General features: G+C 44.8%; 2 protein-coding genes across 3 annotated transcripts; both read right to left on the bottom strand.

Moving 5' to 3' along the window:
* Positions 1–12,141: 12,141 nt before the first annotated feature.
* LOC8050573 (neprilysin-1-like) lies at positions 12,142–14,991 on the bottom strand. Its single transcript, XM_002433824.4, has one exon. The coding sequence runs from the start codon at positions 14,989–14,991 to the stop codon at positions 12,955–12,957; it is 2,037 nt and encodes a 678-aa protein (XP_002433869.4). The 3' UTR covers positions 12,142–12,954.
* A 20-nt stretch (positions 14,992–15,011) lies between these two features.
* LOC8034610 (CRISP/Allergen/PR-1) lies at positions 15,012–63,334 on the bottom strand. Of its 2 annotated transcripts, none has more exons than XM_029978032.2 (10): positions 63,192–63,334; positions 52,866–53,048; positions 52,123–52,257; positions 47,164–47,251; positions 43,613–43,782; positions 42,726–42,829; positions 39,963–40,087; positions 38,444–38,635; positions 37,246–37,350; positions 15,012–15,090 (listed from the first exon to the last, which is right to left on the bottom strand). In XM_029978032.2, the coding sequence occupies exons 1-10, from the start codon at positions 63,231–63,233 to the stop codon at positions 15,050–15,052; spliced, it is 1,185 nt and encodes a 394-aa protein (XP_029833892.2). In that variant the 5' UTR covers positions 63,234–63,334; the 3' UTR covers positions 15,012–15,049. The 2 variants fall into 2 exon arrangements, with proteins under 2 accessions (XP_029833892.2, XP_029833890.2); XM_029978030.4 differs by lacking the exon at positions 15,012–15,090 and adding an exon at positions 33,873–33,999.
* Positions 63,335–72,089: the final 8,755 nt, after the last annotated feature.

Here is a 72,089-nt window from a genome sequence, read left to right as displayed (position 1 = left end):
TTGCAAGGCCTCCTACTCATCTACGCACGCAACCGACGATCCGAGTACACCTTGTCAATGGCCAGACGAAATCGACCCCTACGTGACCCGGAAGCTACAACGCAAGGCACGACGAGAAGGAAACTCGCCTTGCCTTCTGTTATAGTTTCGTCGTAACCACATAACCCCCTACAGCCTACCCCACACTGCAGAGAGGGCAGATGCTACGCTTCTTCGGCGTGTACAAACACACTCTCTCTCAACACTACACTACCTCCAGCACGTTGCAGATCTACCTGAACCACCTAAATGCACATACTTCGGAGACTTCTCAAATAACTCTCACACACCAAGTTAAAGGGAAGCTGAAGCGGTTTTGTATTTGAGGAAACACACTTAAGTCGTCTTCATTTCACCTCCAGGATCTCGAATATCGAAATTATTTATTTTATAATTTGGGGCATGGAGGTTGCAGAAAATCATTTTCAAAGTACCGCCGAAGGCCCTCTTCCAGGAGCGTGTCGCCACAAAAGGAGTTTTCGGAATCTTCCTTCCAGCAGCGTCCACCAAAGCTATGCACGCGTACGCTTGCTATTTTTTTTTAAGAAGGGCAGAAAAATATGTTAACACTTGTGCCAGTACGGGGGAGTACACCTGGCAAGCTAGGGATTGCATGCGCGGCCCTCGAGCGACACGAGCTTTGCGGCCGAAAGGCCCTCTTATGACGCCACGACGGGTCGGGTGTTTTTCGTGTTTTCTCGCGTTAAGTTACATCTTCGGGGAAAACGAACGCGATATTCATATCCACGGGATAAAACTACGCTAGAATCAATCTCTATCTCATTTTTTTAAGAAGTGTTCCGGCTTCCCTTTAAGAACTGCGCCTCAGTTCAGGATCTTGCAGAACGTGCACTAAAAACACTCATCCCACTTATCCAACCAAGGATCTCAGAGGACTGTGTCACTCCTCCACGGGCGGCAGAGTATAAATTACGTCCACCCCTAGTTAAGCACATTAAGAGCGTACATGAACAGGGAGAGTCCCTAATTTCATCCCCCTCCAGTAGCACCGGTCTTGGTACAATACAAATGTTTCACGTTCTATGTTCAAAGTCCTAGTGGGCCTCACACGGAAGTCGTCTCTCACCAGAGCGCCCGTTCAAAAGTAGCGAACTCGCAGCGGCAGAATATTGTTGTAATGGTGGCCACAGCTCCCTGTTCCACCGAAAATAGGTAGACGATCCTCACCACACAAAAACTTGAAAACTTTGTGATTTGTCACCATACTGCTGACACTACTTAGAATTTCAGTCCAGTGCGGTTCCTTTGCCATGACACTGCAGCTTCCTTTACAAAGTACCTGCAGTACAGCTCTCGCAATGCGGTGGCCACTGTGTTGCATTTTCGGACAGATTCGTCGACGTGCCGTAATCTCAGCCTCGGTAGGCAGAGCAACGCGTTTGTCTGTTGAGAGACCTCCTTGCGCCACTGGCCATCAACGATGTTGCCGAAGTGGTCGACTTCAATCGGCATTGGCATTTAGCATGTGCAACTTGTCGTCTTGTGGGTAGTTGTGCAGTACACAAGCTGCGCGGACGACTCCAGTGGCGTGGTCTGGGAGGAGGTCGATTGGCCTGCGGAAGATGCAAAATCTAGTAGCCAAAATTTCGAATGCGTTCTGGACGCCCCTTCTGGAAATGGGACAAAGACAACGCTGTGATTTTTGTTATTATAATGCAAGTGCAACAATTCTAAAGGTTACCTCGCTCTACACAGTCGATAGTTGAATATGTTTAGATAATCGCTGAGGTATCAACCAGGACGGGGCCTCAGAAAGTCCGACCTCAGTTAAAATGCCTCGTCTCCAACGAAGACGGACGCGGTGATAACATGGGAAGATGGCAGCAGATTTTGTGGTGGACAATTCAAGGCAGCTTGACTGAGGCACTGTCCTATCCTTGATGCCTTGAAGACGCCACCATCACTTTGGTGGCCATACGCTTCAGAGTCTGTGGCCATAAACCTCGACTTGCTGTCCACAACGGCCATCAGCACTATAGAGTAGGTTACCCTGAAAAGCCTAATGTTACGTCACTTCATGCGCTCTTGCAAAACATGATATGTGTTAAAGTAAACTTGTAGACCCATAAACAGCACCTTGTAGTTATAGTACAGGCTTCCAGAGTCGGCAAGGGCTTCGATATGTCCGTGTCTTCCGTCAACGTTCCCCACACAATGAGGAAAATTCCGCCCTGTCTCAAAGCCCTTGGCAATTTCTCTTGGTCTGTGATTCTTGATGGGAGCTAAAAGTACAGCACAAGGTTCACACATGGTTTTACGTTGTTATTTAAAAGCCGTTCATGTAATCTTTACCTATAGTAATACTGGTAATAAATGCATCCTCAGAAATGAGAAATACTTGTTGACGCTTAACAATTGCGAATACTTTTGTGACTGAATCTGAAAAGCTGTGTCTTTTTTTTGTTTCTCCCTCGCTCCGTTTTTTCTACGTTCAGCTGGAAACTTTCAGAAGCATGTTTAGCCAACTAGCCCAGCTCCAGGCACCTACCACTTACTTTTGTAAGCTATCATATTATGCCCAAGTCAGGCCGGTGTCAGACTGCTTATACAAAAGACAAAAAACAGCCTGCAGACATCGATCGAACGCGACTCACTGACGCATCTGTGTTTCATAAGCCGCGTGCCAGGCTGCTCCTTTCATTGGCTGCCGTGCGACATACAAAGCAGGGATGCTGCGGTGCCTCAAATTACTATTTGTCTGCAAACTGTATTCGTAGGATGCGTAATGTGTGACCCCGTCTTTCGAAGGTGGCGCAGTAATAGCATTGGGGCCCTCAACATCCTCAGGTCTGCAGCCCTCTCTTCCCAAGTTCGTCCCTATAATCATAAATCAATGGCTCTCTGTAGAGTAAACTTTTTGAGAAACCATTTTTGACAGTACAGCTTTCAACATGATTCATTTAGATATTTCGGCTGCGAATAGTTAGGAGCAGCTGCAAAGGACGAGTTTGCTGCAGTGATTTGTACACCCGACTTCCATAATTATCTCCAGGTGGGGTGTGACACCCCCCTCCCCCCCCCCCCCCCCAGAATGTCTTAAGCAGTGTATATAAACCTTAAGCCAGCCCCTTCCAACACCCCCCTATTTATCTCCAGGATGGGGTGACACCCCTCAGAATTTCTTCACCAATGCATCTAGACCTAAGGCCACCCTTTCGCAACAGCCCCCCCCCCCCCCCCCCGAATAATTGCAACACCCCCTGATTTAGAATTCTGGATGATTCCGTGGTTTGGTAGTGTGTAGAAAGAGTACACCGGGGCAGGGGGGGGGGGGGGGGGGAGGGGGACTTGAATTCATCACTTTCTCAAGACCACCACTGTGAGTCTTGCTGTCCGTAATGATCTACATCTTTAAAGGCGGTATTTAGTGGACGCCGTATTGGCGCGCATTAATCGCAGCTAAAGCTCAAAAAGAACTGCTACGTACTGCTGGCAAAGATAAACAATCTTGACGGTGTGAAATATACGTTGCAGAAGCGTTGTGCGAATTCACTAACAGCACGTGCTCTCAACAGCAACCGGCGCAAGATATGGCCCCCAGTGAATACCACACGACCGGAATACCACCTCCATTTTCAATTGTTTTTTTCGTTAAGAGACGCCAGCGACTCTTTCACAGCATGCATGCGACACTAAGGATACGGTTGGTTTTGGATGAGGCGCGTTTTTATTGGCTGTCTTTTCGTACCGTCGCAGCGGCGCTGGTGACGTCTCGAAAGATGTTTGACAATTGACGCAGCTCCGATTATTTCATAATCGCATTGAACCTGCCTGTTTGCCGCAACAGCGCCGTCGCAACTGCGAAATCGCAACTAAAATCGCTCCATGTGAAACCGTCCTCTTTTCCACAAGTTACCAAAAACGAAATCAGATTTCTTTGCTTACCTTCATGTGTTTTGGGCGAAGCACCTTTCACATATACGGACATCTCTGATGCACGATGGATGCCCCTGTTGACACTCCAACCTTGAATTGCAGTGCAAGATCCTGCATTGACGTTGCCGATTACAGGTACCTGAATAAAAACAAAACATTGGTGTGTACATTAATGTCTGGAAGCCGAGAAACTAGTGATGAGTTCGCCATATAATCCAGTTTAATTGCACCTCGTATTCACTCCAAGCATTGAAGTTTAAAGAGAATTCCATTTTACCTCAAAGTGATAGCAAGCCGCACCCGCGACGAAATGGGCTCTCTGACGACATATTGCTTCGTAAGCTTTGTTTCCAGGCGAGCGTGGAGTCTTTCAAAGGCGTTCGGCATTATCCGGTAATTTCTTCGAAACTGCTCCGGGTCGCTGTGCAGCATAAAGAGGGTCTGCAGAGAAAAAATATTGGTCGCAGAAAAGCACAAGTCGACTTACCAATGAGTAAAACTCCGATTCTTTGGCTCTGTTTTGCCAGCACGGCCTGACCCACCATCACCGCGGGCTGCCGTCTAGGTGCAGGAGTTTTTTTCCGCAGAAGTAGGTATTCCTTTTCAAAAGAGCAGTCTGAACTCGTCGTCATCTAGAGTAGCGGCCATCATGCTCTATGAAAGTCAAGACGCGCTGCTACTTGCCCTCTTTCAATATGGAACATCGTCCACGTGACGAAGCCACCGGGACAACTGTTCGCCTTGCGCGACATGCCAAGCAACGCAACAACTAGCTTCCTCAAGCAGTTATGAGCTGTGGCTCTACCGGTGTCCTTGTCGCATTCGTCGTACTCGTTGTTTTCGTCGTTTTCGTTGATGCGAATGCAGTCGATGCAAACGTCTGAATCGGCCCTAAATATTCGGCGTTGATGCGAATGCAGTCGATGCAAACCCCTGAATCGGCCTAAATACGGCGTACTTTTTACCAGAAGCTAATAAATAAATCTGAAAATTTCATATTTTGTTAAATATCGAAATTAATATCGTCAAACGAATTCAAGGGTTCCAACCATGTGCTTCGCAAGTGCGGAAAATCGCATATGCTCTCAATCAATGTGAAAGGAAACGCGAAATTTCGCAAGTGCGGTTCATCGCTTCACCGATTTCGCAGAAGAAAATCGCACCATGTGAATCAGGCTTTAAACGCCTGATTCACATGGTGCGAATTTGCCTGCGATTTCGCAATTGCGACGCCGTTCTTGCGGCACAACGCAGTTGCGGTGCGAATTCGACTAATTCGCAACTCCGTATTTTGCCAAACTTTCCTTGCGAACGGCCGCTTTTGCGAAGGGGACGGACAGCCAATCAAACGCGGCTCGTGAAAGACGTCACGGTGGTCATAGCAACGTGGGAATCAAAACTACGAAAAATGCGTCACCTACGTCGTCGTCTTCAAAATTCGCTGCGGGGGTGGGGCGGCGGATGTGCTTTTTCCATGTGAATATTTCTCGCCGGGGCATGTAAGCTTCAGTTCGGCATTAAAACGAACTGGCTTTTACGTACCACGCGAGGGTTGTGATTGCTTACTTTGTAAAATTGCAGGCGATAACAATTGGCGCTTCTGTTCGGTCACTTTGCGTAAGGGACTCGTGGCATAGTAGGAAGACCTTTTCTTCAAATCTGTTTGCAGATTACGCGAGGGTCTGTCTAGAAACCGAGAAACGCTGAACAGCATTTTGTTATTAAAGCCATTTGATAAAAATCGAGCTTCACATTTTTACGTATAGTGACAACAACTATTGATATCTAAACGCGCTGGACGCGTGCTACGCGAGCGACACGCGTGTAAAATGGCTTTAATTACAAGGTGCCGATCAGCGATTCTCAGTTTCTGGACAGACCTTCGTGTCAGATCCCCAAACAGATTTCAAGAAAGAGTCTTTCTACTATTCAATTTTATATTCAATGAGTCCCCTACGCAAATGTCACACGTGCCACGCGTGACATTTGTCATAGGAATCCTGCGGCAATTTGGTTTTGTGCATAGTTTGCGACTATTTCACCAACAGGATTGTGTTGGCTTTTTTTTGCATCTCAAACCCTGTGGTTTTTTTTATTTATGTCGTTTCCTTTATCTTCAGTGTTTTTGTCATGTTCGCAATCGCTAATATTATTTTGAATTAAAAGAAAAGCTAAACATTAACGTTAGCTTGTTCACGCTGGGGGAGTACAGCATGTGTTTTGCACGTCCAGCGTGTCGTTCATTTCATTAAAGTTGGCCAATAAAACGCATTCTGTGTTAAGTAAAGACCCGATTGGGCAGCGTAGGTTAAACGAAAACAGTAAAATAGCACCTCACCCTGTGGGGAATCAGCCAGTACTCTGTCGATCTACTTTGGGCTATACCTGCCACAAAAAGTGTCCCCCAGTTTGTCCGTAAAAGAGGCAAAGACCACAACCCATTTTCTACAAAAAAAATTGACTGATTTGCAGGCAACAGGTCCGGGGTGGAAATGAACTAGAGAGATGATATGAGGCAGGGGTGATCCAGGAATAATTTTTTTTTATTACTCGCTTTAAATGTCGAAAGATAACAACTAACAAAAGACAAAAAAGATGCAATTACAAAAGAAAAAAAATCAAGTACAGGCTCACCTTTTTGGCAGATATCAAATATGAATAGAGAGGAACATAACACGTTGCTGGAGTCATGGGGTGCACCGGCGCCAAAAGGCAAATATTTGCGTTGTGCGCCGGTGTTGCAAAGCCGCCCAATCATCTACGCACGCCGCCGACGATCCGAGTACCCCTTGTCAATGGCTAGACGAAATCGACCCCTACGTAACCCGGAAGCTACAACGCAAGGCACGACGAGAAGGAAACTCGCCGTGCCTTCTGTTATAGTTTCGTCGTATCCATATAACCCCCTACAGCCCACCCCACACTGCAGAGAGGGCAGATGCTACGCTTCTTCGGCGTGAACAAGCACACTCCCTCTCAACACTACACTACCTCCAGGATCTCGAATATCGAAATTATTTCTTTTATAATTTGGTGCATGGAGGTTGCAGAAAATCATTTTCAAAGTACCACCGAAGACCCTCCTTCCAGGAGCGTGTCGCCACAAAAGGAGTTTTCGGAATCTTCCTTCCAGCAGCGTCCACCAAAGCTATGCACGCGTACTCTTGCTATTTTTTTAAGAAGGGCAGACAAATATGTTGACACTTGTGCCAGTACGGGGGAATACACCTGGCAAGCTAGGGATTGCATGCGCGGCCCTCGAGCGGCACGAGCTTTGCGGCCGAAAGGCCCTCTTATGACGCCACGACGGGTCGGGTGTTTTTCGTGTTTTTTCGCGTTTAGTTACATCTTCGAGGAAAACGAATGCGCTATTCATATCCACGGGATAAAACTACGCTAGAATCAAGCTCTATCTCATTTTTTTAAAGAAGTGTTCCGGCTTCCCTTTAAGGACTGCGCCTCAGTTCAGGATCTTGCAGAACGTGCACTGAAAACACTCGTCCCACTTATCCAACCAAGGATCTGAGAGGGCTGTGTCACTCCTCCACGAGGGGCAGAGTATGATTTATGTCCATTCCTAGTTAAGCACATTAAGAGCTACATGAACAGGGAAAGTCCCTAATTTCATCCCCCTCCAGTAGCACCGGTCTTGGTACAATACAGATGTTTCACTTTCTCTGTTGAAAGTCCTAGTGGGCCTCACACGGAAGCCGTCTCTCACCGGAGCGCCCGTTCAAAGGTAGCTGACTCGCAGCGGCAGAATATTGTTGTAATGGTGGCCTCAGCTCCCGGTTCCACTGGACATAGGTCAGACGATCCTCACACACAAAAACATGAAAACTTCGTGATTTGTCACCATGCCGCTGACACTACTTAGGATTTCAGTCCAGCGCGGTTCCTTTGCCATGACAATGCAGCTTCCTTTACAAAGTACCTGCAATACAGGTCTCTCACTGCGGCGGCCACTGTGTTGCATTTTCGGGCAGATTGCTCGACGTGCCGCGATCTCAGCCTCGGTTGGTGGAGCAACGCGTTTGTCTGGTGAGAGACCTCCTTGCGCCACTGGCCATCAACAATGTTGCCGAAGTGGTCGACTTCAATCAGCATAGGCATTTAGCATGTGCAACTTGTCGTCTTGTAGGTAGTTGTGCAGCACACAAGCTGCGCGGACGACTCCAGTGGCGTGATCAGGGAGGAGGTCGATTGGCCTGCGGAAGATGCGAAATCTAGTAGCCAAAATTTCGAATGCGTTCTCGGCGCCCATTCTGGAAATGGGACAAAGACAACACTGTGATTTTTGTTATTATAATGCAAGTGCAAAAATCCTAAAGGTTACCTCGCTCTACACAGTCGATATTTTAATATTTTTAGATAATCGCTGAGGTATCAAGCAGGACAGGGCCTCAGAAAGTCCGACCTCAGTTGAAATGCCTCGTCTCCACCGAAGACGGACGCGGCGATAACATGGGAAGATGGCAGCAGATTTGGTGGTGGACAATTCAAGGCAGCTTGACTGAGGCCCTGTCCTATCCTTGATGCCTTGAACACGCCACAATCACTTTGGTGGCCATACGCTCCAGCGTCTGTGGCCATAAACCTCGACTTGCTGTCCACGACGGCCATCAGCACTATAGAGTAGGTTACCCTGAAAAGCCGAATGTTACGTCACTTCATGCGCTCTTGAAAAACATGATATGTGTTGAAGCAATTTTGTAGACCCATATACAGCACCTTGTAGTTATAGTACAGGCTTCCAGAATCGGCTAGGGCTTCGATATGTACCTGTTTTCCGTCAACGTTCCCCACACAATTAGGAAAATTCCGCCCTGTCTCAAAGCCCTCGGCAATTTCCCTTAGTCTGTGATTCTTGATGGGAGCTAGAAGTACAGCAAAAAGTTCAGACATGGTTTTACGTTGTTATTTAAAAGCCGTTCATGTAATCTTACTTTACCTATAGTAATACTGGGAATAAATGCATCCTCATATATGAGAAATACTTGTTGACGCTTAAAAGTTGCGATTATTTTTTTTTACTGAATCTGAAAAGCTGTGTGTCTGTTTGTTTTTTGTTTTCTCCCTCGCTCCGTTTTTTCTACGTTCAGCTGGAAACTTTCAGAAGCATGTTTAACCAACTAGCCCAGCTCCAGGCACTCACCACTTACTTTTGTAAGCTATCATATTATGCCCACGTCAAACCGGTGTCAGACTGCTTATACAAAAGACAAAAAAAAAAAAAAAAAAACAGTCTGCAGACATCGATCGAACGCGGCTCACTGACGCATCCGTGTCTCATAATCCGCGTGCCAGGCTGCTCCTTTCATTGGTTGCCATGCGACATACCAAGCAGGGATGCTGCGGTGCCTCAAATTACTATTTGTCTGCAAACTGTGTTCGTAGGATGCTTGATGTGTGACCCCGTCTTTCGAAAGTGGCGCAGTAATAGCATTGGGGCCCTCAACATCCTCAGGTCTGCAGCCTTCCCTTCCCCCCAAGTTCGTCCCTATAATCATAAATCAATGGCTCTCTGTTGTGTAAACTTTTTGAGAAACCATTTTTGACAGTAGAGCTTTCAACATGATTCATCTAGACATTTCGGCTGCGAATAGTTAGGAGCAGCTGTAAAGGACTGAGTTTGCTGCAGTGATTTGTACACCCGACTCCCATAATTACCTCCAGGTGGGGTGTGACCCCCCCCCCCCTCCAGAATGTCTTAAGCAATGTATATAAATCTAAAGCCAGCCCCTTCCAACACCCCCCTATTTATCTCCAGGTTGGGGGCGACACCCCCCAGAATTTCTTGACCAATGCATCTAGACCTAGGGCCACCCCCTGCCAACAGCCCCCCACCCCCCGAATAATTGCAACACCCCCTGATTTAGAATTCTGGATGATTCCGTGGTTTGGTCGTGTGTAGAAAGAGTACACCTGGGCAGGGGGGGGGGGGGGGGGGAACTTGAATTCATCAATTTCCCAACACCACCAATGTGAGTCTTGTTCGTAATGATCTACATCTTTAAAGGCGGTATTTAAGGGGTATTCACACGAGGGATAAATCCCGGGGATTTCTCCCCGACACGCGCGTATCACGAGATGAAAACGCGAGGCTTTTGCACATCGAAAAGCCTGACGTTTTCGTCGTGGGATGCTCGTGCCGGGGAGAAATCCCCGGGATTTCTCCCTCGTGTGAATACCCCTTTAGTGGACGCCGTATTGGCGCGCATTATTCGCAGCTAGAGCTCAAAAAGAACTGCTACGTACTGCTGGCAAGATAAACAATCTTGACGGTGTGAAATATACGTTGCAGAAGCGTTGTGCAAAATAACTAACAGCGCGTGCTCTCAACAGCAACCGGCGTAAGCTATGGCCCCCCTGAATACCACACGACCGGAATACCACCTCCATTTTTAAGTGTTTTTTTTCATTACGAGACGCCAGCGACTCTTTCACAGCATGCATGCGACACTAAGGATACGGTTGGTTTCGGATGAGGCGCGTTTTTATTGGCTGTCTTTTCGTACCGTCGCAGCGGCGCTGGTGACGTCACGAAAGATGTTTGACAATTGACGCAGCTCCGATTATTTCAAAATCGCATTGAACCTGCCTGTTTGCCGCAACAGCGCCGTCGCAACTGCGAAATCGTAACTAAAATCGCTCCATGTGAAACCGTCCTCTTTTCCACAAGTTACCAAAAACGAAATCAGATTTATTTGCTTACCTTCGTGTGTTTTGGGCGAAGCACCTTTCATATATGCGGACATCTCTCATGCACGATGGATGCCACTGTTGACACTCCAACTTGAATTGCAGTGCAAGATCCTGCATTGACGTTGCCGATGACAGGTACCTGAATAAAAACAAAACATTGCTGTGTACATTAATGTATGGAAGCCGAGAAACTAGTAATGAGTTCGCCATATAAACCAGTTTAATTGCACCTCGTATTCACTCCAAACAGTGCAGTTTAAGAGAATACCATTTTACCTCAAAGTGATAGCAAGCCGCACCCGCGATGAAATGGGCTCTCCGACGACATATTGCTTCGTAAGCTTTGTTTCCAAGCGAGCGTGGGGTCTTTCAAAGGCGCTCGGCATTATCCAGTAATATCTTCGAATCTGCTCCAGGTCTCTGTGCAGCATAAAGAGGGTATGTAAAGAAAAAGTATTCCAGAAACCTGCTCGCAGAAAAGCACAAGTCGACTTACCAATGAGTAAAACTCCGATTCTTTGGCTCTGTTTTGCCAGCACGGCCTGACCCTCCATCACCACGGGCTTCCATCTAGGAGCAGCAGTTTTTTTTTTTTTTTTTTTTCCGCAGAAGTAGGTATTCCTTTTTACAGAGCAGTCCGAACTCGTCGTCATCTAGAGTAGCGGCCATCATGCTCTATGAAAGTCAAGACGCGCTGCTACTTGCCCTCTTTCAATATGGAACATCGTCCACGCGACGACGCCACCGGGACAACTGTTCGGCTTGCGCGACATGCCAAGCAACGCAACAACTAGCTTGCTCAAGCAGTTATGAGCTGTGGCTCTCCCGGTGTCCTTGTCGCATTCGTCGTACTCGTTGTTTTCGTCGTTTTCGTTGATGCGAATGCAGTCGATGCAAACGTCTGAATCGGCCCTAAATATAAGCATACCGCGTACTTTTTACCAGAAGCTAATAAATAAATCTGAAAATTTTATAATTTCGTTAAATATCGAAATTAGTTTCCTCAAACGAATTCAAGGGTTCCAACCATGTGCTTCGCAAGTGGGGAAAATCGCATATGTTCTCAATCAGTGTGAAAGGAAACACGAAATTTCGCATGTGCGGTTCATCGCTTCACCGATTTCGCAGAAGAAAATCGCACCATGTGAATCAGGCTTTAGGCATTTGGGCTGCGCGATTTCCCTGCGACCACAATAACAATGGAAGTTTGACAAAAATTGGCTAGTCGACAAAGTTGAAACAAATGCGAGACAGTATATAGACATGGTTTTCGGGTTTTCCGGTGTGCGCATCCGCCATTTCAAGTGGCAGGCTACAGCTCAACAGCATTTTTTTCGTTGACCACTTCTCATCTTCCACTCTGCCCTCCGCCACTAAGATATTGCAAATGCGCGTGCGCCACTAATCTCGTCAGCGGAGATGTGGATACGGCAGCGGGTTCCGCAGAGCCTTCCTGGAGGGGGGGGGGGGGGGGGGAATAATCTACGAACACTTCCTAATCAGTTATAGACACGTGTTTCTTTATTACATACTATTATTTAAAGAAAAATGAAAGATGTTTACAAATCTCTGTAATGCGAAATTAGAGCGCAGTTCCTGAAAAGGAGGGGAGGGTCGAGGGGAGGTTATATGCCCCTCCTCCTCCGTATCCTCTCCTCCTGCCCCTCCCCTTCCGTCCTCATCTCCCCTACCTTCCCTTCCATCCCCTCCTCTCCCGTCCTCCTCCAATTTAGTTTCCCCGCTAAATTTAGAGGGGTAATTTACATCACATGACTTCGTGTCACGTCACCTATGAGCAAATTCAGTTTCACCACTAGATTTAGCGGAAAAATCGACGTAGCGGGGTATTGAATTCATGCTGAGGTCACGTGACGTCAATTTTTCTGCCAGATTTATTGCGCTTACGCCGACGCCAAATGCGACGCCGACGACGCGAAACACGGATACGGGCGCCTAAGAGCTGCGCTCTAAAAAGTCAGAGACATCCTCCATAAATAGGCGAATTCTACATTTTAGGTCGTGCACTGAGACGAAAAATAAAAAAACAAATAGCTGCAGACAAACGAAGCTAAAGAAGTTCAAGATAACTCTGATTACAAGAACTGGTCAATCACACTGAGAAGCATACGAAATCGTGAAGTATCCATTATAATTCCAGAGTAAAAAACGCTATAGACACAAATAAAACTTAGAAAGCGCATCAGATATTTGCAATTGTTGTAGAAAATAGCAAAAATAATAAGCAAGTTTCAGTGTCACCCTATTTTAACAGCATTATCAATTAAAATAATAAACACTGGCTAATCACAACACTTAACGGCGAAAACAAAATGAATGCTTCCACAACTGACACCGTCTCGAAGGATTCATAATCGTGCCACGAGAACAGTTAAATGCCTCTGAGAATTCCGGAAAATTCATAAGCGGCACATTGCAACGGGCCCTCATAGAGCTCAACATACGGGACGTAGGAGCTGCTCTCTTGACGCACAACTTGACGCAAGACGCAATAAAAAAAAGCTGCCTAGAGTTGTATGGTAGGTCCGCGAATCGCTTCTTGTCTCCAAGGTCTCTGAATGTTTGAAACGCCAGCCAAAGTCCGATAAAGTCTCCCATTATCTCAGAGTCCGTTAATTCTCTAGTTTGACCTCCTCTTCCTTGAACAAGTTGATCGTACTCTTCTCGGAAGCAGCGCACCTTTTCTGTGTAGTTGCGACCAGTGAGAGGTGTCCACCAGTAGCGCCCGTTGACACTTGAATCCTTCTGACTTCCCGTCAGGTTGAAGGCGTGCATCATTTCATGTGCAACCATGTGTCCTAATCCTCCGTAATTGAAGGAGCTCAGACCACCCAATTCGAAGAGCGGAGGCCGTAACAGGAAAGCAGGAATTTGTATCTTGTTTAAGACTGGAACAAAGGTCACGAGTGGTGTGTCCACGTGGAAGCCATACCTGGGCTGTTCTTCGAGCAGTGCTTTGGCGGTTAGTCGCGAAGCCTTCACCCATATGTTGAGAAAAGAACAGCCGGTCGTGGGATATATGTTGTACCGTTGGTTCAGTGCTTCCTCAGACAATAGAAGTGAAGAATAACTGATTTGCGGCTGCATTGAGCTGAGTTTCTGGGAGGCACCTGATCTTGAATGTCCTTCTATCCAGTTGGCGGAGTCAATCTTTATCAGTGCAGTTTCGCGAATGTTCTTCAGCAGAGTTTCCGTCGCACCCATAGCTTCTCTGGGCACTGCTTTAAACAAGTAAGTTGACAATGCGGCCACCTCCATCACGCGCACAACTGCAGCCAGACAGAGCCTTTTAGCAGATGGTTCTCCGTAAAGGGATGCTGCAGCGGGGTACGTGAGGGGGGCTAAAAGGCGCAGAACATCCCAAGTAACCAAGAGGTTCACACCGGTAGCTTGGACGCCTCCATAAAGATTATTAAAATACTCCAATGCGCATGGGCTTACAATTACCTGCTGATTTGTCTTCCAGGTACCGTTGGATTGATTGGTTAGAAGTGCAGTCCACTTGTGTGAATGTATATTCGAAGTGTATGTAGGCAAAACCCTTCGCTCCACGCTTATGAAAGTCTGGAGACAACTTAATTTTTCAGCAGGCAGCCATCCAACTGCTTTCTCTTCTAAATTTATTATTTGCTTGATAAGCTCCGTAGTAACTTGGCTATCTTCTCGAAGACCATACGCCATTATATGTCGTTTGTAAAATTCTACGGAGTGATCGCAACCCAAATTAACTCGTCGCGTGATCCAATCGACGTGGTTTGTATGTATCCCTACCTTAAGCTGTATTCCGTTTGCTTTACTGGCATAATCTTCTGCCGACATTTTCAGTACGGCGTTTATATTGTAAACAAATGCGAGTCTAGCAATAGTATCCAAGGCATCACCTTCAGCCGTGTTTGTCAAGAATAGACCCGCACCATCCATAAACCTTCTCAGTGATTCCGATTCGTCCACTCTGTGTTCCCGCACACTTCTGCACGCTTGGTACAAACCCGCAGCTTTCTCAGACGGCTTTTGTGAGTGTTTCGGAACGCTCAGATCCGCAAGAACTTTCTGTACATGGCTGTACATTTCCTCGGTCATCTGGTTGAGTATTTGCTCGGACGGATCACTGAAACTGCCGCACGCAAAACGATAAAAATCGTGGCAGGGATTAACGTTGGCATTTATACTGCGTCTTATTATTCTAACGGTATCAAAACAAGCTTTGTCCTTGCAACTTTCTGAACTTGTGCGGTCACTGTTTGTGGTAGCCCCACCTGCTTTGTCGCCTGCAAGCCCTCTGTCGTACGCGGGGAAGAGGAATTGAACAAGAGAGAAGACTAAAATGACCATGACAGCAAATGAAACAGCAAGACACACAGCTGCTTCCGTGGACATCACGTTGCTTTCTTCAACCGTTGTAAAATCTTCTCTTGAGTATTCGTCGACCCACTGAAACATGAGAAAAAACAAAGATATAAAAGATTCGGTTTGGTCATCCTGCCTGATATTTTCTTTATTATTCTAAAAACTCACACAATAACAATTAAGTTAACCAGTGAAATAAATTCGCTGTTTACATTCTCCATGGGTCCGTTTTTATTTCTCACGCAACCGTCTCTAGTTTCAGTAACAAAAAGGTATGTATTCCTAACTACAGGTTGGTTTTCTATCGCCTTTATTTGTTCTAACACCCGTTTCGCTTAAGTCATCAAAAACCTAGAATAAAACAATTGTCCGAACGGCAACAACGTCGGTCATATTGACTGCATGCCTGGCAATATACTGCTTAACCTTTTTTTAAAAAAACATAGATTCTTATGTAAACCAATATCGCATCAAAATTCGTCAAGAAAGACTCGCGCAAATATATAATACCGATTTCCTTTTGTGGGGAATTCTTGCACCCTGTCGCCTATTTCTGTAATACAGTTATGGCATATATTTTGTCTATATAACAAACTACCAAAAAAGAAATAAGAGAGGAGATTATAAACAAATGTTTTACTTTTTTAAATATTTGCTCTACCGCTTTTCAGACACCTTGAATGCAGGCGCGCAGCCTCATGTTTCTACTGATTCATCTTCCGGTGCATCATGTACTGGGACTTATTTGAGAAATTGAATATTCTAGTTACGATAAAATTCGCGAAATGTGTAGATTTACAATCAATTTGTTATCCTCTCTGGAAAGGTGACGAGTAGGATATGCGAGGTGACGCGTTCATACTTATACTGGTGAAAGAAAACATGAAGATTTAGAAGCCGAGAAAAAAACAATTTACTGTCTCCTAACAGTAACAGGTGCAGTATACTGTAGCTGAGTGATGGAATATACTGTAGCTTTCTATTGCGATGATTTCAACATGTAGATAAAGGCGTTTTCAAAAGTGTGTGTGTGTGTGTGGAAAGGCGGGGGAGGGGGAATTTCTCCTTTTGGCTCTCCGGCCTGCGCATCACGTCGTAACAACGTCACGTGTTCGCGCGAAGCTGCGCTGATGTAAACGTCCCAGGAGGATGGGAGAACTTTTGCTTGTGCTGCACAAATTAACGCTCCCGGTCTTTGCGAAGGATGTCTTCGCAATTTATGGTATTTTGTTCGCGTGTCGGGCAATTTACAAAGTTTTCTCAGCGTGATATCGGTGGTGACCCTGTAGCATCGGGATCACCTAAGTTGTTGTGGCTTGCGCTGTTGTGCATGTCGTCCGAGGCACCTCAAGAATAATTCGATATTCATCAATGCCATCCTCAAGCCACTCCTGGTACAACCAAATATAGATTTTACGTTTTGTTTGTTGCAACCGCCTATAAAAAACATCGTTTTATTTATTTATTTTTAGCAGGAATGAGTTTGCCGACTTCTGCATCTAACAGCGCTTCTGCCAAAATCCCGTATCGCCGTTTCATGTATACCTCTATTTTTAACACTCGCCAGCGCGCGCCGAGTCCAGTTTTCGAGAATGCGACCGCTAAATGATTCTGAAAACAGTGGCATCCCACTCAGGGAGGAAGTCCAGCTGGTTTTGCCAATCACTGATATCACACATATCGCTGCCCTAGACTCACCCCACGTGTAAATACCCTTACCTTTGTCATCGTGCTGTGTACGTGCGTAATGCGATAGCGGGGCAAGTCACAGAACACGAGCGCGTGGTAAGTGAACTGGACATTTCATCCATGGCGTCGTACGCCAACGAACACCATGCGCGAAAATTTATGATGGCTTGGCCTCTGCCCCGGACCAGCGGTGAGCGAGAATAAAACAAGTTAATATTAATGACGCATCATCGTGGGGCTTGCCGCTTGTCTGTGTCCTGGCCGAGCAGTGCAACAATAAGATGTGCCTGCACATGCTCGATGGCAGGGGAGTGCGCAAACTCGACAAGAACCAGGCTATCACGGAAGTCGTTAGCTCCGCGAACTCCCGTAAGCTGCTCCTCAGTATCTTGTGATTTTCGTCAAGAGAGGTGAAGACGTGTGACATGGGGGAGACCATGTCCGTCATGCGAGTTCAGACCCGAGGGGAGGACCACGCTCTCATCCTCGACCTATGGAGTCCGTTTAAGAGCTATACAAGAGAGGCCGAAGACGCCAAGGAGTTATTGGCAGGGCCAAAAACCAGGAGGATGCTGAAGGGCTAACGTGCTGCATGAACCTGCTCACTCTAATATTCGGCTGTCCCGCGGATCCACGTTGCACCTGCTGTCCTGTCTGCATCGCATCGGCCAAGGACATCGTCATCGTTGACATAAAAGTATCCAAGCATTATCGTCAGTGTTTAATTTATTTTAACTCGAAGCTGCCTGCTGTTCTCTGCGTTCTCTCTCTACACCCGAGGTAAACGTAACTCAACCGGATTTTTTTTTTAAGTGGTGCTCTTTTTTATGCTTGATTGGAGAGGCAGACGTGTGGAAAAGTAAACAAACATTTTGTTACATGTTATTTTTTTTTTTCAGATTAAATATTTTTGGGATAGCTGCGCTTCGCGATAATGACTCTGCAACGTTAATGTTTCTTAAACGGTTATCTACCCTACAAAGAAAATTTTGATGTGGCATCGAGGGTAACTGATTCAATGCATTCTTGCTGAGCGCGAGTGTCTATTTTCCCGGGTTCGGTGCGGTGCTTTTTTGCAGTGCCATTGAAATTATGTTTAAAAAAAAGGGGGAGGGGTGGTTATGTGGGAATTAGCCCTTTCTCATGCGAATTGAAACGTGGTGGCGCCAGTGTACAAATAGCCTCACACACTTACGGTTCTGAACCAGACGGCGGGTTTCGCCATATTTGCGAGGTCAAATCAACGTGATATTCTTGTCGCTTATGCCAGTGTCACACATAATGCACTCTTACGGTAAAATAATGATACGTAAAAAAAATATTAAAAAATTACAAAAACCGGAAGTGTCCCAGGGCTACCAATCGATGGCGCCACTGAGTTTGTTGCCAAACAAAGAAGGGCGAATACGTAGATAGCTTGGCCATTGATGCAGCTGGCGCGCGGTTTGCGATAGCGGGCAAGGCACGGAGCGCAAGGGCGTGGCTGGCAAAGGAACGCGACAGTTCAGCTATGGTGGCCTAAGCCACCGAACACGGGGCTCGAAGATTACACAGGTCTTTCATCCCTTTATGACTTGACCTTTCCCTCCGGACAAGCCGTGAGCGAGTATACCACACTATGCTTGTAGAGATTGAGTCTAGCAAGACTTAAAACAAGTATCGAAACTACCTCTGTCTTTCTTTATTAATAGACCGATCTCACCAACCGTTCGACGCATGCGCGAGGCAGCCATAACTTTAGTTCACAGGGGGCAATCGGCAGTGCACAAGACTGTTCGTGCCCTGCACGCGCAGAGTTCCAGCGAGGTTGCCGCACGCGCAGAAAGACTAAAGTTCTCTCAATGTATTGCGGCAGCGGTGGCGTAGTCAAACTGGCTGGTGAGATCGGTCTATTAAAAATGTGTTTTTCCGGGGTTTTTTTGTTTTTTTTTATTTTTACTTTTTTCATCGTAATAACTTGAATTACTTTAGTTCAGAAGTGTTCATCTTTTATAGTGAGAATGCCTGCTTAGCCACCCCTGTAAGATGAAATCGAATATTACCGCTACCGAAACTATGCAACGTTTACTGCCTCCAGGATCCGCTAGTGTCGTCCTAGGTCCTGTTTCTTTTCCCTTTTTTATTAAAGAAATTGCATTATTTATCACTTGATATTAAGTGTTATTAATTGCATAATTAGACGCTACGAACAAGTAGAAAACTTGAACTTTCGTTGACGTCAAGCTTCTTTGGCATGACGTCGTCCTCAGAGTTTATCACGTTTACACTGCCACTGCCTTGCCGAGTATCGTACGTAACTCCATGGCTCAGCACAGTCACATTTACCACATTAAAAACTGAGCCATTCGCTCGTCACACGAAAAAGGCTAATGATGGAAGCAGCCAGCGGAACAAGCGCGTTCTTCTACAGACCACTGTAAAACCAGGGAACCGAAGTCTTTTTGCAATCTCTAAAAATCTTTCAAGTTTCTGTATCATCTGGTGCCATATGTAAGTACCAGCGTCAACCCGACGGTCTGCTTCCATTTTCCTACCGTCCGTAGGAAAAGAAAGATGTTTTTGTTTATTTTTTGCATTTTTCGTAGACATTTACACTCACCGATTTCGATGGAGTATGAAAAATGCACCACCTAAAAACACCTTTGTGAAACGTTTCGTGGTACTTATACTCTTTTTACGCCCAAATTCTTCCGAGAACTCATAGATGGAATATGGAAAAAACTAAACCATACACGTCTCTAGGATTGCGTTGGATCTAAATTTAATTAAATGATTTTTTTAGAGATTCTGCAATGAATACACATATTCACCTTTTATGAACTGACGAGAGACCATGGCACTCTTTCAAGCGAGAAACCCATGTCAGCCCGCGCTCGTAGTGCACGCGCGTTCGTTGCCCAAACAAATCGAACAGGCGATTTCTAAGAACATGTAAACGGCTTGAAAATTTATCGGTCTGCGGTCTCCTAAGAAGGTGTGCTGGACTCTGCCTAATGAACTCAGCTAATAAACTAGCCATGTGTGCGTGTTTTTTGTTTTGTTTTTTGTTGGTGGGGGGGGGGGGGTTAATTTTTTATTACAGCTGTGCAGCATCACCGCCGACGTTTGAGGTGTACAGTAAAGGCAACATTTGCAGCGTTCTCCCCATTCATGACGAACCCAACGAAAAGCAGAAGCAGGTATGAAACCCACGAAGATGAAAAAAGAGAACTGTGTTTAAGTTTTCAGCTTAGAAATAAACTACGCGCTAGCGGCTAGAACTAGTTTCCGAAATTTATGAACTCACTGTTATTTTATATTCAAGTTATGAGCTATTTTCTGACATCTTCAATTATTAAAATTGGGACCCGTTCCCGGTTGAAGAAGCAACATACCCATGTATGTACAGACTCCGTTAGCAGCCATTTTCTCGTGAAAAACATACGAACATTGCTTACAGCCTTTGTATTACATAATCACAAGTTCTCAAACACCGCCCTCTGCTTCTAACAAGAGACCGAGCGTTCCACCACAGGTACATTATTTTTACTGTAAGGAAACCACGGTTCACGTTTCTTTCCAACACACGATATGTCCACAATAAGTGCCGTGGTCGGAGGATGCTCGTCTTTTAAGAGTGTTAAAGCAACAAGACGCGACTTGATAAAACGAAGGAAAGCGGGAAAAAGAACGCAGTATATGATATGTGCAAAGGGTATTCGAAGAGCATAAAACAGCCGACCACAGCAGTGAGGGGGCAGCTGAGAAGCGCAGATATTAGGAGGAGTGCAAAGCAGGGCGCGAACAAAGCGGGTGCTGTGGCATTAGTGAACAAAAGGTAAGGGCGCAAACGAGCTGGTGGTGGTTAAACATTTCGACAAAAACCCCGAGACTGGGACAAAAAGGGACGGACAAACACAAAGTGTTTGAGACTTTGTGTTTGTCCGTCCCTTTTTGTCCCAGTCTCCGGGTTTTTGTCGAAATGCTGTGGCACTTATGGGTGAAGTGGTGGTAGATAAAAGAGAGTTGCTCGTGGGCTTGGCGCCGTCAAACACAACACGTTCTATTCCGCCAAACCGTTTCCAATAATCCAAAAAACCGTGACATAAAATTACCATTCCGTTCCGCTTCGGGTTCAATACCAAGTGTTTGATTTATGTTACAGCTTTGTTTCACTTCAGTTAAAAATAACGGTTTAGCTCCGGTTTTCGGTTCGAGTTAGGTTCGACACCCTGTATAAAAGCTACATGCTCATCGTGCAGGACTACAACAGCCGCTTTGTCGCATCTCGCGGCGCCAGGAACGACACCTTGCCTGTCTCTAACCATTCAGTGTTGGTTGATTCACTGAGGTCGGGTCATTTTCATTTTCGAAGGAACATAATCCAGTGAACACAATCAAGCCGTCAGTCGCCTCCAGCGCAACGATGCTATTCAAAGTGCCACTTACCATGCGCTAGTGAATTGTGCAATCAGCCCGTAGGCCCCAAATGATAATCGACACCGCTTGTATCAGATCCAAGCCCCATGCCATTCCCACTCCATCCCAAGCAAAAGGTATCTAATTTCAGTTTCATTTCATTCCGAGGTGGTGAAAATTCCGGAAACATTCCAATACCAGAGTGGCAATTCCAGAACACTGGTCTAAACTAACTCCTTTCACCCTTAAAGGGTGGTGCAACGATACTGGGTAGGATTGTCTCTGACTTTGCACCAGCTTACTGGCACAGTGGGACCCATTAATACACAAACGCATCGTTTCGGACCAAGAAGCGTCTTCGCCACGGTGGAATATGAAGGATAAAAGCAGACCTTTTCTTTCAGTCTCTCTTTCTCAAAATTTGATGACAGACCTGTGGGCACAATGCCAACAATGCAATACCTGGGTGTGCGACATCAAGCCTTGCGATTTCCGCTGTGACTAAAGGGGCGACGCAACGATTTCTGTACATTGTGCAAATACCACTTAGAATGGATCACTGATGTTAATGAACTGTGAAACACCCGTTCGTATTTCACCACATGCAATCGAAGCCGCAGAAAAAAAAATTAAAAAAAAACTAGCAGCATTTACCTCCTCACCTCGCAGCCAAAACAAGCGGCCACGTCATCTGGAGCCGATTATATGCCGATAATATTGTTCATATCCACGCGCTGGGGTTGGCAAGGCACAGGGCACGCGCTGAGTTCCTGACATTGTTATGGCTCGGCTATTGTCGTCGTTGCAGCGATTGGACACGAGCCACTACAAGAATGCTTCTCGAACTCGAGCTCATAGATTGGACCCACGCAATGCTAGGGTCCAATCTATGAGCCGCATTCAAATATCGTCACTGGGTGGCACTGCGACCGCCCAGCTTCGTCATCAAGTTTTGCGAAGGAGAGATTGAAGAAAAACGTTTGCTTTTGTCCTTAAAATTACACCGCAACAAACGAGTTTCTTGGCCAGTGGCGTTGCGTGTGCGTATCCTGAAGTCCCACTAGTGCCAGTAAGCTCGTGTGCCAGTAAGCTCGTAAGCTCATGAAACATTCCAATTGGATATCGTTGCACCGCCCCTCCAGATGCTGCTCATACAATGGAGACGAAGATTGCGTAGGCATTCAATTTCGGCTTGTAATAATAAATGCCTTGACATGCATTCGGGTAGTGGCTCGCGCCAAATTGCTGGAATAACGGTAATAGGGAGTTTTAGTAGACCGTGTTTCACCTTCCGCTAATCCTCCGCTACGAAGAAACCGCCACTGCGCCTGCGTGCCGATGGCCTTGGCTGTAGAGTTCCGGGTAGCGGAGTGGCTTAGCGGAGGGGAAAACACGGTCTACTAAAACCCGCTAATAGCCTAACTTTCAAAATGCCTGGAGCTCAGCGCGCGGCCTGTGATCTGCCGATCCCAGCGCGTGGCTATGTTAAACCCATAGGCAGGACATGATCGGCTGCCGATCACGTGGAGGCTTTTTGTGTCTCCGAGTTGAGGTGAGAAACGATGTTCTTTTTCCTGAGCTTTTTTCCGCTGCTGCCATTTCGTTCAGAAAAAGAAAAGGAAACGTGTGTTTTATAGGTAAAAAGTGCCAAGGAATAATTACAAGTTGTATTTATTGAAAGCAGAAAAATGGTTGCATCGCTCCTTTAAGCTGAGATATCAGCCAATGCCACAAGCACAAGAGCACGAGGCCGCTGTTTTGAAACGTTCTCCGCCAGACCGAGGAATAGGGAATATTCACTGGACGCCATATTTGTGGATGCTGTTTAGAGCGTATGCTAAGAACGAGCTCACATCAATAGGCTGCTAAAACCGGCACTCTTGATGGTACGGAATGCACGTTGCAAAATAACTTTGGAAGCCCGCCATCAGCACGCGCTCAGCATTCGCGCACACAGCTATGGCCGCCAGTGAATACTCCCTATTAGCGATGTGCGCGACCAAAAGCGTCGCTGCGGTCAGTTTTCCGCGATTGGCCAAACCATGGGCATATGAGCATTGTCAGATTCTCAACTTTTACGGTGTTAGTTTCGGATTGCGATGGCTCCTAGCTTCCACTTTGCTTTTTAAACACACCACCGCGCTCGTCGTCGCACCTGATGGTAAGTAGCCAGGATAACAACTGGTGACGTCACGGCGAGGCAAATCCCAGTCGTGACGTCACGGATGGAAACCATAAGAGGGCGCCACGGAAACATCTCGGCGCTAATAGCGACGCCGAGCACTCACGCGAGAAACGCACTTTTCAAAGCGAGAAACGCGGGCTATAGCCCACGCTGGCAGCTTTGGCTGCAGTCTCAGCTTAAGGGTGAACGCAGTACATATCTGGCGCTTCAATAGCCCTGGCGCTCTCAAGCTTTGAGCAGCGCTACAGGCAAGTAAAATATAATATTTGAGCCTCGTGTTTCGGACATGTCGTCATTAGGCTTCCCCCCACTATAGTTTTTTTTTATTCGAAACTTTCAGCGATGGTGGTTCTTCGGTGTGAGAATTGCGCTCTCTAGGTCCTGGATGGTCGGCTTCACAATAAAAGTGCTTGCCTACAACATCCTGGGTTAAAAAATAAAGTAAGGCTCTAATACTGCTCGTATATAGCAAAACTAGAATTAGTTACGCATCGCAGACCCATCCTCGTACTGCTGTTCTACGACGATCATCCAGATGACAGATATTTTGAAAGGAGCCAGCGAGTCCCCTATATTAGCGGCGAGAAGTTTTGGTGGCGCCCTCCTATGCTTCCCTCTCGTGACGTCGTTACCTCGCGAACGAGTTCAATGTTGTTTGTAATTAGCATGGTGGAACCTTGAAGTGACTGTGCTCTGAATGCCACACTTGCAGCAGCGTCAACATTGAAGTTCTTACATCATACTTTTTTTCGCCTATGAGAAATCTTTTGGTGACGTCAAAGTCATAATTTGGCCAATCGTGGTAAGCCGACCAGAGCGACGCTTTCGGTCGTTCACGTCACCAATAGGTCGTGAAAGTTGAGAATATTCCATTTCATTATTAGCCCCGTGCGCGACCGAAAGCGTCGCTGTGGTCGGCCTTCCACGATTGGCCGAACGCTGACTATGACGTCGGAAATGGGATTTATCATCGACGGAAATAAGAGGAATGAAAGTACTTTAATTTCGACGGTGTTGGCAGTGTTCCTTTGAGAGCGCAATGATTTCAAGCCTCCACCATGCTATTTACAAACACCATCGAACTTGTTGTTTGCCAGGTGATGACGTGACAAGGGGGAACCATAGGAGGGCGCCAACAAAACATCTCGCCGCTAATAAGTGCGAGGGTTGCAGGCTGCTGGAGCGAGCACGGACCTTTCAATGACGTGCCAAGAACGCGCGCTCGTGCTGTGCGAGCATCGTTCACAACAACACGCTTTTGCAAAAAGCTTCGGCTTTGTTATCGCGTAAAGTGATAAAATTGATGCTCACGGAGGCTATGAAAGCAAGCAACACAACAATTAACGCCGAAAGAAATGTTTGATGGGACGCTAAGGCCGCAAGCTGGATATTTCTTTAGACGTTTTGTTATCGCGCATCTACAGATTCTGACAGATGTTTGTATTCGAACTTGGCACGCGCATAATCGAACGTCACAGCGCCGCTTTTATGGTTGAAACGCGTGGATGGTGCGGCCAGCATAACATGGTCCTGTCTTGGGTACGCGCTCGCTCCCCCTGTTTTGAATTAAAGAATACTTGATGACGGCGATGTATGGGAAAGCCACATATTACAAAACACGTTCTAGTAGAACTTATTGCACTTTAAAACAAGAGCATTCTAGAAGGTGACTACCAGGATGGATATCTTCTAAATGTACTCAAAAAGCCACGTCTCTTGTTCAAAGCACGTTGAAGCTGCTAGGCTCCCAACACATTCTGTTTAAGATTCCTTCTGCACGCTTCTATGTTCACTTTTTCAACGGGATTTAATGTCTACAAGTATAAAACTGTACAAGTATTCGTGTTCTGCGTGTTTTCAATTTACTTATAGACCTCGGCAAAAAAACACGGTGGAAGAGTGCGATTTTGCATTTCTGAAACCATTCGAAATTGCCACTAAAACCTCTACGGTCGCGTTTAAATTGCTTCACAGAGAAATATGAATGTATGAGGACTTACCAAAACCTCATCTGCCATTTCCCAGATCTGCAAGGAAACTGGACTCGTCCTCAACAGCAAAATTAAAGTTACATTAAGCTGACTCCTCGCCTATCCGGTAGGATGTTTATATTTGGAGCTGCTTCCTCGTCTTTTACTCGCTTGTCATGTCCGGTGCAAACATAAAGCAGAATTATGCACGTTGATGTAAAAATAACGCCAAGGTTCGACCTATTTTACGACGAACCTTGGATTGGATTGAAAACGTTTATTGGCGATAAACTGAGGGTTGAGGATTAAGGGCGGTGTCGGTGGTGACGGCGACCTGGACAGCATAGTGCCAAGAGTGTCCAGGTCGCCGTCATCACCGACACCGCCCTTATTCCTCAACCCTTAGTTTATGGCCAATAAACGTTTTCAATCCAATCCAAGGTTCGTCATAAAATAGGTCGATTCATATTAGTTCCCATGTGAGTTTAACTATTTAAATATATTTCGTTTTTCTGATCACGATATGAATACTAGTAATTATTCGTTAGTTCGATCTGGATGCGAACTAACAAATGAGTACTAGGTTAGCAGTTGTACCGCACCGATAAAATTGCTCATCTCCAGTGTAAACCAGTACCGCCTCATCCTGGCAGACCGACTTTATGCTGTATAAATCGCTAAAGCGTCCAATTTGACTGTTGACTTTTTTGTTAGTTCTTTATGCAGCAGGAGGTTAGTTTGCCGCAACATGGGGATATTCTTACTTACAGTAGGTGAGAAATTTGGCCAGTGCACTACATCTGCTAGCCTGGGGTCTTAACTCGCATCACGCAGTAGTGATACACGACCGCACGCCAATACAATGCTCATTCACATCGAAACCGGCAAGGATGTGTATGTTCTGCAGCGCGAGCTTTCGCTCAACGTGCATTGAGCTAATGGTAACTATACTCCGCCCAACCCCCACCTAACTATATTTTCGAAATCGCCATATTTTACTCTTTCCGGTATGCTATTTGCTATATATGCTATCGCGAATATATGCTATATATATATATACTATCGCGAAATTCAAAATAGTTGTTGTGAAATCGGCAAAGAAAAATGACGCCAAAACCAAGACGCGAATATACCCGCGCTTTTCATTGTGATGACGTCACGGGATGGCAGGCTTGCGGTTCGAGTGGGCTGTCTAAAAATGAACTATGCCGAGCACTTGTTTCGTGCTGCTGCGCGGGAGCTGGAGCGACATTCCAAAGCATTCATTTGAAACCACGAAACTGTTTGTAATCACTTGGGAACAAAGCCTACAGGCCAAAGAGTGAACTCCTGCCTTCCCATGACGTCACTTTTTCAACGTTGCCAGTAGAGCTTTGCACTTTGAAAAACACGATGAGGACCAAGATCTTAAATTATATAACCACGTTAAAAAAGTTATTTTGGCCAAATGTTTGGGTTACTATTTCAGCGACGTTAGTTGGTGTTATTAGAAAGTATTTAAGCAAATCGGAGACTATGAGGAAAACGCCGGAGTACCCCTTTAAAAAACCTCTGACACGCAAAAAAAAAAAAAATTCATGCTAGGCGTTGAAAAGGCATGTCAGGACATTACAAAAAATTGTTTCACTACAGAGGTGCGTAGTTTTTTTTTTATAAAAATAGAAATATGAGGCCCATTTCAAAGTTCCCGCCAGTGCACTGTGACGTAACTGTGTACCGCAAGGTGTCGGGGCGGTCATAAGGGAGGCATCGGCGGAAGTCACGTGAGTTGTATCCCTCCTCGTGCATACCGCGAGCGCGTGTAATATTTTTTAAATACTTTTGTTGTTCTCCGCACCTCCACGAGCAATCCAAGCAGACAAGGCTTCCTTTATTTGCTTTTCATCGCTTAATGTTGCTGTAAAGGAAGAAGAAGAGGAGTCAGTGAATTGACGTGATCAACTACAATGCCTAGAAGGCGCTGCGTGAGGCACTGTCCCGGTATTTCAGCAACTGAAGAGATCGCACTTCATGCATTTCCGAGGGACGGCAGGCATCTTCAGCCTGGAGAGTATACGATGATTCGACGACCTCGGTGTACGAACCTTCAGCATGCAATTGGGCGTGTCCTACGCAAGCAATCCTAATTTCTGCGAGCGTTCTCATTTTTTTTTCAAGACTTGATAGCTTCTTTTGTGCCCAGTATACATCCGTATCATCGGACTCATCGCATGCACTCGTACACTGGCTTGTACTCGCAACGCTTTCATCATTGACCTTACTGACTCTTTTTCCTCAACTTTTACAGCACGCAAACTAATCAACGGTGCAGCGATAAAGAGCTAGTGGAACTGAAACTTCGTTTTCTACAATCGCTCGTACAAAGAGCAGAAAAAAAAGTTTTAGGTATGGTCGCGGAGAGCACGAGGAGTGAAACTCACGTGACTTCCTGCGAACCCACTTTTAGTGACGTAGGTCGATCCCTCCCTTCTGACCGCCCCGACGCCTTGCGGTACACTGTTACGTCACAGTGCACTGGCGGGAACTTTGAATTCGGCCTCCTATTTCTATTTTTATAAAAAAAAAAAAAGTACGCAACTCTTTAGTGAAACAATTTTTTTTGTAATGTCCTGACATGCCATTTCAACGCCTAGCATGAAAATTTTTTTTTTTTTTTTGCGTGTTAGGGGATTTTTAAGTGTGAGCGTAGCAGAAGCAGCAAGAGCGAGCTCGGGCCATTCAGCGTCCCTGCCAAGCACGAGCACTGCTGCACCTGAAGCACTAATGAGGATCATATGCTCGCTCTTGTTGAATCGGCTGCGTCTGGACGTCAACTGAAACCAAAGTTACTAGAGTACCTCAGTTGTGCAAGTTCCGTGGAAGGAGATCCCCCCCCCCCCCCCCCCCTTCTCAATCACTTCAGTCCGCCTCCCGTCGTGTAAAGCGCCATCTATATTTTCGTTTCATGATTGTGTTCCATAGAGCAGAACTGGAACGCCATCTAGATGCTGTGTTTAAAAACGTGCGCAGTTCATAGAATGCACTGCAATTACCATAGCGGCCGTCGGGCGCGTCGAACGACGGAAGGCGACTCGTGGTGAGTGAGGAAGGGGGGGGGGGGGGGGGGGGCGGGGTACTGCCCGTGCAAGCTGCGTCTAGGAGCAGTTCCGTAACTAAGCTAATCTAATAACGTCGGCTGACACGAAGCATTGGCCTCAAGACCCAGATGGAAATTCGGGGAAGCGTCCTCTTACTTATCCATGGTCCTCTATGAGGCACGTGGTGATTTCATCTGTCCACAATGCGGATGGAGACAAAGCACCCGCCCTAAAGGCACAGGGCACAGGCAATGGTACAGAGCAGGAGCTCTTAGCAGTTGATTCTAGTGCGCCAGCGCTGCATTCACGCCTCCCGCGGCTTTGGCTTCGCGTGCGTAGCATTTGTTTTGCACCAAGTAAGTGTAAGACAAAGCGTAGTTTTGCTTTTCGCCCTATGTGCCGCTCCTATCGAATCTCGATGAGAATAGCACACTCGGCCACCTTACCCCCTTTGCACTAGCTTTCGTTCCACGTACAACTTTTGTGGTGTCTCCGACAAGGAGGAGTGTGAACTTACTTTAATAGGCGCTTTATAAAATAAATGATAAAAGACTAAGCTTTAACTCGACGTTTTCGTGATACTGTACTGCGCAACCCATCTTCGACGGTTGAAAACAAACTCGCCGTTTTGCTCGCGGAGGTGTGTCGGAGGCTGGGATGCGACGGCCACTCAATGTGCACCGTTTGGATTCTCCTACTCCAACGACTCTGTGAACAGTATGCCGGAGCCCATCCTTGTTGAACGCAGTGCGGTGATTTACGCAGCTATATATTTTCTAGTTACGGTTGAATGTGAGCATCCCGAACTCCGCTGCCCTTGAGAACGCGAATGGCACGCCGGGCTGCAGGATCAGCTCCACGCATTGCAGTCCACCGAACAAATAAAAAGTACTAAGCAAGGAATTTGGTTTGCAACCTGCAAACCATCCCGACCTACGTAAAGGGCGCCCACAAAGAGAACGCAGCCTCGCGGCAAATACGGGCTAGGGTACCTTCACGGAAAGTTTCAGAATAGGGGGCCCCGATGCGCTCCCTAAAAGCGCAATCGACAATACTTGTAAAATAAACCGAAACACATCAAAAGGTTTTAGGGTCACCCTGTTAGCTTGGAGCGTCGCACTGAGTATATGCAGAACTTTTGTGCCGGCGACATGCGACGGCCAACGCCCCTCGGCTGACCCAAAGCTTTAGAGCCCCCTATTACAAACCACAGCCGGACTGGAATCGGGCTCTCGAGAAAGAGAGCGCGCGCTTCCAGTCCGGCCATGTACAAACCAAGGTTGTTTAGGGTGATGCCATTGCTTGTATTACACAGTTTCCACGACTCGCGCTCACAGAGAAATTACAGAGCAATAACAAGGAAAAGATTTCGCTTGAGAAGGGCTCTGAAAGAGAGCGCGCGTTTCCAGTCCGGCCGTGAGAAGGGTTACTGCCACGCTCGAGCTTTTTTATTCTCTCTAAAGGAAAAAAAAAAAAGAAACACAAAACGCGGCGAGTGAAATGGTCAGATTCACACGAAGGCAACAACTGCTCACTGTGCCGGCGTCGGTTTGTCTATACTCCGTTTCACCTTATGTTGTACCGCAGCAAAGGCTAGAAGCGCGAGCTCATAGCATTGGCGACTGCCTTAATGCACGAGAGCTTGTGCCGCCGAGATGTGCTCCAGAGCAAGGAGCTCGCGCTTGTAGCCTTTCCTGCGGTACATCATAAGGTGAAACACAGTATAGAGTTCAACATCAACATTTCTAGATCCCATCACTTACGGCCTCCGAGATTCAGGCAGCAAAGCTCTTTTCCAGCCCTTCCAAAACGCTTGTTTTCAAGGCAGCTGCTGATACAGAGCCGGTATCGTAATATCAAAAGTTAAATATGTGTGTATGTGCACGCTGTATAAGGCTCGTAATTTCGTTCGAAACAATTTTCCAAATTTTGCTAAAAATCACACCCACTTCCTAACGTTAACAACCCAATAAACTTGCCTCAGTTTGGTTTGTTCTAAGTTTTTTTTTTTTTTTTTTTTTTTTTTTTTTTTTTTTTACAGCTATGGCAGTTAGCAAATAATTTCGAGAATAAACCCTTTCCGAAATTCAGTCTGGCCACTTTGATCACTATCATCATTTGTGGAACGTTATCTGTGCCATACCAATGGCGGCCTTCTAGTTACTGATAAAGGAAGACGTTGAAGATGCTCCTAAGCGGATGAAGCGAGGCCTGTACATTCGGGGAGTCAGTACGACGCGACGTATGAATGGAACACAAGAGCAACCTAAGCGTTTATTTCTAATAACTCCGAATCAGTCAATCTATGGGCGGCACACAATCGGCTTTAAAGCACTTTGGTGTATAGAATTTTTTCGAGGCGTCTGAGTGGGTTGGACCTTTGTTCTGAACGCAGGTCTTGGTCACCATCGAACTGAAAGTGATCGAGAAAGAACTCACACTGAACATATCCTTGCGTGCCGTTCACTTCCGAAAGTGACGGTGCCATTACAAGTTCGTTTTCGCCATTGATATGGCAAACGTAAACTACTCTACGAACCACCAGATGGCACTGAATTTCGGAAAGGGTCAAAACAGAACAAGCGGTCACGTGGCCTCGAGCCTATCTTGTGCAGCCGACGTTATTCATAGCCACGCGCTGGGGTCGGCAAAGTAGAAAACGCGTACTGAGCTCCAAACAATGTTAGAGTTCGGCTAAAAAATGGAAAAAAATTGGGTTGTGTGTATGTTCATACAGCCTAGAACTTGGTTTGCATCAACGGGCGACGAGTTTCCCAGCTGTAGATGAGCAATTTAGCCAGTGCAGTACAACCGCTAGCCTGGGGTCTCTAACGTGCATCACGCAGTAGTGATACACGACCGCACGTCGGTACGATGCTCATCAAGATCAAAACGGGCAGGGGTGGAGATTGAATTCAGGATTCCTGGGTTTTGCAGCGCGAGCTTTCGCTCCACGTGCTCCGAGCTGGTGTGCGCTAGCACACTCGGCCACCGGACAGAAAGTGCGTCACTAACGCTGGCCATCTGGAATGCAGCAGACGCCGCCATCTTGTCCGCGCCTCTGGGGTAGTAAATAGCTAGTAAAACGGTAGTAACGGTCAGAAAACGGTGGCAACGGCTGAATTTACTAACTTTTTACCACCGATCGCGCATTTGAGGTATTAAATATTGAAAGGTAGTAGCGGTCAGGAAAAGGTAGTAACTGCTGCTGTTACTACAATTTTACTAGCTTTTACAGTGGAGCTGTTGAGGGCTAAGTTCCCCAGGATCGTGTCCACCTGCAAAAAAAAATGATGACACCGAACTGTTGACAGCTGCCACCATCTATGAGTGACGGCGGAAACCAGACAACTGGTTGCCTTCGCTCATAGACGGCGGCAACCTTTTTTCGCGGGAAGAAAGGCGCACATCTTCCTTCGAAGGTGTGCGCAGCAGCGCGAATGGTTCCGCAACCGCCGCAAGGCCGCTGTCGCCAGCAGTTCCACTAGGGAATCGTAGTAGACCGTTTTTCTCCTCCGCTACGGTATCCCTGAAGAAAAGGCCGCAGCTGCGCATGCGCGCCGCCAGCCTTCTCTGCGTAGTTCAAGGTCTTGTGGCGGATTACGGAGCGCTATCCGGGTGCTTAGCGGGCTGCGGAAACAGTCTACTACAATTCCCCACTGTGTCGAGCGCTTGAGATTCCCTTGCGAAAGAGCAGATCGCTCGCCTGGAAAGCCACCGCAGAGAACAGAAGCTACAGCTCCGCTGCTCTTCCTTCTTCACGACAATAGAAAAATTAATTTTGTTTTTCTAAGAGTGTATTTTTATTACCAGCGCTCGAAGAGTCAATTGCTCCTATCATGGAAGAATGGCAAATCTAAAAACAAATGTGTTTAAAAAAAATTGAAAGACGTTTACAACTTTCTGTAATGCCGAATTAGCATGGGAGAGTAATGCAGAATTAAATGGGAGGGGAGCAGGGAAGAGGAGCGGCGGGGATGAAGGGGGAGCAGAGGCATATATGCCTCTGCTCCCCCTCCATCCCCGTCCCTCCTCCTCTCCTGCTCCCATCACATTTAGTGGGAAATTTTTGCGAAATTTTCCTCTAGATTAAGCTTACATTTCCCGGCTAAAAATAGCGGGGAAACTTTCCCGCTAAATTTAGCGTGGTATTAGGGAGTTTTAGAATAGCGCACGCTAAAGCTTTGCGTACGCAAAGAATAGCGTCGTCGCCACTGCGCATGCTCCGAACGCAAACCAGGTTTTGCGCTTTGCGTGCGCAATTTTAGCGCGCGCTATTTCTCGCAAATAGCGTGCGTACGCAAAGAGTTTTTGCGCTTCTCCAAACAGGATTCGTGATGGGAAGTTGGCTAAAGCCAAGACGAGCACAGTTGAAAAAAATGGCGGCTTCGAGGATTATGTCGGCGGCTGCTTTGGCGGCGTCGTGAGTGCGACGTCGGCGGCATCCTCGCGACTGCAATTTTCAATACGGGACGACATTGCACTCGGTTTGGCAGCGATCACCGGCAACTTGATGCTTGCGACGCGCGAACATTTCACGGCGAAGGAACGATGTGCGAAGGTCAGTACACGAGACCTCTCTTGCCGAGGCGACGCAAGCGGACACGACCGGTCAACCGCTCGCGTCGTGTTCTCATGTTTAAACAAATTAAAATGCTACTCTAGACCAAAAAACTCGTTTTCTTTTAGAGTTACATCATTTCGTGTGTGAAATAAAAATTTGACTATCTTGGTGGCGTCGCAAGCGCGAGATGCTTAGGCTTTTGCGTCGCGGCGGAGAAACGCTATTCTAAAACTCCCCTGCGTCGCGTGCGCTAATACAAGCGCTAAATTTAGCGCTAGCGTGCGCTAAAATTGCGTACTTTATTCTAAAACTCCCTATTTACCAACATAATCCCACCAAATTTAGCGAGACATTTTGCGAAAATGTTCCGCTAAGTTTCGCGGGGAAACTGAATTAGTGTTGAGGTAACGTGATGTCAATTTCCCACTAAATCTAGCGGGAACATTTTTCCATTAAATTTATCGAAAAAATGTTTCTGCTTAATTTTCCGCTAAATTCACATGACGTCAAGAGAGTAATATTTTCCCGCTAAATTTCACGGGAAATATTTCGCAAAATTTAGCTGACAAATTTCACCGCCAAATTTTGTGGAAACACGTCCCGCCAAATTTAGCCAAAAACTTTCCCGCCATACTTAGTGGGGAACTTTTATCCTTGTGACGTCATTGTGGGAAACGACCTTTAATGCAACGCGCCGACGCCGCTCAACCCGGAAACGGGCGCCTAAGAGCTGCGCTCTAAAAAACGTTTTGGAGCAGGCTGTTTCGTATTCCACTTTCAAAATATTCTCCCACTGAATAATACATATCCAGGTAAAAACGTGTTTGGGATTATTCACCCACCTCTCTTTGTAGCTCGAAGTGATTGCATGGTCACCTTAATGTCCAGCGGAAACGTAGACAAACCGGCTTTCTTCGGAGTGTGTAATGTGTACTTGAGTTTAGACGTTGCCTTATTCAACAGCATTTATTCGTCAGGTATATTGCGTCTGATAGAAATGGTGCTCGTGTGTCCGGGGTGTTCACTCCACGTCGTAGTCATCAACGGCCTCTGTACCTGTTTCCTCAGTGTCCTGTTCCTCTTTACCCATTTCATCCAGGTTTTCGTTCACTGTTGATAGCCAAAAAGAAATGTGGACACGAAAGCGCTGTGTTTCCTAAATATATAGTCATCAACCCTTTCTACCCGTAGCAGTACTGCTGTAAGTAAAAAAATTATTTTGGAACATATTCTTCGAAGCGAAAATTGTTCGCTTCCTTCATACGATAGTATTTACTTGAAATAAGACAATGCACATTTTAAGTTCAGATTCTAAAAGGCTAGCGTAGCTGTAGCTCTATTACGCCTGGTACGTGCATGGAACGCTTTACATTAGTTGGTTTTGGTTCTATGAGTATAACTGCGTGACCCACCATAGCTTGGGGTATGCTCGAATGAACTATACAAGTATAAATACATGTGGTTTGGGAATTTAAAAATAACCTTGTCATCCTATTTGTGCTGTCGTCATATTGTTTCTACTGTGTTTTAAGGTATTGTAACAAGCACAATTTGTAGGTTTACGTGCCAAAACAAAAAAGGACATCCGACACGCATCAACGTCGGATGTCCAAAAAAGGTCATCCGACGCATTGTTTCTGAAGAAAATTTATAGGTCTGCTTTTCCGCGGAGCACACAACGCGTTTGAATGCAGGATGCCAGCAATCTACGGGACAGAGAAAACGTCTTCATGCGGGGTAACTATCTTTTACGATAAAATGTTTACGGAGAATCGTGCTCTCGATATAGTTATTCAGTGTTTTATTTATGCGCACAGCGATGGTTGGCTGAATCTTTGTTTTGCGAAAGGGTAGACCAAGGGTCTTGATCATAAATAGTGCGTTTATTAATCGAGTAAATGTGACAGCTAAAGACAAGAGTACTTTCGAACACTTGAGATCGTTCTGCCGTGCAACGAAAATCGCTCTAAGCCTCTGTCAGAATGCGGCCACCTTAACTTAAATGTAGATACTCGTAGTTCATTCAAAAAACACTATGCGGTTTGTTCGCTTTAGGTCACTCCTACGCCACATACAGTACAGTTAATTGAATCAACAACCAATGTAGTTTGTATACAGATAGGAGAACGTACCACGACTTCAAATTCTTCGTATATTAGGATAATAGTTATACAGCACTAAATGCGCACTTAGGTCACTAGCTATTGGAGGCTGAAAATAATGTCTTTCTGTCATTCTTTTCATTCTCAGTCATTCTTCTAGATAGCGCTTATTGAGATGAATACTACATCAATATACATATCGTAGGCTATTGTGTAACTGGCAATACAAGTGGTTTCTAACTTATCTTTGGGCTTTCAGTTACTATATTGTCTAAAGTAGCCCGCTATCAGCATACCAAACTCATTTGATTTTATCGATATCTCACCTGACCATTAGGCAACTAAACCTTTCGGTGAACTAGTGACAGGCCGTTCATAGTTCGGGTAAAAGAAAGACCCTCTTACTCATTTGCATTTCTTTATATAATTTCAAAGAATGATCGGAAGTTACGGTACCTGACATCAGCTATCACATATAAATCATAAAGAAAGAAAAAAAATTTTCTATGGTTTCTAACACATTATGAAAAATTGCCTGTTTTGAACAACTAGCTCCTCAGTTCCTAATTCTGTATTGGTAATACTCGACACATTGGTTACGTTATTTAAATACTCGAAAGCAATATATATAAATATAGTACGCCCTATAGGCTTGTGAAGGAAATATAATTCTTAATTTTGGAATGGGGGCCTTCGTTGAACAGCCGAACAGATACCATCTTCCCATGTCAAGTTGTAACTCAACTTCATCTACATGAGGTGGCGGGGATTATACCCCATGGTGCAGACATTTGATGAATGTGCACCTGGGTCTGAGTTTGAGCGTCAGTCGAAAATTCCTTCTTCACGTTACATGTATTCTTCCTCAAGAATCTTCAAGAATGATCAGATTGGTGTCTCGACCGGCGGCATGAGTCAGATTGTCCCTCTTAAAGTAGCAATTTTGAAAAACAGATTTGCAGGTGCCATCTAATTTTGTGACGAAACGACAGAAGCCGCTTTGATCCTACATATCACACCGTCATATCTATATAAAACCAACTGCGTGCCTTTGAGCTAACGTCACAAAACATTTTGTTTGCGAACAGATGTCTCAGCAACAGTTTTGCAAAGTTCTTTTGAAGCGCTCAATTTCTTACTTCGAATATAACAAATATATATATATTTGAACTATACGAAAATCAAACAAACTCAAATCCTGAAGAAAACATTTTTTTACAATTAAAACGCCATGTATGTCGAAGACATTTGTAGCTTGACGCCTTGTTTTCCAAAATCTGTGTCCCCTGTTCTGAGTGGCTATCTAATGTACCATTAGCTCACCTTAGAGGGTTTTGTACGCCTAAACATATTCATGTGCCCCGCCCTACAGGGTCCCTAAACTCGTCAAACACATAGTTTGAGCCGAAAGTTCGCGATGCGCGCCGATTTGACATCGACGACAAAAGCGCGAAGTAATGGCCGTGATAGGCTAATCGGTGCCCTCCGTCAGCTTCGGCCCCAAGTTTGCGTTTGACGAGTTTACGCAGAGACACGAAGACACGAAGGCGCGAAACCTTTCTTGTCCCGCTATTACTGCGTAACGCTTTCGTGGCTTTTTGCGTCACTAACAGCCGCTGATCCGAACCTACGTGACAGATGCAGTTAGTCTGGCAGCTCCATACTCCGTTTCACTTGAAGTCCGATCTCCGCCGACACTGCGATCTAATGGAGCCAATCAAATAGCGCCTAAAGTGCATTGCCAAGGCGCTCGTCGCCTTTCTTTTTTTCCTATGCTATCGCCAAGTAAACCGATCACACACAGTAAATGCGACGCGATCCTTCGCTTTTTTTAAGTGTGATTGCTTTAGCCGGCGATAGCATACCCACAAAGAAACTGAACGCCGTGACGATATGCTTTTGGCGCTGGTCAATTGACTCCATTAAATCACAGCGTCGCTTGCGGTGATACTTAAAGCGAAACAAATTACGCGCCTGCCACACAGTCTGTTGGCACCCATGAAGACCGCGTTGCGGGGCTCACCCAAATGGTCAGGTCGTAAGTGATGGTGTTGCCGCTCCACCAAGATAAAGCGAAGCGCGCCTCATCGTGAACCTAGCATTGTAAGAGCACCCACATTGAAGCATAAGAATACGAAATGTGGTTTGGGGCGTACGGTTCTTGCAATTACAAATTTTCATACTGAAAAAAAACCAGATAACCTGGCATGGCACGCAATGACACTTGGTGAGTTGACTATACAAAGATGCTTACTTAACGCTTCGCGGGCTTTGATATCGGAGTCGAGACACTCGCATTTTATCTTCACAATAGGATGAATACCGGTCCCAGCATACAGTTTTCGGACATCTTCTCGCACTGAAAAAAAAAAAAAAGAAACAACATTCCGTACAAATAATTTATTACTTTGCCAAACCGCGAACACCAACTCGAGGTATAAACGATGCTTTCAAATATATTCCCGATGCTTTCAAATGTATTTCGAGCCGTTATGGGCAATGCAGCCGCAGTAATAGATTTGCAGGAAAAAAAACGAGCGCAAATGCGCAGATCGTATAAATCCTTGTAAAGAATAAACTCAGAAACAAAAATCTTAGAGATTGTGAGTTATAACTCAACTGGGATACCATCCTAATCCAGTGCAATGATTTACTAACGCCTTTCTTTACGATTCTTTGTTTTGAGTTATAGTTTGTTATGCCATATGATAATCGTTCAGTGAAATTCCGCGAGTGGGTAAATATTGCAGGTATCATTTATTGCGCATACTTGTGTTGGGTTGTCACATGGACATATGCATTTTCGTTTGTTTTATACATGTGCCTTCAGGCAAGTAATCAAATTATGTTAATCGTGATAATTTCACAGCATATATTTTAATCGTGCCATATACTATAGTTGAAAACGAAATATTTGGGGCGAAGCTCCTTAGCCTCTAGCCTTGTCCGTCCGTCCGTCCGTCCGTCCGGCCGGCCGGCGTCCGTGCTGACATAAAAAGAAAAAAAAAATTCTTTGCGCAGTCGACAGGATTCGAACCTGTGCGGGCAGACCGCAATGGATTTCTAGTCCATCGCCTTAATCACTCGGCCACCACTGCGGGACGAGTAGGGGGCTCTGAGATGTGGTAGTAACTCAAGAGCTGGGGTTTCTGTCATGGATGAAACGTTGCATGTAGACGCTCAACGTCTATACAGGAGAGGGCGCGGTGGTCAAATGGGTATATAATCGCATTAAACTTTGCATGCATTAGCTTTGCATGCATTAGCTTTGCATGCATGCATGCAACACGGACAAGTAACGGAACAAATGTTCTCTTCTTTTTATATATATGTCAGTTATTACATTAAAATATCCAGAAATATGTTAGGGTGTGCGCCCTTGCGTGTTCAATTGTATTCAATGAGCTCCTCATCATGTTATCTCAGTCAAATAAATATGTAAAAAAACATACTTTTTTGCAGGAGTTTTTCGTCGCAACGGCACCATTTTTTTGATGGGACTGCTGGAATAACCTTCTGTAGCACAGAGTTTTCTGAGTGAGAAGAAAGCCACGGGTCAGTGATGAACGTTTTGCCGAAATAGCGGTCCCTCGTGAGGCGTCCCACATGCTGCGTCGTGGGTTTCTTGGATTCACGCTTGTGCCCTGCGTCGAAAGGGTTAAAAATGTAATTCTACTCTTTTTGTCAGTCTGTTCATGAACAGAAAAAAAAAATAAAATGTTTGAGAAATTACGGTCAAACACTGTACCTTTTTTTGTTTCGTTTTAAAGAAAGTTATAAACATTTCCTGAGCAGCGTTAAATATTGTTTGAAGTATTTTCCGTACTAAACTTCGCGTACGATACATCGTAATGTTCAAATATTGATACCCTACGTTCTGTTAATTATTTTAAGGGGCGAACTTTAGAACGCTTCATTGTTATCACCGCGGCTGTCGAAATCACGCCGCTTGACCTCAGCAAAAAAAAAAAGTGGGGCTGTTAGTTTGTTGTTTTGGTACTCTATTTCTTCGCAGGTGAAGCGCATGCAGGGAAAATGCACCCAAGTGAACAAAGCGGATCAAGCTTGCATATCTGATGGTGCAAACATCGACTGCTCGATATGGTTAACCGTTTACTAATTAATGACCGTGGGTTCTGTTAGAGACCATGGTCGCATTTCGTTTGAAGCAAAGAAGGACGTCTCAGCTTGTTTTTTTTGTTCTTCAACAAAGGTACCAACAAAGAAGGCGATGCAAACTACGAAGAGCAGAAGAACTTACATTCGTATGTTTTTGTTTGTAAACATGAAATTCTATCTTTCATGGTGCTAGCAGGAGTAATACACTGATAAAGCAGACACCTAATGTCACCGACAACTAAAGAAACGCTCTGGGCGTGACCAATCCCGATTATTTTTATCACTCCGTAGCTAATCGGGTTGCGGCATTAGCGTACGAGAACGCCAGAAAACTAATCAGAAAGCAAGAAGGCTCAGCGTAATAAGCCACGCCCCGAGTTTCTTGAGCTGGCAGTGAAAATAATGCGGCCTATGCAGGTTGCACGAGACACTGACCATTTACACTCGTTGTCACACCGAGAAAAACAAAAGGACGTTTTGCGTATTATTCATGCACTCCGCAAAGTACGTCTCGCGAGATTTGACTGTCAACGAAATAAGCGATGATTTTGGCTTTTGAAACGTGCACGTCTTAAAACATTTAAATGAAACTAATCTAAGATGCGCCTACATATATCTGAATTCGAAACGGGAAGGGTGAAATTAGTGAATTTCTGCGAAGAGCCGGATCTCCTTTTTTTTTTTAGTAACGTTCTTAAGGGGAACACGAGTGTAAGCAAGAACACCTCTTCTCGCACAACACTGAGCCCCGTGGACAATACACCGGGTGCTTAGGTTATAATTTGCTAAATTCCCAAGTTTGTGGAAAGTCATATTCTGGTTCACGTTCCTCATAATAAATTTCCGACTCACAATTGTTATTTTTTCTTGAGTGTAAACTGCATAAACCATACAAGGATCTGCTGCATGTAGTTTTCTCGGGGCAGTGGCTGCACGTTTCCCCCGATTCGTAGATACGCATATCATTCACGTTTCCTCTGAAAGACAAAAAAGGCAAAGTAAAAAGTAAATATTTAAACTAAAAAAGGACGGACATTACACCACGAGAGAAAGACACGCAGGGACATATTTCTACGAAGGACATTATGAACTACAGCACATTTGTTGTCTTTCTGCCACAACTGCGGTCCCCGTAAGCTTCATTATCTCACCATTTGTAAAAAACTCGAACAAAGAGTCCTAAAGTTCGCGTTCCAGCCCTCATCTGGATATTATTTTTCTTACTAACTTGCAGGTACGGCAACGACACATTAAGACCATCATATTGTGTACAACAGTACATTTAAGGTCCTGTTTATCTTCTCTACTGAAGTGCATTTTGTCTTGTTATTTGCAGGTTTGAAATACGTAGCTCAAATTTCGTGTTCTGTTCTTAAGAACGCGCGGGGTTCGGAAGAGCTATAAATACGAGTGATGGTCAATAAGTGTTCCCTCCTATGCTGATTTTTTTTTCAGTGATGGTATTGAAAGATGTTACATTGACATAAAACTTTGGATTCTTCTTTCTCAGGAGTATATAACTTTTCAATACAATCTACACCGACGGCGATGCACTACCGGTGCACTACTCTCCGCATGCCGTCGTAGATGACTGAGGGCGGCTGTTGACGAGACCAACGCCGCGCTGGTGGAGCTGCAGTTTCAAGATGTTCTGCCTCATTCACCTTTCAACCCAGAAGGTCCAGACCTTGCGCCATCGGACTTTTGGCTGCTTTCCAAGATAAAGTAACACCTGAAGGGTTTATGGTTTGCGTCTGACAACGCGGGGCCGGTGCAGTGCGCTGTTGGTGTCGTCAACAGCCACTCTGAATCATCTACCACGGCACGCGCGGAGTGTAGTGCACTGGTAGCGGAAGTGGATTGCCGCCGGTGGGGACTATGCTCAAAATCTATAAGCTCCTGCCTGGGAAAGGGAAGAGCTCGATCTTTCATTTTAAAGCAAGTAAAAAAAAATTTCAATTTCATCACTGAAAAAAAAAAGGTACAGCTTAGTAGGCAAAACTTATTGATCACCCTCGTGTCACTCACACCAAGAAGCGCCTGCCTAAACCTATGTATCTCCTATCACGCATGGTGCCAACAACGTTCTAAATGCGATGTGCTCGGAAAGACTCATTACTATTCAGAAAGCATCTTCCCCTTTCTGTAAGCAGTAGAAACATGTAAAACGGCAGCCAGCCCCTTTTAAAAGTTGTCTAACATCGGATCACCTGCAAATAGGGTGTTTTGGAATAGCGCATGCTAAAGCTTTGCGTACACAAAAAATAGCGTCGTCGCTACTGCGCATGCGCCAAACACTGACCACGGTTTGCACTTGGCGTGCACTAATTTAGCGCACGAAATTTTTCGGAAATTGCGTGCGTACGCATAGAGTCTTTGCGCTCCTCCCAGGAAGATTCGTGATGAGAAGTTGGCTAAAGCCAAGACGAGCACAGTTAAAAAATGGCGGCTCCCAGGTCCATGTCTGCGGCCGCTTTGGCGAAGTCGTGAGCGTGAAGTTCACGGCATTCTCGCGACTGCGATTTTCAATACGGAACAACATTGCACTCGGTTTGGCAACGATCACCGGCAGCTTGATGCTTGCGACGCGCAAACAATTCTCGGCGAAGACAGCGTAGGTCAGTACACGAGACCTCTCTTGCCGAGGCGACGCAAGCAGACACGACCGGTCGACTGCTCGCGTCGCATTCTCATATTTAAACAAATCTAAAATGCTACTCTAAACCAAGAAAAAAAAAACTTTTTTTTTTTGCAAGGTACAGTATTTATTGTGTGAAATAGAAATTGTGACTGTCTTGGTGGCGTTCCGAGCGCGAGCAGCTTGGGCTTTTGCGTTACGGCGGAGAAACGCTATTCTAAGACTCTCTCGCGTAGCGTGCGCTAACGCAAGCGCGCTAGCGTGCGCTAAAATTGCGTACGTTACTAAAAAAATTTCTATTTTGTTGTAACCCGTAGAGAAGTATATACTTTTTTTGTGTGCATGTTGTCAATAGGATGCATTAGTATGCAGAGTTAATAACATCTTTATACGAAACCTCAACATCAAGTATGAATCGATTAAACTTCTTATTATCATTATAAAAAGCACATACACGACTGATGAAAATAATGATCAAGCTAATCCTATCAAGAGGTTTACTTTTGTTCAATTAACCTGCAAATAACTTAGTCTAAATTCGTTGCATTCATTAATAATCGGTAGGTTAATCGACCACTTCTACATGCCTATTTTTTAATTAATGACACAGTTTTTGAAAAAGCACTCTTACTTAAATATGCTAAATGCTAAATCACTCCTGGTACATTCTTCGTGGTCTGTTTAAATTTTTATATGCTCAGAAACTTCCGGTTTAAACTCAAACACGACATTTAGTTTCACCTTAATTGTCCGTCGCCATCCTCTAAACCACTAGTCAAGCGTCAATACATAAGCATTTTTGTATTGTTTGATTTGGACAAACTTTGTTCACTGTGATAAATACCTCTTTTTAACTGTGCTTCTTAAGCCATATACTGAGATGTGTCCGAAATGTGACTTAATTTCTATTGTTCTTTTTTTACGATATAATTATCAACTGGTCAGTCACACAGCACAATAGGGACTGATCAACCTACACTGGTCCATAATTGCAGGTATAAATGATCCGATATGTCGGATCGCCTCTAATCTTGAACTTCGCTCGTCCGCAGCCCACGTATTTAGAAGTTGCCCAAATCATCTGAAAGAAATTAGATGTATTACGAACACTTGTGGATGTGTTCTTAGGCGCTCGGTTGCACTCATGCCTCAAATAGTACAAGCAGCAAGCATTTATACGCCCAACAATATATGTATCCGTTAACTGACACTAATTATACACTGGGCCTAGATGACAAAAATATTTTATAATGTTTCACCTAGTGGAATATGCCTTTCATAAAGTTTATTATCAATCAGTATACAGTACTACTTAGAGTTAAGTATGCTTTTAGACATAACTTATTAAAACTTCCTCCGCGAGAGCACCTGGGGTTTGCCTTTCATGAAACTCAAATTAAAGAGTTATTAGATTTGCATATGTTTTGAGCAAGACGACGGAAATCATTACTAATTATTAGTAATCATGACTTTGATTTCCCGGCACTTCACAGTAGTCTGTTTGAGCACTCTGCGTCTCACTTTAATATTGCTTTCACATTGACGAAGCATGACATCGCCGCCACTTGCTCTTATTCTTTCTTCACGCAGAAAATATTAATTTACTAATAATAGTTCGGATGAATAGACCCTCTCCAGAAGTACAACCCATCTAGTAGCAGCATCGCACTACCCGAGTCTGCCCTTGTTGAATCATGTACTCGGAACATGCATTGAACACGAGGGCTGGATCCACGTTTGGCAAGAGCTCCGATCCAATAAAACACCTCGTGCTCGAGAAGTAGAGACAGCCTGTGTTGCTTGGCGGCGCCTTGAAAAGAGTCTTTAAACTGCTGCGGAAGCAAACAACCTGTGGACTACGCACTTGAGTCAGATGTCCGGCTTCGCCTCCACCGTTGAACTTGTCAATTTCACTAAAGTCAAAGAGTATCCCCTCGTCCAGCCAGCTTTGGATGGCGGACTTCCAATTCGTGGATATAGCGTTGGGAGAACTTGAAGATGACAAGAACAGGTTCTGGCCAGTTGTGAACCTAGCTGCGATAAATTCCAGATTAGTTTCTCAAGCGCCAAGCTCTTTGTATGCAAGTAAATTTATTTTACAGTTGTAGCTTAGTGCCCCTTCCTGACAAAAAAAAAATGTTCATGCTGACGCGATAGACAACTCTACAGCAAAGACACTCCTCTTCCTCTTGTCCTTGTTCGCCGCACACACACGCGAACTGCGGCAAGCCTCTCTCTCGCTCTGCACCCTTCCCCCCCCCCCCCCCATTTTCGCCTGTATAGCGCCGCGGTTGCAAAACAAAAAACGCGTGATGACGGGGAGAGCGCTCTCCGCCTTCCAACGTTCCTGCTATATCCCCGTACCCTCCGCCGACGCTCCCCTTTCCACTCACCACCACCCCTGCTACAGCCGCCATTGCGAAATACCCACGTGCTTGCGGTGGGGCGACACGCTCCCTCGCCTCCCCACTGCAGCCTCCCAGGTTCCGTTCTCAGAATCCATTGCACAGATTGTAGAGCACACCAGCTGAGAGCAAATCTTCTTCGACATGCCTTTCCACAGCGCAGCATACAAGACCACAGAAAGTGTGCCGCCATCAATTGCGGCACACTTTTTGTGGTCATTTACATTTTTGTATTATTTTGACTTAGGGACCACTGTAACGTCGAAATTGAGGGCATTATTTACATTATATTACCCACGTGCCGGAACATTTTGGTAACAAATAAAGGAGATGGACCCAGTGGGGCACGTCCCCCAAAGTTACAAATTATAGTAAGATCACGAAACGAAACGTCCCTTAAATGTGTTATCTATTGTACATCTAAAGTATACATAGCAGCGCCAGTGGTTTTGATCTAACATATTTCAAACCTAAGGCTCTCTTACGTATCTGTACTTGGACGTAGAAGGCTACAACTATACTTATCTCTAATTTCTGCATTGAGGCGCGCACCCATCCTGCTTTCATAATTGGCGTCGGTAAGAAATTAATACTCCATGACGCGCTGGGCCAGCAAGGTTCATTAACTCTAAGCTTTCCTTTATATATGTGTTCAGCGTCGTTCGGGATTAGCACCTCTTTTGTATTATATATTTCGTTAGTGAGCTACCCGAAGTAAGCGCATATACGCAATACCCAGCTTTTACCCTTCCAGGCATGCCATTCATTATTTCAAAATGTAAAATAGTTATTGAAAAAACGGCAAGTGAAGGCAATGTCAAAACTAGCATTCAAACCTTTCCTCACTCTCTGGTGGCGTGAAATCACAAGTTATGTAACTTATCGGTCAAGTAGGTAATGAAACACTATCCGAAACGTTTTTTCGTGTCTTCCTTCTTTTTGTTTTTTGTTGTCGTAAGTTTTAATAACATTTATTCCACACCTTCAAACTTCTTATAATCCGTGGAGAACAAACTGTACATCCCACATGTGGCCCAAGTTACACCTGTTCAGTGTTCTCGAACAACTTTGAAACTTCGATAACGTTACGGAAAAAATATTTTTACTTGTAATTCATGTCACTAGCTCAGACGTGTGTATTAATTTGGTGAACTAATTAAGAAACGAATCATTGACAATCAAAATTCCACCAGAGGCTTTATTCGTAAGGTTAATTGTACAGTTCAACATAGACATTTGCTCAAAACTCCTCTTCAATCGCATATTTTGCACTGTTGCTTATGTACCTGCTAAGTATTCAAGTAAAATCAAAATCCCAATGAATCTTTTCCGAGAAGCATTCTGCGCACACGAGAGCGCCCGATGCCAAGCGGCGGAAGTCGACACGCAAAATTGAGGAAATTCAAGGGGGCTGTGGATCAGCGAGTAGAAAACGTAATTCCAGCATACATATAATTGTATTACACTAAAAAAGAAAGTAGACGTAAAGAAAAACACGACGTTTAGATAGGCGCCACGGATGTCCCTCTTTGAAGTCGCGTTGGGCACGCGCCGCGGCTCAGAGAGCGAAGAAACTGGCAGCGTAGCTCCCATGCATTATCGATTGGTAGCGCAGGAGGTCACTCCCACGATTTTTAGTTCGTGCAGTCTCCACCTGGTGCCGTAGGTACGTGGAAAAGGTCCATTGTGTGAACCGAAAAGTAAGCAGAGAAAACACTTTGCCTTCGTTTTTAGAATGGACTAAACATCTTTGAAAAAATTGCATTCCACGCGCTGTCATCTTTGTCTGCTGGTCTGTGTTCCACAGCCCAGCGTTCTGATCACGCGCTGTAGCTCTGCTGTGCGGTATATGAGACGCTGCGCATGCGTCCACAGCTCAGTTGCTCAGCATTTTTCACACAGGTGATAAGCGATGGAAACGTCGATACCTCGTCTCAGCTTGGTTCACAGTACAGTCGATACAACGAACCTTTAGCACCAATCAGACAGCGCCAAAAGCGCAATGTCACGATTAATCTTTCTGTGCGACTGCTACCATTGGGTAACCCTCTCAAGCACAATGGACACGTCGTCACCTCGCGCTTTTAGTTTGTGTGTTGGTGTTTGTATGTACGCGGCCATTTGAACGCACTATGAATTATCTTGAAATAGGGTAAAGGTTCATGAAGGATGAAAGGTTACGTGATGCTCCCTCCACATTTACGTGAAAGACACTAATTCTGTCTCTTGCACACGGGAGTGCCATTCAGGACGAAGCTGAACAACCGCTCTTTGACGTAGCTGTTTGGGGTACTTATTTCCTTTAGTGCTACGACACGAAGACATCCCTCGGTTTCCGCCAGAATAGCACTCCAACGCGAAAGAACACAATGTTCATGTTCCCAGTTTGGTCAGCACTCTACAGTCAGCGATACAAAGTATTGCTTAAATAGTGGAGACTATCGCTGAAAACGAACTCTTATACAGGCTCCTCTGTACAGCTGGAAACACAGTGACTAGGGTTATGCAAATAGTGGTTTCGAATCTAAAATCATTGCGTCATTCATATCTTTGACAATGCAACGGAAGGCCGAGATGGCAGTTCTTTCAACAATGCGGAAGCAAGGGACGGCGTTGCGCTATTCGGTTCGAACCACTATTCACACACCCCTAACACAGTGCAGTGAAAGCAAAGATACCGGTTCAAATTTCAGGATTGTGTGAGTTATTCTAGAGTCTAGACAAACAAACATTACATGAATGCTAGATCAAAATACCTTACATGTCAAAAAATTCCTTCTCAAAGTCTCGAAATGGCAACCCACATTTCGATAAGAGACCGGTTCATAAAAAAATACTTTACAATTATTTAGCTTATGAATGCGCGAAAGTATCCCTCCGAAAGCCATTAGGACCTACAACTGACTTGGTTCTTACATTTGTGGTGAAATGTGTTCGGGAAGGTTTTCAATGTTATCCGTTCAGGCTGCACCAAACTTCTTGAACAAAATCAAAAATAGTGTCCACTTACGAACTCTTCGACAGGCGTAGCAATCGTGTCTAAACTGGCACTGATTGGCGTGCGCCTGCGCAACTGCAGCAAGTTCATCATCCCATTTCTGAAACAAGAGAAAAGAGTTCTTATCATAACACCGTCTTTTTTTTTCGTTAATGTTTATGCAAGCGGCATTGATGCGTCAGGCATATATTGTTTGAACAAAATAACGTTTTCCAATTAGGATCTAAACCGATTTTTAATATATATTTCTGGAGGCAGAGCTATACTATTTTTCACCCTACGACACATTAATAGCGTCGTAGCGATGTACATGACACCAGGTCACAGGAGCGTTTGTGTCGCTGTGCGGAATACGAGGCCCGCGGAGAAACCGGCTGTCGTCTGCTCGCCAAGGGTCGTCTGCTACGACACCAACCGACATAGGCGGATGGACGACCACCATCGCAACATTGCTGTCCACTAATGTAGCGAGTTCTTCGGGAGCAGTTTATAAGACAACCATACGCTCAACTTATCCGCATATCTATGGCAGGTGCAAATGCCAGAACGACATCTTGAGCGGAAGCGGTTGATTCCAGAACTGCGATCATTTAAACATCGTTCAAAAGCCACGCTGTTCCCGTAAAAGAGTTGATCCGAATTAGGTATCGTTGAAAAGCAGCATGTCTTCGTCTTTCTTCCGTGTCATGGATATGGGAGATAGAGCGCGAGTTCAATTGCTGTTAAAAGAAAAAGAAGCCTATACTTCGTCTCACCTAGAGCCACTAAATAAGCTGCGCTCAGAGTATCGGCACTCCGTACCCCGACATTGTTGTGGGCGCCACCATTTTGGCTCGTATGCAGAACAGACGCAACTGCCGATCGTCATGATTCAAATGTGCGACTTCTTCAGCATTAGATTCGGTGTTAAGAAGGTCATGTAATATTGCTTTGCTCTGTCGCGAACGGTTTAAACATTTGTGGAGGGCGAAAAAGCATTTCCTGGGATTTCAGATAAAGCTTCAGATAACTGGCAACCATGATTTTAAGACACAATATGGCCAAGTGTCGTTACTCTGAAGCGTAGCTTATTTAGTGGCACTAGTCTCACCCTACGATGGACTAAAGGCAGAAGCTGCGAACCGCCAGATCCAATCACGAGCCACTTAGACATTGTGTGGTATTTCGCTTCGAAGCACGTATCGGTGCCCGCGTCTCGGATCACTGGTGGGAATGGGCCGACAGTGGTTTGGATCGCGCAATGAGTGACTCAACAATTTTACATTCCAAAGAAAGCCATGGCGTACTGCCTCTTTGCAGTGTCGAAGCAATAAAAATGACGCAGCGTTTTTGGATTCGGAGCATTATTCGTCTAAACCTAATCAATGCTAAGCGTGTCATAGTTTAGCGTGGAAGGTGATTGGACCTGGCGGCCAGTGGCTTTGGCCTTTGGTCCATCGTAGGATGAGACGAAGTATGGAACTACATTTGTCGCGGACGACGCTGCTGCTGTCGCGGTAAAGAGGCCTTCGTGACCTCTACTATGGAGTGTTGTCACGTGCCTTGTTCCGACGCACTTCTTCGGTCGCGAAGGCCGTAGCCTCCACTGTTCGCCAAGTTATTGTAAAAGGGGGTATAGACGTTATCTTGGTGTACACCGCATCTCCTCGCATTGGCACAATCCCAAACAACCTCCGACCAGCCACAACTCCAGTTCTTAACTTAATGTTGCCCATTAATCTTGACTTTATTCAAACACAAAGTAGCACTGCACTTTGAAACGCTAGCATCCCTGGCATCCGTAAAGACGGCATCATGACCTTGTTAAACACCAAACAAACAGGCATACGAAGACTAATCGAGCAAACTGCTCTAGGCGTGCTTACGAGCTTAAATTCTTTTCTTTTGAGAGCGCGTGGTTTCCACTCTTGATCTTCTAAGCAAAGCGGGAACATAGATTAGAAGATCTATGCTTTAAAGGCCCGTTCACAAACTTGTGATGTCTTAGGACCGTGTGCCTCAAAATCTTCTGAACATCTTTCGCGCCGAAGGTAGAGTTCCTGTATAGGCCCCCTACTGAAGCCAGAGTTGCGCGTTCATCTCCGTAGCGCCGTCTTTCCTGCACGGCATGTTGATCCTACTCCTCACGTGACTGAAATGGCGAATAGCTGCGGCACGCCTGCGAGGCGCGCGGCGCGCTCAAAAGCAGGGGAACGTATGCCGGTGCGCGTGCAACCTGTACTTTCCTGCACGGTATTTGATCCAGCTCCTCACGTAATAGGATCTCGGCGAAAAGCGGTGCGGCGGCACGTGGAAAACAGACGCGCAACTCTAGCTCCCGTAGGGAGCCTATACAGAAGCTCTAGCTGAGGGAACACATTTGCGTACGATGTAGGAAACCCGAGACTGTGGTAAAAGCAGGGAAACTTGGTCTAAGAAGAAAGACAGGGGAAGAGAACGTCTCAGAGATGTTCTTTTCCCCCGTTTTTCTTCTTCGACCAAGTTTCCCTGCTTTTACCACATGCTCGGGTATTCTACATCATGATCAACATCCACCAGCTCGCCTGCGCACTCACTGTTTTTTCTTACATTTGCGTAATCTGCCGAGTAGCCGTGAAATATACGGGTTTCATATATTTCCTATTTTTCTGGCATCATTCCTTATTTCTTGGCTTGAAATTCTTTTGATGACATAAATACTTTACCATACATAGCAGGTATATTTGATCTCGCAAATACTTCAAAACTTTCGCACTAGTTAAGTACAATGGAAGGGTCGCACCATAGATGGCGCCAGCGAGCCAGTGTGTTCTTTCGTTCTAAAGAACCACAAGAGCTCGGTCCTAAGCAAATGCAAGTGTGTGAGCAGGCCGTAGCTGGCCAATTTTTTATGCTGGCATATAATGTAGCCAAAATAAAAGGCTTAATATTTCTTGTCGCCACCGATGCTTGCCCGACCGTACAGGAAACCTTTCCTAAAACACCCAACAAAACTCATCAGAAAGCACCATTGTGTGCACTTTCCTTCGGTGCGTATTGAGAATTGTGATGATTACTACATCTAAACTTCAAAGCTGCAACATATTTGAGCACACGTAATCGGGAGTGAATCTTTTTCTCTGCAATCGCTTAACTAAAAATGGAGCTAGATTCGGCAGCATTTCTAGCTACTCAAATATTGGAATGAAGAAGCAATTTTGAGGGAGCAAATTAAGTTGTTCAGGTTCCGGCCTATGTAAAACAACAAAAATATTTCCTTTCAATTTATATGCCCTTTGAGAACACAGACATGTTCAAGACGACTTTTCACTATAGTTTGCTTCTTTTGGATCCAATTTAAAATGTCCAAAATATATTGTAAGAAAAACGAGCAATGTCTAGTGTTGTCAAACAACAACAAGTCTAGACAAAATCATAACTTCAGCACCGTAAACTTTTTCATGTTTTACTGTGTCATCATCAGGATTGCCGGTCTAAAATTTGTCCTATTTTTATTCATAAACATCTTAGCATTTTGCAATTCGTACAATTTAGTAGCTTTCGCACTTCATGAGTTGTGGCAGAAAATTCCTCGGCCGCAATGTACTCGGTGTATCAAGGGGAGGTCAGGCTCTTTAAATCGACCGCAGAATTCGGTTTCTTAACCTATCGCGCTACGATTTTGTGCAGCGTTGCCGAAAAATAATGTTGTTGTTTTTTTGTTGTTTTTTTGTTTTTTGTTTTTTTTTAATTTTGCAAGGCGCGAACTTACCTGAGGAAAAAGTAAAGAAAGAAAAAGGCTTAGCTCCTATGGAAACGCAGCGACGCCACCGGTCTTCAAACAACACAGCGCCGTTTCGCACGGGAGACAAGAGATGGCGCAACGAACGCCGCCAACGAACGAGCATACGGCGCTGAGAGCCGGCGTCTATAGCAGACGATCTTTTTGACTCAAAAGCGGCGCGCGTTCCGCAGGCGGCGACAGTCTCAGAAACAAAAACAGGCGCGGTAACAACGAGGAACTGCAGTTGCTTGTCCGCTAAAGACGCCGGCTCTCGGCGTCGTATGCTCGTTCGTTGGCGGCAGTTGGCGTCGTGACCGCTTGCACCATTTCTTGTCTCCCGTGCGAAACGGCGCCATGTTGTTTGAAGACCGGTGGCGTAGGAACTAAGCCTTTTTCTTTCTTTACTTTTTCCTCAGGTAAGTTCGCTCTTTGCAAATTGTACAAAAAAAAATTCACCATCTGTGGGCAACGCTGCATAAACTCGTGCCGCGATAAGTTAAGAAACCGAATTTTGCGGTCGATTTAAAGAGCCTGGCCTCCCCTTGATACCCCCCCCCCCCCCCCCCCCCCCAGTACTCTAAATTGTCTCATATACCACAAGCAGGCCGGAGCCTATGTATTGCGGCATCATTTACTAAACTTGTCTTAGTGCGCCTTGCTACACTGAGGCAAACCTTTATCCCTGCAGTCGTAAATCTTATGGGCAAGACTAAATCCAAATTTTTTTCTGCTTCTCCTGTCTGTTGGGTGCATTGCGGGTGCATGGGTCTACTGATAAGTTACTCGAAATCAGATAATAATTATGTATTATATACATATGTAAAACATTGCTTTTGAAAAAGCTAAAGCTGAAATCAAACATCGCGAAATGAATTAATAGTAGGCACTGCTCCGAATAAAAACAATTATCTGTAAAGACTTCAGAAAGCCACTAATCGGCGAGATTTCAAAAACACTTCATTAAATTTTCTAGTCATTTGCCTGACACTGATGGACAAGAACTCCACTGTAACTTAATACTGCATCCCAAAACAAATATATTTCTTGGAGAACATAATAGCGCTTCACGACTGGGACGAAGAGTAGGAACGAGACAACACAATGCGCTTTGTGCTGTCTCGTTCCTACTCTTCGTCCCTGTCGTGAAGCGCTATTATGTTCTCCAAGTTTCAGTACCAACTCGCCCAAGAATCCGCATTACTCAAATATATTTCGCCTGATAGACTCACCAATTGCATCATATTGGCCGCGTGAGGAAATCCAGCAATTTTTCCCAGGGCCACGGCTTGCCGGTGCTTGTTGTGCATATTTAAAATTTCCCGTGCCTCCTCTTTGGTGACACCAGAATTTATCACTTGGCACAACTAGAACATCAATATTTATGTTATGAGCAAAGATTTGCGTAACAAAATACAGCGAAGCTGAAGCTTATAGACATACTGCATCACGGGGGGTTTGAGCCTGATCTTAAAATTGTTATGCATATAAGTAGCACAGATAAGCGCGGTAAAAGGATTATTTCATATTTACAGTAGATTCAATTGACGTTTCTGTGAGGCTGCACAGAACCATATTTAATAGTCATAAGAACATATGTAATTACAAATTACAAAAAAAAATTATTCTCCCTTCACTTAAGATGACAATAACGACAAAGAGGATATTGTTTGACGATTTACAAAGATTCGGGGTTTAGTTTCACAAGTTAGAAGCGATGCTTTATTTATCTGTATTTTCTAACAAACAAAATATTGTCGGAGTACTGCAGTTTCCTAATCATAGCACTGCTTTTTTTTCCCTTTTTATATTACACTAATTTTTTGTGCTGATAAGTAGCTAAACAAAAACTATACAGTATTACTATTATCGGCAATTTGTCAACGTAACCATGAAGAACTTGTCACCATCCACACTGTGCGATAAAAACTAACTGGCAGACAAACGCAAGAAGCAGGTATCAACAAAAACTTACCGGCGGCTGTGGACGACACAATGTGTGTTTCTCGCTGATTTCTTTGTACGTTGAACTGCAGTCAAATTGATGTGCCCCGGTATTTTCAATGAAGAATGAGAGTATAAGCAGTAGGGCCATAAAACCATGAACTCGAAAACGTCTCTTTCCAACAGAGCTCATCCGCAGCGTCATAACAGCAGACTGCAATAGAAACAACGCCCGCAATTAAAACTATCCCTTATCGCTGCAGAGAAGCCCTAATTTTCCCAGCACTTTGTGTTTACCAAGCTGTTAAGTAATGTTTGACGGGTGGGCGAGATTCTGATCAGAAAATCCACTTATTGTGTGGGTTTTCAGACGCATAAAACCAGTTTAAAAAGCCAAATGCACGTCCAGCCACGGAAGAAAAATGAAGGAGAAAAACATGAGGTGGACGATCTATGGGGAGTGGTCGCTCATTCGGAGCTTTACGGCAGCGCAAAAATACTCCAAAACCCTGCAATACGTCATAGCTAAAAGAACACACCGACTTCACAAAATATTAAAAACGGATACATTAAACGTTTCGTTTTCTTTTTTTCTTTTTTGCGGTGCAGACAATTTTATTGCAAATGCAAGGTTAATGCTATGTTATTTCTCAATTTAGGGATATTTATCAGAAATATCCGTATAAGCTTTGGGAAAAAGGCCATGGTTTATGTTTCAAGCTGACGCATTTCTCCGAACGAATTATGATTCCAAACGCTTCCGTGGACCAGTGGTTCACTGTTTAAGTGTAGTCGATCAGCTCAGTTTTGAACCGGGTCACAGGCATCAAATAAGTGACGTCACGCTTGTGCTTTTTCGGTCGAATGTTTCGCCAACGCAGAAAGTAGTGCTGAATTGGCACAAGATCTTGTATACTGCGCATTTTCTTAACGTTCACAGGGGTCAGGTTCTTTGAATTTGAGATCGTGTTCACTATTGTACGGTACGGCTAAACAGCAGTTTGAATATCAGGCGGTTTTAGGACGCAACTAGGTGACTCAAAACGTGTTAAGAATACACAATATACTCGCATCTCTATCATTTTAACCACTTGCATATTTTGTTTTATTTGGTTAATTATTTACCGCGTGAAAGAAAAAATCGTTTAAGGTAGTGACGATTGTTTAAAAGTTCCTGTACATGTGCCAGCTCATTTGCGCCATAGAACTCCTCATAGATAATAGTATTTCACCTCTGCAAGAGCGATTGTACTATATTGTAGAGAATGATGAAATTGAGAAACTAAGAATTTCGCTTTTTCACACGGTTTACAGTACACATTTGTCTCAACCTCCTGGTTTGATTCACCTCTTTTGATTACGCATACAAGGGCAACATACCATATAGTTTTGCCCCGCAAAAAGCTGCATTCAGCGGTCAAGATCTTTTTAAATCATGGCGAAAATCATGAAATCATTCGTGTGTTTTTGTTTAATTTGTCGAACGTATTATCAACATATCAGATGTAACAATTTCACTGGGAACGCGAAGTTACTCAATACTTAACAAATAGTACAGTTGGTCGAGCTGGTTTGTTGCCTCGTGTGTTGCGTAGCAGAGCCAGTTAATAAAACACACACGCCATGTGGGCTGAACCTCACTGTCATTTGCTCCAAAAAATAATATCAGGAGTTTCTGTTACCTTTGTCACCATTTGTAACGAGTTTCTGTACTCAACAATGTATGGCTCCTATACTAGCCTCTTCGCCTCCAAGGATGCGATGAGAAATCTGACAAAATGTACGGGTGTCCGAAGATGACGTTTATAGAAAGCTCTAATAAGAGGACCATGCTTTACGTAAGCAAGTCTTTATTATGTTTGGCCCTTCAGGTTCATAAGTACATAAAAAACAATGTGTTCCAGGGATACTATTCTTCGCAATATCCACAACCTGGGACCTAGAGTCCGTTAAGAAATCCAGTTGTCGGAAATTCACTGAACATATGTCTCTTTTCTGCGTGGTCGAATCGTCAAGTGTTTACACGACATAAAAAATAATTATAACCACAAAAGAACCATATTTGCGAGGTTAGGTATTTGCATCCGCTACAAAACTGTAAACTCCGCAAACGTTTGCCGTTGCGTGATTCCTTTTAGGAAATAGGGCAGTTAAATAAAATCGTCTTTTATTAGGTCGTATGCTTCGGCTAACTCTGACTTTTTCATAGCTAACAACAAATTTAGGCGAAGGCTCCTATCGAGGACGGAAAAACGGGTGTTTCTATATTATATTGACGAATTTATTTTTGAACTGATTTATTACTCCACGCAGTATTTGAACTAACGTATATCTTTGTTAAAATATGAGTGTTTATACTTTTCATCTTACGTTAAATTACTGTTATATTCGTTTTCCTGACTGTTGTTGTTTCTGAACTCTTCGCTCGCATGTCTCTGCGCGAGAAGATTTAATATTTGTTTCAGAATGGCAGATCTACTAATGTTGGTTCGTTTTAGAGTAGGCTCAGCTAGTGTGATGAAAGGACTTTTTTTTTTTTTTTTAGAGTGCAGCTCTTAGGTGCTTTTTTCCGGCTTCAGCGGCGTCGCCGTCGGCGTAAGCGTGCTGTGCATTACGGGAAATGTCCCATAATGCACCGCGCGGGGAGGAAGAGTAGGAGGGGGAAGGAGGACGAGGGGAAGGGAAGGAGAGGGGGAGGAGGCCGAGGGGAAAGGGTGTTCAGTATTGTAGACGAAGAGGGAGGAATGTGCGCGGGACGAAGGACTGAAGACGTGGAAGGCCGGAAAAAGGGGCGCGAGGACGGAAGACATCAAGACGATCGAGGAGGCGGTTATACCGTTGTATGTATCTCCTAAGTTAACGCGATTTTCCATTTTTTACACCGTGGGCATCGTTCCTCTATCTATGTAAAACATTGGTGCCGAAACCCGGAACTCTGCTACCTTACTGACCCAACCGAGAGGAAAGATCGTCACCATTAACGACATGGAACGCGTGAAAAGCAAGCGAACCACCCAGCGGGCTCTGCATACTCGTCTACGCACCGAAGCAAGACAAGTCATCGACTCCAAACAGCTCAGTCTTTCTGCTCTGCGGGGCTGGCATGATAGACTGAAGACTTGTAATGAAGACCTGCAGAAGCTCAGCGATCATCTACAGGCCTTCCTCACGGACGAGCAGGCTGCAGAAGATTTCGCTTCAGCGAATATGAGGACAACGCAGCTGCGAGCTTGGCGCTGCTCCGCCATCACATTGAATCGCTCCAAGCTCCAGGCCCACCGGCCCAAGGAATCGATCAACAAAACGAAGACTTCCCACTTGCTCCGAGCGCACGACCGAATGATCACGGCGATCACGGAGGTCCAGCGCAGGTAGGTGCAAGACTTCCCCAACTAGAGCTTCCGCAGCTAAGCAACAAACAGACTGTTTTTTTTTTTTTTGCTTTTTTCTTTTTGCCAACGCACATTACCGAGAACTGTTCTTCTGAAATCAATCTGCAAGAGAATAAAAGTCGGCGAGCAAAGGCAGGGAGATGCTTTAAATGTACTGCTATTGGCATCGGGCGAGAGACTGCCGCCGTACCGTACACTGCTCAGAATGTAGGCGCAGGCACGCTACTGTTGTTTGCGATTCGATGTTCAAAGCAAAGAATATCTTACGCGAAAGAAAGGAACGCCATCAAGCACGTGGCATCCAAGGATGCATCCACGAGCTCAGTGGATAAGCAGGTGCTCTTACAGACATTTCGAGCCTGGTTGTTGAACGAAAGCAAGTCGTGCTACATCAGAGGGGTCTTCGACAACGGGAGTCAGAGAACTATCGTAACAGAAGACGTGTAGAGGAAATTGTGATTACGCACCGTAAAAGCGGTTGACTTGTCGATCAAAGCTTTTTGGAGGATCGAACGGAGCACTAAGAAGGAAATACAACTTAGTACAAGTAACCGTGATGAGCCAATTCAGCCACTTTCAACACGAAATCGAAGCAATTGAAGTTCCATTTATCTGCGAGGAGTTAATTGAAGCTCCCGCTGCACATTCTTTTTTTCATAGGCTGACAAAGGAAGGACGGTATATTGCTGACCTTCTGCTTTTTCCTCGACACAAAGGAGAAGCTTACTTGTGGGAGCGGACCAGATATTGAAATTCCTCCTGAACGAAGTTTGTTTGCATGGCGAAAACAAGTGCCTGACGACTGTAAACACGAAGCTCGGTTGGACCTTTCAAGGACCCGTGACATCTGGCGGCGGTGCTTTCACAGAAGCTGGAACACACATCTGTGTTCTCCAAACAAACGGCGTCGAATCTGAAGTTTCCGACACGCTCGAGCAATTCTGGGAGCTCGAAAGCATTGGAATACTTGACACTTCAACGAACTTCAGCCACAACAGCGAAGTTCTCCAACAATTCAGCAAGGAAATTGCTTTTAAATACGGAAGGTACAAAGTAGCTCTTCCTTGGAAGAACCTTAATGTGGATCTGTCAGACAACCATGCGGTTGCAGTCAAGCGGCGACACAGTTTGGTTTGACGGCTCATTACAGATACTGAGACGATCCAGCAGTATGACGCAGCTGTCCGGCAATACGAGGCGTATGGACATGCAGAAAAGATAGCTTGCAGCCAAAGCATACCTGACAAGTGTTACTACATGCCCCATAAGGATGTGGTAAGAGAATCATCCACAACAACAACACTGGGAGTCGACTTTGACGCGTCATCCCATGCACTTGCGGTAGCTTCCCTGAATCATCATTTACAGAAAGGGCCGAGTCTGACCAATGACATGGTAAAGACGTTCGTGAACTTCAGGCTGCACAAGATATTCAAAAGGCTTTTCTTCAGATATCTGTTAAAGAAAACGAAAGAGACGCTCTACGATTCCTGTGGTTTGAGCACACGCCAAAGACAGACCCTCCCCTGCCTAAAGTGGAAGAGTGTCGAATGACTCGCGTACCTTTCGGAACGACGGCAAGTCCATTTCTACTTACTGCCACATTACAACACCATTTCAAGCGTGTGAAAGTAGATTTTGAAAACACAACGAGGCTGCTCAGCGCGAACTTTTAAGTGGACGATCTTGTCACGGGAGTTTCGATTTCAAACGAGGCATTTCGTGTCTACAGAGAAGCTAAAGTTATCCTTGAGGAAGCTCGCATGACGCTTCAAAAATGGACCACAAGCGACGAGGCGCTTCAATGACGCATTGGAAAGGGATTAGCATCGTCTTCGGCTTCGGCAGCTAGAAAGGTCCTCGGTCTTTTGTGGAATACTGACACCGACGAGCTTCACCTTAATATGGAAACAGTGCTGCAGTTCCTCGAAGACCAAGAAAAAACTAAGCATTTAGTTCTTCAGACGACAGCGCGACTGTTTGACCATCTAAGATGGTTGTCTCCGTTTCTTATCAGGATTAAAATTTGTTGCCAGAGGATTTGGAAACACGGCGCAAACTGGGCAGAATACATGCCTGGAGCATTACAGAAAGAATGGGACGAATGATGGGAAGAATTCAGGGCGCTACAGACATTTTCGATTCCCAGATGTGGGTTGAAGAACTTTTTAAATAACTCTGCACTCCACCAATTTCACGTGTTTGCAGACGCCAGTTCGAGTGCCTATGGCGCAGTGGCCTACCTCAGGATCGAGGATACAACCGGAAATGTGAGCGTCCAACACTTGCTCTCAAAGTGAAGGGCAGCTCCTACCAAACGTGTCACCCTATTCCTCGCTTGTAGCTAGTTGCGGCAGTTCTGGCCGCTCGTTTAATGAAGTTCCTGAACGAGACGCTGGGAAACATGCATTGGAACATAATTTACTACTTGTCGACTGACTCCACTGTCACTCTATGTTAGATCCGAGGTTCTGCGGCCAAGTGGAAACAGTTTGTTTCTAACAGAGTGAAAGGAATACAGACGGCAACGGATCTATTCTGCAGGAGCCATTACCCTGGAAATGAGAGTACAGCGAATCTCTTGACTAGAGGAATCTGCGCAAAGGAACTTTTAGCTAACGACCTCTAGCGGAGAAGACCTGAATGGCTATCAAGAGCAAAGGAATCCCGGCTTGGCATAACTGCTGCCGTCGAGCTTACAGACGTGGATAATGATGGGATAGTAGAATTGAAACGTGATGTTCCAGTTCTCGTGAGCGTGGCAAATGAGCCGATTTTCAGCCCTGACAAGTACAGCACTTTGACCAAGATGACAAGGATGACAGCTTGAATAAAGCGTTTCACAGACAACTGCCGTTCATTGACGACTCATCGTGAAGGTACACTTACGGTTCAAGAACTTCGAGGAGCCGAAAACGTCTGGTTACATCAAGTACATCGAGAAGCGTTTGTTAATGAAATGCCGCAACTAATGAAAGGAGAAAACTTGGAAAATATCTCGCCAATACGAGACCTCCGTCCTTCTATTGACGACGAAGGGCGCGTTCGAATTAGGGGCCGCCTCCAAAACGCGGCGGTGTCCTACAACGAGGGAAGCCCCGTACTACTTCCAGGTGAACACTCTGTGAAAAGACGGATTGTTCAACATGCTCAAAGAGCGGTGATCCACGGAGGGGTCGGTGACACCTGAAATGAAGGGCGCGCTAGCTTTGGGTTCCGCGTGCACGACAGGCTGTTAAACGGGTTACTGGAAAGTGTCTACTTTGTGCCCGTTTCGCCTTAAAGCGGCGAGCGCGCCAATGGCTCCCCTACCAAGTGACCGAGTCTAAAGGCCTGTTCCCACATGCAGCGGAGCGCTACAAGCATAGCGCTTACCTCGCGCTAAGCGCGTGCTGATGGAAGCGTTCACCAGCTTTGTATCGCACCGTCAAAACTGTTGCTCATGGCAGACGATAAGTAGCTGACGGCACGTGAGGAGCGCTACATCAGCGCTTCGCTGCATGTGAGAACCGGCCTTTAAGCTCTCGTTTTTCTGAAGTTACGGGAGTAGACCTTGCCGGACCCATTTTCGTGAAAAACTGTAGCGTAGTGAAAGCGGTCTTTGTGTTATTCACTTGTGCTGTTGTTAGAGCCATTCATCTTGAGCCTGTTGTAGACCTTACGGCAGACTATTTCCTTATGACTTTCAGAAGATTCTGCACCAGGCGTGGCACCCCGCGAGTTGTGTGCTCGGATAACGCTGCAACTTTTAAAAGAGCGATCACTTTCAAGACCGATCAATTTCATTTATTCCAGTTCCAATGAGCCAGGGGTATTGACTCCGTCTCATTTTTTGTTTGGATGTCAAATTCTATCTCCTACAGAGGCTTCAGAAGAGTGAGTCTCTGCTAGAAATCTTCAATCCTTGAATTCACCGGCAGCGTGGGATGGAGCACATGTAGAAACGACGGCAGCATGAATACCTTCATGTGCTCCGCAGTTTTCACTCCAGAGAAGTGCAGCGCACTCATAACCTAAGAATAGGTGATGTAGTAATAATTCATGATGATAGTGTGCACAAATTGTTCTGAAAGACTGGGGTCATTATGGGACGCATTCAAGGCGAAGATGGTGTAGTACGGGCATGTAAGGTAAAGTTACCATAAGAGACTGAAATTGTCAGGCCTGTGCAGCGTTTGTACCCCCTTGAAATTCCCACCTCGGGCCCCGGAGTGTGTTGAGTATTGTAGACGAAGAGGAAGAATGTTCGCGCGACGAAGGATTGAAGACGAGGAAGGCCGCAAAAAGGGGCGCGGGGCGGAGGACATCGAGACGATCAAGGCGGGGGTTAGCGTTGTACCTATCTGCTAAGTAAACGCGATTTTCTATTTTTTACACCGTGGACATCGTTTCTCTATCTATGTAAAACAAGGGGAGGAGGAAGGGGAGAGGGAGAAGGAAGAAGGGGAGGAGGAGGGCGGAGGAGAGGAAATGGAGGGGAGGAGGAGAGGAAGGAGCTGGAGGAACGAGGAGAGGAGGAGGAGGGAGGCGGGGTATACCCTCCCCTCAGTACCCTTCTTTCCTTCTCCTCAAGAGCTGCGCTGAAATTCGGCGTTACAGGGTGCTGTGAACGTCTTTCATCTTTTACCTGCGCTTGCAAATGTATATAGAGCAAAACACATCAATGTCTCATACCTCCTCAGAGCTCGTTCACGACACTACTCGCCGCACATGTGCTGCATTTCATCATTGCAACCCTAAACCGTTGGCATATAAGTCGGCCATAGCAAATGACGCATTCGGGATGACAGCTGTCATACTCCGGAGGCGAAATACGACAGGCACGTTCGCGGCCGTGTCCGCGAACCAACACAGCGCGCCGACTTGAGAGCTCCCCGCTGGAAAGTCCACAACTGTTTTCTGACGCACGCCGCTGGCCGGGTAGGTACACAGCGTTTACTTAACGACGTTATTCCGAGGTATTCAAAATGGATTGTTGATGAAGGCGTAAAAGGGAGTTCGAGGGTTGTTCTTTTTTGCGTACCCAGGAATGACACTTTTCGCATACCCAGGAATTACTTCACTTCTATATAATCAACTCTATGGATCTTGCGGTAACTAAACTTTCATTCCATTACGAGCCACAATCTAGTCCAAGGTACGCGCATATACAAACTCGAACGCATACAATGAACATGCAGGTCACGGGGCATTCATGTCGCTTCACCGATTTGGCCTATAGGATAGGTATAGAGAGATAACCAGCGCCATGGCGTTTCGCTTTAAATGCTGTCTGAAATGTTTTACTGGCTCGTAAAGCCGGACACGAGTTCACATTAAAGTGAAAATAAGAATTGCAAAAACCTTCGAACCATTGTCGAATGCTTAGTAGGTAGTGTCTCTGAGGTTAATGTCGCTCTCGGATACGTTAAGCAACGTACCTCAAAGAAACTAAGAAAGGTAATCAAAACTAAAATCAGCTCTCATTTTTTTTATATTACGTATGATAAACATCCAATAAGTGGACGCCCGACCTGTAAGCAGTTACCAGCCATGTAGCTACCTGACAAACGTTGTAACTCGGCGCCGGTACCCCTTGTGGCGCGTGTCATTTTTCACCTTCAAAAAGAGGCATGGAGGCCGATGCGCAGTTCCTCTAAATACTCCCTGCGTAGATACTCAGAGCTTAAGACACGCAGGGTGCGGCTGATAGTGTTCACGTTTCTCGCTTCGTGATTGGTTCATTGGCGTTCTGATTGGTCAATGCCTCAATCTTATCGGCTGCGGAGCGATGATGAGAAGCACGGGACTGGAAGCACCCTGTGTTTCTTGAGTTGTCAGTGACTATATATTGTAAGCGAAATTGACACAATCGTTGTCACCTAATAGAATAGCAGACCCTGCAATTAGAGTTCACAAGCAACAGCAATAACGACGAAAAAAGCAAGTAAAAGACACAAACAAAAACACGAGCCGGTAAGAGGGTTGATAAAAGCCGCTACCAGGAGGCGAAAGTTTCTGACCACGAAATGTGTAGTTCTCCTACAGCGTATGCACATCAAGTGTAGTAGGTATGCTACTAAAAAAAATACGCATGTCACAAATAATTGTAAAGCGGAAGAGTCGTGAGTTAATAAAAATAGTATGCAAAATTGTCTCACGAATAAGGTTGGTGGAAGCATTTCGGAATTCTTCCCACCGTGACTTGTCCAAATTTATTTCGCCATGATGTCACAATGTTTTCATCAGAGTCGCATTGATAATGACTCCTACGATAATACTGTTTCGTTCTTTTATTTTTTTTTATATAACATACTTCATAATAGAAAACCAAATAATTATATAGCTGTCATTCAATCCCATATAGAATTTGCACTGCGCTGTCAAAGAGAATAATGAATTCAATTTAGCTGAACAATGAAGTCAAAATATAGTGTAACGTCACACTTCGCATCTCCGTTGTTACGATAACATTTCGCTGTCGCGTACTCGGAATGTTTCCGATTGACAACGTCTGCGTCTAAACCATGCCCTCAATACAATCAGGCAAAACACACCGACTTCTTAGTCTACAACTTCAGAAAAACGTTTCGTTGAAACTAGTCTATCTAATAACACTGTACAAGAAACGACTCCTTCTGTAATGCTTTAGCATGATGCCTCCATTCGAATTTGTCAAACTGAGGCACTTCACCCTTAAGAAAGTTTACCCATTTCAATCATTTAAAATCTTTGAGATTCCAACTTCTCAAATTTGGCATCGCTGCTCTAGCGTGTAGCCTTCGGAATGTAATTATGTGTAGATTACAGAGTTTTATATCCCAGAAGCTCGCAAGACGTGATATCTCACCCTTGTCTCCATATTACACCGTCGTAAAGACGCCGTTCAAACATGCCCTGAATATCCAAAAACAAACAAAAAATCAAAAACTCGTTGTAATATGCCAAGAAGAAAATGACTCGAAAGCATTCTTTGCGTCACTCACTTGCGTCTGAAGATAACGATGAAGTTCCGACGACGCAGCCATTCCCAAAATGCTACGCTCGAAAAGCGCCTCATTCGTTAATCTTGCCGCTGTAGCTCGCAAGCTGCCGCAGCAGCGATCCTTGTCTGAGGGGCGCCCATAGCTCAAACACTTATATATCCTCCTCACTGAACGCAACTCGGGCTAATCCGAAAGTCACCCTAATTAGTGTTTCATGAACCGCGCGCGCTTGAGTCACCCAGTCGCGAAATTTGAGAGCATAAAAAAAAACAGCAGCAGCTATGACAACAAAGCTCGCGGAAAAGCACAGGCCGCCGTGTTGTGTCGCGGCGATGGCAAACAAGGCAAACGGGCGCTAACTAGCCTGATCGGAGACCACGCCCACGGGGCAAGATGAAGATGTCAGTAACATCTGCGTGCGGCCCGGGGCCTTCACGACGGCGTGCTCGCTTCGGGGAACCGCAGCTATTGTGCCGGAAGGACGCCAATCTCTCACGGCTTTTTACTCCGTCCACCGCTCGGAGATTGGTGCCTGGTGGCCGTCGAGAGTGTATGCCTTCAGTACGAAGCCCGCGCATTTTGTGTCAGTTCCATCAGGATGCTTGTTTTCCCCCTGACAATCGCTACGCGAAGCGCTGAAGAATTGAAAGTATTAGGCGGGTCTCTGTTGGTCTTATGTCTGCTTGTCGGTTCCTATGCCTCCGTATAATATTCGCCTCGTAACTGATCGAATCAGGGTAGTGCAAGCTCTATGCGGGCTAATGGACGTCGTGGGCGCATTTTGTTTGTGTGAGAGCGTCATTCTTTGTCGTAACTCTCATCGGCTTAGCCAATTTTTTTTTCTAGACATTAGGGTGCGTTGCAGTCATTGTTGTATAAAGGCCTCTCCTCACGGAGTCGCGCGCCACTTTTCATGCGGACCTGTCTTTCTTGCGGACGAAATGATGTCTTTGGGTCACATACAGTGCTTTCTATACACTTCTCAGCTTCCAATGTTTTATTGTAAACTCTGCACTTCTAATTGCTGGATACGGATGAAGAAGTCATTTTCGTTAGCCAAAAATGAATTGCCATAAGCAATTTTTTTTCGTAGATTCCTGTAACGCAGTATTTAAGGAGCGGTTGCTTGTACTTTGTTGAGAAGACTTTCAGCAATCGTTTCGAAAGTGAATAAGCGCACCTTGTTTCTAATTTTCCTCGCTAAATTCAGTCATAAAATTAGCATACATCACTTGAGGTCGTAATATCACGTGACATGAGAACTGAACACTGTGACATCAATTTCTCCGCTAAATGTGCCGGCGAAATTAGTGACGTTGTTTCAAGTCGTGGTGTCACGTGTAACGGGTTTATGTCGCAGCTTTTTTTTCTAAATGTTGAAGAAAGATGGACGACACGTGATCTGACGTCAGGCGTCATGGTAATGCGGCCGTCACGTAACATCACGGTGTCAAGTCGTGGTATAGCGCACCTCTCTTTATCTCTCTCCCTCTCTCTCACACTCTCCACGAAATAAAAAAAAATTAAACATTCCCAGCTTTTATTTTGCAAGGCCGCGAGTGCAGCGCCCCTGCGTGGCAGTCACTCTTCTGTGCTCGACTGCACAGCCCATGTTGAAAGTTTTTCCATCTACGTACGCGCCATTTTAATTTGTTCAACCAAGAACTACAAGCTCGTTATAGTTAGGGTTCGAAGTTTCCGGTTTAAACCGGTAAAAAACCGATAAAAGTACGCCGAATTCATTTTCGGAAATTCAGTTTTAACCAAAAATGGCCAGTTTTCAAGTTCGGAGTTTTTGGTTTAAACCAATGTACGCCGAGTCGATTCTCTAAAATTCTGTTTTAACCGAAAATGGTCACTTTTTTATGGCTGCATCGAGATGGGCGGGGGGAGGGTGGGGTAGGAGGGAGGGGAGAGAAGGCGTTGCAAGTTAAGACATTGTGTGACCTCTTCGTGATTGCCCCCTTCCAAGGATCAAGATGCAACAAAAGAGGTCTTGGGTTGGTCTTCGCGGGACATCTGTGTCCTTTCTGTGATGGAGCTTAATGTGTCAAGTTCGTGGTCCTAAAAAAAAAAAGTTCGGGTGTGGGCTAGTATAAGGTTTTTCGCATCATGCAAGATCTGCAGTCAGAGTTTAGTGAATACACGAAATATGTTGTGCTTCAAAACGTCGCACTGTGTCCCTTTGGTAGTCACATTTGGTTGATTTGCCGATTTTGGCTCAGGCACGTCTTCAACTCCTCAGCCTGCCAGTGTCCAGTGTTAACGTTTAGAGGGCATTCTCGAAACCCAGGGTCATTAACAGAAAAGAATGAGCGTGGATCGACGAGGCGAACCTGGGAAAGTACATGTGGGTTTACTATAATCAGATCACGTAATCCTGATGTACACAAACTGAAGTTCCCTGTTTTTGGGGCACTGACTTGTTTTATACTTTTGTGTTTTATTGTTGTCTTATTTATTTGTTACAGTTGCACACATTTGGCAAATAATGTGTCGATGCTTTTTATTTTTTTTAATGTATCTTTGGCGTTGATTACAAATATCAGAGCTACAAGGATCATCTGATCCGTTGTCCGATGATGTTTCCTTAATATTCACCGAAAAACACTGGTAAACGTTTGTGGGCATAAATAGAGAGCGAAAAGAAAAACGAAAATTTATTTTAAAGTAAACGCCATAAAAGTACGCCGAATTTCAAAAAAATAACAACCGAAACGCGGAACTCTAGTTATAGTTCATATATCTCGCATTCCGACGGCTTTAGTGAAGATTAACTTTCCTAATAGTTTGTCAGTGCGAGCCATCAATCTTGGATATGAGGACCAGTTCCCGAGCTCGTGCAGTGATCCAGCCAATCACAATACGGATATTAATGTCCGATCTTTTACAGTTCGGTCTTCTGGTTTATAGCTAAGAGCACTAACCTTTGTCCATCAAATCTATAGCAGTTTTTCTATTTATTTTTGTTTCCGACGGGGTAGCTTTTTAAACATTGCTTAAAGGGGCGATGCAACAATTTTTGTACTTTGCGCAAATACCGCTTTGAACGGATCCCTGACGTTAATGACCTATGAAACACGCGTTCGCTTTTCACCCCACGCAATAGAAGTTCCAGAAAAAAATTAAAGAAAAACGAGCAGCGTTCACATCCTCAACTCGCAGCCAGAACAAGCGGCCACGTGATCTGGAGCCGATTATGTGCAGCCAATGTTGATCATGGCAACGCACTGGGGTTGGCAAAGCACAGGACACGCGCTGAGTTCCAGACATTGTTATGGCTCGGCTGTTGTCGTCGTTGCAGCGATTGGGCACGGGCCACTACCCGAATGCTTCTCGAGCTAGTAATTATCACGAGCCCAAATCGAGTGTCCACGCAATGTTCGGGTCCAATCTATAAGCCACATTCAAATATCGTCATTGGGGTATACTGCGATCCCCACGTTACGTCATCAAGTTTTGCAAAGGAGAGATTGAATGAAAATGATCGCTTTTGTCCTTGAAATTACACCGCAACAAAGAAGTTTCTTGGCCAGTGGCGTTGCGGGCGGGTATTCTTGAGTCCCACTAGTGCCAGTAAGCTCGTGTAAAGTGAAAAAAAACATTCTAATTGAATATCGTTGCACCGCTTCTTTAAATGCCGAAAGCAAACGTTACATTTTGTCTTGATATCTTGTTAAGACCTCTTTAATCGACTGCCTCCTCCGCACATTTCCTTTCTTTTCATATTCTCTTTTGGGTAGTGACTTGAGAGCGGGAGTTTTGGAAACAATAAACAAGTCCCTTTTTATTAGGGATCCCATATAAAAGATTTCACAAAGTATACTTTACTTACTGTTAACCGCAGAAATTACACTTCAAGTCAATATTGGTCCTGAAACCCGAAAATGTCTTTCAATATTTTATTGTTTATTTTTTTAACTGAATAATTAAATTAGTTTAATACTTTCAAAATTCAGGGGCCACTACGAGGGCGTTACCCGGAGAACCTTCTTTTTCGGTTTTATTTTATTTTTAACATTATTCTTCTTGAGGTCATTCCGACTTCCAATGTCCTAGTTATTTCTAAAATCTCATTTTCGGAAACCCAAACACAGCTTCGCCTTCCGGAAAGAAACGACGTACTATTATTTCCGCTTATGGTTGATGAGACGGACATTTGTGCTATTTTTCGCTCTTTAACGAGCTAACATTATCGTTTAAATGTCCTAATCGATAAGGTATATTATCAACATAGCTCTTTCTTTATCTTCTTCAGTTACACTGGAGCGATAATTCAATATTGAGATCATAACACGAATATTATGTCATATCTTATTTGCATACGCAGTTAAAACCATTCGTGTGCCGCACGACACGCGCTATCCAGCTATCAATAATTGTGTAAGCTCATCCTCGGCGCATCTGGGGGATCGTGTCTCAGTCCCTGTCAGTCTCCTTCACAGCTGCTGGTGTGCGTAGACGCACGTGAAATCTGTGAAACAAAGTCTGCGCAAGTTAGTACTCGAACGATGAATACGACGCCATCATGTGAAATTGCGAAATTCTTGCATATTTATTTGACGGCCGAAAAAATGATGTATCTCATTTAAGAAGTTTTTATATGTTCATTTGTTGTGTATATTTGTTGTGTTTAAGGGCATGGTTTAAATTAGAAAATTGCTCAGCATCATCAAAAAACAGTAAATCAACAAATTGCAGAACGATAGAACGCACACGAAGCATTTTATGGCTTTCCAAAAAATCGCACAAATTCGACGGGTTTTTAAGTTTCGGTTTGCTATCGGAGCGCATCTCGGCCCCGGCGGCACCGCGCCCCGTGGAGAAATTGTGCAACTAACCTCTGCTGCGCTCGAGCGCTTGCTATCGTTATGCAGTTTGTTGATCTAGTGTTTTTTGATGATGCTGAGTAATTTTCTAATTGAAACCATGCCCTTAAGGACCATATTAAAAAAGGTAATTACGCAAAAAGGTTTAACAACTTAATTATCCCGGATTTTAATAATTTTTCTCATTGGGCCCTCGGCCAAGGACCAAAACGCCACAAACCTTTTTTCGTTGCGACGAGTAGTTTTCGCAGGAGCGATATGGCATGCGTTCTCTGAAACACCCGGTATATATATATATATATATATATATATATATATATATATATATATATATATATATATATATATATATATATATATATATATATATATATATATTTGCGCATCGGTCAGGTACCGTCGAAATAAATTTTCTGTTTAACCTATGTAATTTAAGGCAAAACCCCGAGACTGGGGAAAAGTCGAGGGAAACCACAACACACAAAGTTTTTTAGGCTTAGTCCGTTGTGTTACCCTTCGTCTTTTTTTCAATCTCGGGGTCATGTCTTAAATTATGTTAAACCTTCACCAGCTGCTTGGCCCCCTAACATTTTGCAGCTTATGTAGTTTTCTGGATGTGAATTGGTACCTTGGGCGGTATTATCAGTGACGAATACCGCTCTTGGTTAAGCAGGCAAACTGTCCCGTAAACGGCGACCATTGAAAATGTTCCCCAAAAAACTCGTCCTGTAAAATAACTTGCCAAAGAAGAAAAACATAGCGGGAATATAAAGCATTGATGAAGGTGGAAGCTAAAGGATGCAAATTGAAATGGTATAGCTTGATATGGAGCCCCCTCTGCTGAGGAAACAAAGCTTTCTCAATTATACCTCAATGTCTGAATGTTTGACCAGGGGAAGACTATTTACTTGGAATTGATATGCCGTTGAGACAAAAAAAAATATCATTCGGTAAAGTATAAGCGAACTATTTCTCGAAATTGACTATTTTACTAAAGTTGGCTCTCAATAAAATTGTTTGTGATGAAACAAAGTTTTTTTTTCTGAAAGGCATGTAAGGTGTATTAAATGCCATTATGTCTAAGGCTGTCAACTTGCATTAAAATAAAATACCTGTTTCAAGCTCAACCATACTTCACATAAGTACTGAAACTGTAATTAATACTATATTATTAATAATATTTTTTCTCATGCACATCAGAAAGTGGAGTTTACTATATATCATTGCTGGCAATATTGACCAGAAGATATAAAAATTTTGAATCAAGTTAGAAGTATAGTTCTTTACAATTTTTTTTTCAAAATCAAATGTTTTCTTTATATGAAACAGTTGCAGAATTGATACTTATTTTGTGTCTTTTTTTTATTTCTATTAGTACAATTAATACCTTTATTTTTTAAGACGCTGCGATAATCTTTAAATAAGGCCGAATTAAATATTTTTTTCTTGGGGTCCCTTCAGCCGGAGTCACACAGCTCATACCATCATACAAAAGGCAGTCTGCTAACACGAGTCACTGCAATATCCGTGGTTCGAATGCCGCGTGCTAATAAGACTGCTGACTGGGCGAGTCGGTAGTTCATGTTTATTAACGCTATAGCACCCCACAAATGAAACACTCACAAACAGAAACACACTAAAAAAATATACACTCACTCGACGCTGGTAAATTTCTCTTCGAACTCATTTCCCTGCGGAATTTGAGGAACGAATCTCGCGGTGACCTGTGCTGGAATCTGTTTGCAGTCTGTCTTTTGTATGATGCACAAGCAGTGTAACTCAGAAAGGCTAACCTGGCCGACATACATCCAAACATTGAATTTCGCATTCAATAAAAAGACAATATTATTCTGCTTAGAAGTCACTCAAACTGAAGCAACAAAATGTTGCTTGCTTTGGTCAGATAAACCGAGTTAAGCAGCCAATAAATATTTTAACTCCTTGAATAAATACATAAAATTACCCTTTTCTTCTTCGCCTTCAGTCCCCACCTTGTCGGAGGTCATACAGAGGTAAGTGGCGTTGCAAATTTAATTTTATGACTATTAAAAACACTGTGCTTTTAGTAAATTACAATTAGAAATATTTTTGAATTCCATGATGTGAGAGAAGATTTCTGCAATTTATATTTCTACATTTAATGTCTGACCAGTAAAAATTTGTATATTGCGTTTTACGTTCGGCAAACGTTGTGTCTTTCTTTTATTCGCTTTATTAATGGTAGGATATGGGATATTGCCGCGCGCCAAGTAGGCAGCGTGGCCGTGGCCTAACGGTCATCGCGCTTGCTTCCCACGCTGGAAGCCAGGGTTCGATTCCTGGCCGCGGAGGCGCATTTTTATTGACACTGTAATGTAAGGTTCTGGTGAATTCGAGAACCGTCTTGCTGATTCGAGGTTAGAATGTTCCACGCGCCGAACCTTCTACGCCGAACGATCCAGAAACCCACGAGGGTACATAAGGGATTCCGCAATGCGAGCGGAGTCAGTCTCGCCCCAGCGTTCGACTCTGCTGCCACGCCGACTTCGACGCCCGCGACGCTCTATTATTATCTTTTGTACTCTTTTATTTTTGGCACAAGTTCGCCACATTAAACGTTTATTTCTTCCTGCTTATTTGTTATTTTTGGTCACCACCCGTGACAATATGAAGTCAGAGTGTAATGCGCGTAAGTTGTTTCATTATTTTGTAACACTACCACAATTGTTGGTGTTTTTTTTCCATCATGGCAATTCAAAGTAAAACAGATCTATGAGAGTTAGTACGCCCCAAACAACTCTAAAAAGGCTCAAACTCTAAATTACTCTGGAAATAGCGGACATGGGTCGTTGTAAAGATTCAGACATTTTTGTTATTTCTATTCAATTCGATAATAGGAGGCACCCGCTTCAAGTGGGGCATCTTCTGAGCGTCTTTCGGGTGCTTTGTCTTTGGCAGCTGTTAAGCTGCGCGTACATGGTCGGCACCCTGGTTCAGCCTGGGGGCTTTCAAGGCCATAAAAGTTTGCAGTAGGCCAATAAAACTGAGGGTATTCTCGCCCGTCAAGGAATCAATAGAATGATCCTCCATTCTGACAATCTAAAAAATTAGTCGTAATTGTAATTGAAATTTGGCAATTACCCTCGCTAAAAAAGAGTCAAACTACATATACAGCACAAGCTATGACTTACAATTACAGATTACCTAGAAAATTAATTTAGCTGCAGTAGTGCAATTGAGGCAATTATGTTTTATTTTGTGCCTAAACTGTTATTTTACCTGTGCGGATTTTTTTCGTAATTGTTTTTTTTTTATATCTTTGAACGCTGAAGAGTACCTTGAATGAAAAAATGAATTCAGTAAATAAAAGACTGCCCGAGTATGCCGGACACTCTCCCAAGTAATTTGGGGGTTGAGATGTTATCCTCGTATTCACCGATGTTTGTTTCCAAACAAGCTGGCTACCGCCCCCTATCGGCGGACCCCTGCGAGCTTCCGGTCATCGATCTCTTCTTTTTCAATTTTTTTTCAATCCTTTTTACAATGAGCGCAGGTTCTTATTGGCGACGCGATCTGAAGTGTCGCTGAGGTCGGCCCACCACAATTGGTCGAATGCTGACTATGACGTCAGCAAAGGATGTCTCATCGACGGAAATAAGAGGAAAGTAAGAACTTCAATTTTGACGGTGTTGGCAGTGTTGCTTTGAGAGCGCTATGATTTCAGGCTTCCACCATGCCCATTACAAGCACCGTCGAACTTGTTGTTCACAAGGTAATGACGTCACGAAAGGTAACCGAACGAGGGCACCACCGAAGCGCCACCGAAACATCTCGCCGCTAACAGACATATTACTGTTACGTCTCCGAAGTTGTCTGATTGCTGTGCGTTGGTGAAGATAAAAGAAATACGCAACCGGAAGTCTACTGGGGTGGCACATAGTTTGGCGCCCTCGTGGAGTCAATTCACACCGAATGCGGTGAATAGATGATTGCAAGCCAGGCATCTGCCTGTCGCCTTGACTCGCGCTCGTGCGGGCGAGTACGTGTAATTGCAAGCTTTCCAAAGTTACGTTCGCCTGCTCGCTGCACG

Source organism: Ixodes scapularis, unplaced genomic scaffold (genome assembly GCF_016920785.2).
Source record: "Ixodes scapularis isolate PalLabHiFi unplaced genomic scaffold, ASM1692078v2 PGA_scaffold0__279_contigs__length_252992795, whole genome shotgun sequence".
Classification (NCBI taxonomy): domain Eukaryota; kingdom Metazoa; phylum Arthropoda; class Arachnida; order Ixodida; family Ixodidae; genus Ixodes; species Ixodes scapularis.
Note: the sequence above shows the minus strand (reverse complement) of the source record. Positions and strands in the feature narration are given on the sequence as shown.

Bases quoted from the DNA above. Each gene is read 5' to 3' on its own strand.
- LOC8050573 (XM_002433824.4), bottom strand. From the start codon at position 14,991: ATGGTCATTTTAGTCTTCTCTCTTGTTCAATTCCTCTTCCCCGCGTAC.
- LOC8034610 (XM_029978030.4), bottom strand. From the start codon at position 63,233: ATGGCTGCGTCGTCGGAACTTCATCGTTATCTTCAGACGCAA. The intron at 52,258-52,865 runs GTAAGTTTTTGT...TTGATGTTCTAG, and splicing joins TGTGTCGTCCACAGCCGCCG to TTGTGCCAAGTGATAAATTC. The intron at 37,351-38,443 runs GTATGTTTTTTT...TTTTTTTTTCAG, and splicing joins CGAAAAACTCCTGCAAAAAA to TGCGAGAAGATGTCCGAAAA.